The sequence below is a fragment of the Periplaneta americana genome, chromosome 1, assembly GCF_040183065.1.
Source record: "Periplaneta americana isolate PAMFEO1 chromosome 1, P.americana_PAMFEO1_priV1, whole genome shotgun sequence".
In the NCBI taxonomy this organism is placed as follows: domain Eukaryota; kingdom Metazoa; phylum Arthropoda; class Insecta; order Blattodea; family Blattidae; genus Periplaneta; species Periplaneta americana.
Genome location: NC_091117.1, coordinates 13,695,189 through 13,767,277, shown reverse-complemented (window position 1 = coordinate 13,767,277; position 72,089 = coordinate 13,695,189).

The window sequence follows — 72,089 nt, the reverse complement described above, 5'->3', positions numbered from 1 at the left end:
GAATTGAAAGAAAACATACCGCTCTTGTACCTTACATTATTTTGTGCGAAGATCGTTTATTACATACCTGAAAGAGGAATTTATAATTAGTTGCAATGAAATCACCATCTTGGTTTCTGTTCAATGACGGCAAATTTGCAAAACAAAAATATCTATCTTCAACATTGTTGCTTTAAAATGTTTTCTGTGTTTACTATACTCCAGCAGGCCGTGATGTATGTCTGTCTTTTTTTTCCCCCCCAGTCTATGATGAGTCTGGAATCTTGTTGATTTTTTCACGGCTTCCTTAATGTTACTTGAATCACGAATGCAGTAACTTTAATGGAGTTGTAGAGTTTACTTAATTTTTGCAAATATTTAAAAACAACAATTAACAGTGCAATTTAGGTGAAATTGCAGTGGTAAGTTTCCAATTTATAATTATTACTATATTAAACGTCTCTAAAAATAATATGTTAAAAGCCTAAAGCAGTAAAATGAATATGTCACTTAAGCGGTAAGAAGAGGGAAATTGTTATGTGTGTTAGGTTGGGAAATTTTGAATGTGGAATTTTAGACTTTCCGCGGATTGGTTTTGTGCGGAAACCAAGCAAATACGCACGATCTCGCACAAATGTATTTTACAATATTCTAAGTGTATCTTGCGTGACATTGCAGTCCACAATGTAACATTTTATTCATTCATAGTTTTCTGCCCAAGAGAAGGTCTTTCACTGCAAGCCCAGCATTACCCAGTCTTGCCTCTTTTCCACCTTCCTCTTTGTCTTCACGTAGATCCATATAATTATTTTAATGTTGTCTATCATGTGATATCTTCTTCTGTCTCGAACTTTTCTCTCGTTCACCATTCCTTCCAGTACATCCTTCAGTAGACAGTTTCTTCTCAACCAGTGACCTAGCCAATTTCTTTTCTTCTTCCTGATCTGGATTCATAATTGATCCCACTGTGCGTTTCGAAACGGATGAGGAACAGCCAGCAGAAGTGGATAAGGAAAAAAAGAATATCTACAATCCTACCATTCCATATTACCCCAAAAATACCAGCTAGAAGAGCTTGAAGTAATCGGACTTCTGGTTGGAGCAAGAGGTACCGCTACTCTCTTCATGAAAGATGTGTTTAAGAGGCTTGGAATACCTACATCTATTATTCCGACTGTAACTTTAGCTGCATTGAAAGGATCAATTGCTCTCCTGAAGCATCACCTATATTCGAAATGAAACCAAGTTCATTAACATTCTTTACTTTTTTTGCAACACTTGCCTCTCTAAAACTAGGTATATTTCTACCAATCACAAAATGTATTTGCAGCTATGTACTTGTAGGAGTTTCATTGTCAAAACAAAATTAATGGTTCACTGAACTTGTAAACATTTTTATGGTTAAGTACTCTTTGTCCCTTGTGGCAGTTCACGAATAGTGAGAAGATTTCTAAATTTCATCATTCTTTCTTCACCCACTCTTTCTTATTGTGTTTGTCCATTTCACACACTCCATTCTTCTCCATATCCACATCTCAAGTGCTTCTAATCGCTTCTCTTCACTTCGTCGTAATGTCCATGTTTCTGCCCCATACAATACTACACTCCACACAAAACACTTCACTAGTCTCTTCCTTAATTCTTTCTCCAGAGGTCCGCGAAAGATGCTTCTTTTTCTAATAAAAGCTTCCTTGGCCATTGCTATCCTCCTTTTGACTTCCTGGCAGCAGCTCATGTTACTGCTTATAGTACACCCCATGTATTTAAAGCTGTCCACTTGCTCTACTGCCTCATTTAGAATTCGCAAGTTTTTCTTTATTTTTCTTTCTATGGCCATGGTCTTCGTCTTGTTTGCATTTATCTTCATGCATACTGCTCACAGCTGTCATTTAGCTCCAGTAGCATATCCCTTAGTATCGTCTCCTCTTCTGCTAACAACGCAACCAATATTAGCAATTTTTATTTGCTTCTACTGTCAACTATTATTTCCACCAGCAATTAGACATACCGCAATATTCAAAACAGGAATTATTTGAGACGTTCTTTTTTTGACACTATGCACCTATAAAGTTCATAAAATACACCGTTCGAAATTGTACCCATTTATAATCAGATCACCAAGTTTTTCTGTGGACACTCTGTATTAGAGATGGGTAAAAAATAACACAACAGTTATTTTGGAACTGTTCCGGTCTCGGAACTGTTGCAAAAATGAACAGTAGGTCGGAACCTCCTGTTCCGAAATAACAGTGTTCCGACTCCGAGCTGCTCACTTGCCAACTGTTGCGGGCTCGCAGTACCGCGTGGCACAAGGTATGTTCCGACTCCCTCGGAACTGTTGCAAAAATGAACAGTAGGTCGGAACCTCCTGTTCCGAAATAACAGTGTTCCGACTCCGAGCTGCTCACTTGCCCAGCTGTTGCGGGCTCGCAGTACCGCGTTGCATAAGGTATGTTCCGACTCCGAGATAACAGTCGGAACGTCGGAGCTTGTTCCGATGAACCAACGACAGCTGCAGTTACACTGTACTTGAAACTCTCACGTGGTTGGAGGGGGGCGCATGGACATTGAAATCCTTGCGGTGGCGCGAACTTTAATATCAACATTTGTAAGACTGGCCAATCATCTGTAATGTTATAGTAAGTATTTAATAATCTGTAATATTGATTCCCGCTTTATGGTTTATTTCACTATTAGTTGACTAATTCTGTTTTATAAACATTCTACAAAGTCATAAAGTACGCATACTATTATTAATTCATTGATCAGCTGATTCTATACAAAGGTTAAAGTCGTAAATGGTAATGAGTGGTTTAGTTACAATGTCTGTATGTCGTTTGTTGAGGTTAAGTCTGACAAGCACAAGTTTTTGTGCTATCTTCTCTGTTATCAAAGAACGACAAAAATGTTGTAGCATTATTTGTTGGAAACTACCCATATAAGTACTGATTTGGAGAGCGAGGTTTAATGCGAAGTTTAAATTACACTTTGGTAAAGATGCGATTCCAACATTTTACTAACCCACTGCGGGGTTTCCAGGTTTCAGTACTGCCAATATATATCTTTTTTATTTATGAAATTGTAATATTTATTATTATTATTATTATTATTATTATTATTATTATTATTATTATTATTATAACTGTGCATTAAGAAAAGTAAAAATAAAAATTAATGATTTGTTTTTTTTTTTATTATGTAATAGAGAGAACAGAAATTACATACCATATGTTTTAAATGTTATGTTATTTTTTTTTAGTTGGCTACCATGTCTTTATAACTTTATGTACGAAAACAAAGTGTTGTATTCTGTCCTTGTAGTCAACAGCTGTGTAATTACTAACATTAAGCTTTTGAGTTCTGTCCGCATGCACAGCAATTTTCCAAAATCGATTCGAATGTGCATTGCAGTGCCATCTATAGATAAGAATGTGTACTATGTCATGCCTATGAGTGCTCCAGTGTGAGCTGCATGGTGTTATTTGTCTATGGTGAAGAGGGAGGGTACTGTACCGTTCGTTTGAACGACTCAACGACTCCGACTCATCACCACTGGTGACTGTTATTTCGGAACTGTTATTTGGAACATAGTATTTTTTCGGAACCGGAACCGTCGGAACTGTTCCGGGAAAAGAACAACTTCGCCCATCACTACTCTGTATAATAGTTTGCCAATAGCCTATATATTGATTTCAAAAACATTAACTTATACACACATGTATTTTTCTTCTTTTTTTCCATTTTGCAGACTGACAGCATATACGAGTAAGTGCAGCTGAGGTCTTTCAGAAAAATAGACGCGTAAGAGGGAAATTTTTAGGTGCGTGTTGGTAAATGCTAGCCCGCAATATATGCCTTTGTGTTCGCATGGTCAGTAACCTCTGACCCATGTTGCGTGACGTCATAACGGCGCCCTCGAAGCGTGCAGTGGCGAGTCCTAGAAACGACACTGAAGCCTTAGCGTGGGAGGGAGAGAGAGAAATGGTAAATTTAAATCGGTTAGCAAGCAGCATCAACACTGAAGCAAGCTAGAGGCCATTTTGGTACAAGAATTTTTGATGTACAAACGTGGGCTATTTGAAAAATTCGTGAATTATTGTCAATGACGCCTTTATGTAATGAATAAGTAAATTAAGAAATACTAAGTAAATAGATAAATAATAAATAAGTAGCCTATGATGAAATATGAGTGCAACGGAGAAAAATTCTCTCCGACACAGGGATTTGAACTCGGATTTTCAGCTTACGTGCTGATGCTCTATCTCGGTGCCGGAGAGAATTTTTCTTCGTTCCATTCATCTTTCAGCATATGATGACGGAAATCTCGTATGTAGATTCGGTACATCATAATAATAAAGAAATAAGAAAATTAATAGAGACTAAGTAAATAAATAAATAATAAATAAACAAAAAAGTAAATTAATAAATATTAAGTCAATAAATAAATAAGAAATAAGTAAATAAGTAAATTAATAAATACTAAGTAAATACATAAATAATAAATAAGTAAATTAGTAAATGCTAAGTAAATAAATATATAATAACTAAATAAAAAAGTAAGTTAATAAATACTAAGTCAATAAATAAATAATAAATAAGTAAATAGGTAAATTAAAAATAGTAAGTAAATACATAAATAATAAATAAGTAAATTATATACTAATTAAATACATAAATAAGTAAATTAGTAAGTACTAAGTAAATAAATAAATAATAAATAAGTAAATTAATAAAATCTAAATGAATAAATAAATAATAAATAAGAAAGTAAATTAATAAATACTAAGTAAATAAATAAGGTAATACATAAATAATAAGTAAATAAATAAATGCTAGTAAATATATAAGTAATAAGTAAGTAAATTAATAAATACTAAGTAAATAAACAAATAATAAATAAGTAAATTAATAAATACTAAGTAAATACGTACATAAATAAGTAAATTAATAAATACTAAGTAAATACGTACATAAATAAGTAAATTAATAAATACTAAGTAAATAACATAAGTAAATTAATAAATACTAAGTAAATACGTAAATAATAAATAAGTAAATTAATAAAATCTAAATAAATAAATAAATAAATAATAAGTAAAAAAGTAAATTAATAAACACTAAGTAAATAAGTAAGTAAATACATAAGTAATAAGTAAATTAATAAATACTAGTAAGTACATAAATAATAAATGCGTAAGTAAATTAATAAATACCAAGTAAATAAATAAGAAAATAAAGTAAATAAATGAATAAATAAATAAATAAATTAATTAATACTAAGTAAAGCATTAAGTAAATAAGTAAATAATGAATAAGTAAATAAGTATCTTAATAAATAAATAAATAAATAAGTAAATAAATAAATAAGTAAATAAATAAACAAATACAATAAGTAAGCAAATAAAGAAGTAGTTAAATACTAAAAAATAAATAAATAGTAAATAAATAAATAAATTAATAAATACTAAGGACATAAATAAGTAAGCAAGTAAATAAATAAATAAATAAATAAACAAATAAATAAATAAGTAAATAAATAAATAATTATGTAAATAAATAAATAAGTAAATAAATAAATAAGTAAATAAATAAACAAATACAATAAGTAAGCAAATAAAGAAGTAGTTAAATACTAAAAAATAAATAAATAATAAAGAAATAAATTAATAAATACTAAGGACATAAATAAGTAAGCAAGTAATTAAAAGAATAAATAAATGAACGAATAAATAAATAAATAAATAAATAAATAAATAAATAAACAGATACAATAAGTAAGCAAATAAAGAAGTAGTTAAATACTAAAAAATAAATAAATAGTAAATAAATAAATAAATTAATAAATACTAAGGACATAAATAAGTAAGCAAGTAAATAAATAAATAAACAAACAAATAAATAAATAAGTAAATAAATAAATAATTATGTAAATAAATAAATAAGTAAATAAATAAATAAGTAAATAAATAAACAAATACAATAAGTAAGCAAATAAAGAAGTAGTTAAATACTAAAAAATAAATAAATAATAAAGAAATAAATTAATAAATACTAAGGACATAAATAAGTAAGCAAGTAATTAAAAGAATAAATAAATGAACGAATAAATAAATAAATAAATAAATAAATAAATAAGTAAATAAATAAACAAATACAATAAGTAAGCAAATAAAGAAGTAGTTAAATACTAAAAAATAAATAAATAGTAAATAAATAAATTAATTAATAAATACTAAGGACATAAATAAGTAAGCAAGTAAATAAATAAATAAATAAATAAATAAACAAATAAATAAATAAGTAAATAAATAAATAATTATGTAAATAAATAAATAAGTAAATAAATAAATAAGTAAATAAATAAACAAATACAATAAGTAAGCAAATAAAGAAGTAGTTAAATACTAAAAAATAAATAAATAATAAAGAAATAAATTAATAAATACTAAGGACATAAATAAGTAAGCAAGTAATTAAAAGAATAAATAAATGAACGAATAAATAAATAAATAAATAAATAAGTAAATAAATAAACAAATACAATAAGTAAGCAAATAAAGAAGTAGTTAAATACTAAAAAATAAATAAATAGTAAATAAATTAATTAATTAATAAATACTAAGGACATAAATAAGTAAGCAAGTAAATAAATAAATAAATAAATAAATAAACAAATAAATAAATAAGTAAATAAATAAATAATTATGTAAATAAATAAATAAGTAAATAAATAAATAAGTAAATAAATAAACAAATACAATAAGTAAGCAAATAAAGAAGTAGTTAAATACTAAAAAATAAATAAATAATAAAGAAATAAATTAATAAATACTAAGGACATAAATAAGTAAGCAAGTAATTAAAAGAATAAATAAATGAACGAATAAATAAATAAATAAATAAATAAATAAATAAATAAATAAATAAACAGATACAATAAGTAAGCAAATAAGTAGTTAAATACTAAAAAATAAATAAATAGTAAATAAATTAATTAATTAATAAATACTAAGGAAATAAATAAGTAAGCAAGTAAATAAATAAATAAACAAACAAATAAATAAATAAGTAAATAAATAAATAAATAAATATGTAAATAAATAAATAAGTAAATAAATAAACAAATACAATAAGTAAGCAAATAAAGAAGTAGTTAAATACTAAAAAATAAATAAATAATAAAGAAATAAATTAATAAATACGAAGGACATAAATAAGTAAGTAAGTAATTAAAAGAATAAATCAATGAACAAATAAATAAATAAATAAATAAATAAATAAATAAATAAATAAATAAATAAATAAATAAATAAAATGAAAGAAAATTCAACAGATGCTAGCTTACTGTCAGTCTGGAACTGTGGCAGCATGGTGCAGATGAATGCAGATGTTGTGAACCGTGTTCATCTGGCACAGCGAGCTTCCATTCTACCTGCCGTTGCTTGAAGCCCATGGGTTCGAGACCCGGAACGAGATGACCTGCATTCGCTGGAGCCCTTATTCATCACAGCGTGACACCCGCTCGGATTTGCTCGAGTAATGGGTTTCGCCCACACTGGCAGGATGTCATTGCATTGCACGTCGTGTGGGTTCTTACAACGGGAATCAGGCCGCTTCATCACGCAGAGGAGACACACAAACAACACTGACTTCTGGCTGCAGTGTTTTCCACTTGGCTACTTCTTTATGGGAGGTACAAAGGAATAGTGAATGGCAGAAAACATTCAAGTCACAATTTCTCTCAAATTCAGTTATTCATTCATTCGTTCGTTCATTCGTTCATTAATTAATTAATTCATTCATTGTGTTCTGCACAGGGGCAGGTCTTTACTGTAAACCCAGCATTTTAAAATCTTTCCTATTTTGTTCCTTCCTCTTACAAACAAGCAAACATTCTCATGGGGGCAGATAAAAAGAAAATATCATCATAAAAAGGGATCATGCCACAAAACGTTCACGTCTGAGTATTTTTGACAAAGTAGATATTATTCAACGCCTAGAAATCAGCGCAAATGTTAAGAATATTGCTGGAGAGTTTAAAGTAATATTTATTTATTTATTATTTATTTACTTATGCATTTATTTATATACTTATTTGCTTGGCTTTCCTTATTATTTATTTGTTCATTTATTCATTCATTTATTTGCTTATGTATTTATTCATTTACTTGTTTGCTGGGCTTTTTTCCTTATTTATTTATTCGTACATTATTTATTCTTTTATTTATTCATTCATGCAATTATTTACTTATGTATTTATACATTTACTTGTTTGCTAGGCTTTTTTTCTTATTTATTTATTCGTACATTTATTTATTCATTTATTTACTTATGTATTTATTCATTTACTTGTTTGCTTGACTTTCTTTCTCCTATATTTATTCCTTCATTTATTTTTTCTTTTATTTATTCATTTTCTTATATATTTATTCATTTATTTCTTTGCTTGGCTTTTTCTTATTTATTTATTTATTTATTCGTTCATTTATTTATTCTTTTATTTATTTATTTATTTATTTATTTATTTATTTATTTACTTATGTATTTATTCATATATTTGTTTGATTGGCTTTTTATTATTTATTTATTTATTTATTTATTCGTTCATTTATTTATTCTTTTATTTATTTATTTACTTATTCATTTATTTGTTTGCTTGGCGTTTTCTTATTTATTTATTCGTTCATTTATTTATTCTTTTATTTACTTATTTATTAGTTATGTATTTATTCATTTATTTGTTTCCTGGCTTTTTCAATTTTATTTATTTATTTATTATTTATTTATTTACTTATTCATTTATTTGTTTGCTTAGCGTTTTCTTATTTATTTAGTCGTTCATTTGTTTATTCTTTTATTTATTTATTTATTCATTTATTTAGTTATGTATTTATTCATTTACTTGTTTGCTTGAGTTTCTTTCTCACATATTTATTCGTTCATTTATTTATTCTTTTATTTATTTATTTATTTATTTATTTATTTATTTATTAGTTGTGTATTTATTCATTTATTTGTTTCCTGGCTTTTTCTTATTTATTTATTCGTTCATTTATTTATTCTTTTATTTATTTATTCATTTATTTACTTACATATTTATTCATTTACTTGTTTGCTTGGCTTTCTTTCTCATTTATTTATTCATTCGTTCATTTATTTATTCATTTATTTACTTATGTATTTATTTATTAACTTTTTTGCTCGGTTTTCTTTCTTATTTATTTATTCGTTCATTTATTTGTTCTTTTATTTATTTATTCATTTTGTTATTCATTCATTTATTTAATAATTTATTTATTTATTCTTTTATTTATTCATTTAGTTATTCATCCATTTATTTAATCATTTATTTATTTATTATTGTATTTTGTAGATATATATTCTAGGAAAGAAAGTAAATTTGTATTAATGTTGTATCAGATTCGCTTTTTATAATAAATTAACAATTCTTAAATACTCATTTCCAAATTATCGATTTTTTTACTAATATTCCTCGACTTTCATGCTCTACCTAAACATGATGCTTGCCGATTGCAGGGGACTTGCTCCGCGTGTTATATCTAAGTAGATAAACATTGACTTTCTCCTATATCGACTGAGTATTGTAAATTTAAATCTTACAGGAAATTAGCCTCTTGCTTATTTATCCTAATTCCTGTATAGACGTTACACGCAATCATTTCTTCAAATCCCCTGTCAGTTTTTGCTTAAAGCTAATTCACTTCAGCTACTAGCCAGCTTCACACCGTCAAGGGTTGGCAGCCAAGACGCCTGTCGTTTGTTGTGTGTTTGTGCTGCTTGGGTGCCCCGCACGCGTTCGTTATGCCAGAGGCAGACTTTGCGAATTCTGTTCGTAATTAGCCCGTGAGAGCTGCTCCTCCATTGTATGGCTGTCGTGTGCCCGGCGGATGGCGGCGTTTACAGGCAGGTGCGCGAGGAGCGGCCAGCGGAACCGACCGACTTGAGACATACGGGCAGATAGGATCGCACTCCTCCTTGGAGCACGCCACAGCCATCTATATTCGTACATGCGTCTATCGATTCCATTCGTTTATCAGCGTATTTATTCCTCTACAACAACCATGTCAATTGATGCCCACAGCAGCAAGCGCGCGCTTTAGAGCCCAGGAGAGCCTTAGGTCTTTACAGCGAAAGGGAAAGAGACAAACGAAAGAGTACAGGAACATCATTTTATTTTTACTTCAATTTTTATTGTACCTGAGTTTTTGAATGTACTTCACTCCCGCCCCTTCTACTAATGAAGTTCAACCGTCCTCCACACAGATCCAAGCCCGCATATACAGTCATAGTAGCCTTACGGTCACAGTAAACAGTACGTTCCAAAAATATGTTCGCGTTTTCCAGTGACGAAAGAGCTTTCAATATTGAATCGTTTTCGGACAGGTACTGTCGTCCATTTGCCTACGTCGCATACCGGTTTCCCCCACCAGCTTTTATTCGCCAGCTAGTGGCTGGACTGTCTTAGCTCTTTTCTGAAAACATTAATTTCTGTTAGGAATTGGACGTCTACGTAATATTATACAACTATTTAAAATAATTTAATTGAAAGGGCCTCGTTATGTAGTTAAGTGTCACATGATTTCCCCTATTTCTACGACCCTACGACAAAACCCCTTGGACGGACAGTACATAGTAGGTATGTCTGAGTAATTTGATGTTTTCGGATCAGGCAGAAGTGAAGATTGAATTTACAGTACGCAAGGTAATCTTTTATAAATTAGGTACACAATTATTTCAACATGAGTTACTAGTACGAAAGACGAAACTGGTACTTGAAATTAAGTACAATAGTTTATAGTGCGATAATATGCACAAAAGAACTGAAGACTATATCGGAATAAACTTCCACCATTTTAAAAAATGTGTTTAAATATCCATATTATGATTATTTTTAAATTTAACTTCTTTCTCTATATTGTACGCTAATGTGCTGTAGACAGTATAATATACACTGCATAATGAATACGTTCGCATGGATAACTCAGTTCTTGAGTAAAAACACTCATTCTTAATACAGTACTGTATTTTGATTAAACAAAAACCTAATGAAAATGATCAAACTCAATAGCGCAATATTTCCTAGTTTGCGTAAATGGATGAACTACTTTTCTTCCCTCCTATACCTAGTAAAGTGATTTGTTTGTATATTACGCCAGTATCATCGAACTCCAGTCGTGGAAGGGGGTAGCAAACGGCGTTGATCCAGAAGTATAGGCAAGTTAATATTAAAAAATGTTAGTAAAAATAAAATGATGTCCCTGTACATGCCGCTTGGTCGAGCTGTATTCAGGGATGGCCAGCACTGATTCAATAGATAAAGGGAAGAGAACTTATTAAAACTGTATCCATGTTAATTTTTAGATTTGCCTGAGAAGTATAAGTGCATTATAAGAATGTAAGTTTTAATTTTTGGACAAGTTTGATTCGTTTATTCAAAAGAAATATTTTCTCAACTTTTCGTATAGAAAAGTGAAATTTTCAGGTATAGACCTATTTATTTAGTAGCCTTACAGAATGCTTTTGTAAATCTAATATACCGTATATACGTATTACTGAAGATAGTGTATTGAAATTTTTAAAAATATTCGCATGGAAATTGTTTGTAAGGAAATGAATTAACAAAGCAACTACTGTTACATCATAAGCAAAAGATACGTGCCCATGTGTTGTAAAAATGTCAGCTCTATAGCTTCAGCAGATTTCGAGAAAATAATTTAATATTCTGATGATAGGAAATTGCTCACAAATATCACCTTAAAAGCATAATGCGATAAGAGTTTTGTTATGTAATATTAGTTACACTTAAAACAGATACAGTAGTTACCTAGGTAACTTTGCTTTGTACTTTAATATTGTTTTGATTAGTTTATTGATTACTTTTGTAAGGCTAAAAATATCATCAATATAAATTCCAACTTATCATATCATACTCAATCTCTTTCTTTGGAATATCACTTTCTTTATGAATGATGTGTTTCATCCACTTAATACAGTTTAATATTATACTGCTATGGAATTTAAGTGAATATTCCTTCTTAACTCTCTATTATATTATTAAGATTTAAAACACAAGTGCAATATTAAGAGATCAGTGTTAGTACTTTTGTTTTACAGACAATATAGATAATATTAAACAGAAAGAAGCCATATAAAAATAACGACATAAAATTTCACGTTCCGTTTGAAGTTTGTCCACCACTGTTTTCTTAATCCAACAGGGTTGCTTATTCATATACACAACCGTTCCTCTTTCCATACTTAGCGCTTGCTGCCCACGCACGACGTCAAGGTCAGAAAAATGCGCTTGCTTTGACATCACTGTTGTACATGATCACCTATTTACACGTCTCCAAATGTTTAACAATTTCTTATTCGGTCGTGATTTTTGTCCATAGCGATAAAAAATCTAATAAAGAATAAATTATCCCTCTCGCGTATTTCATTAGCGTGCACGGATTTTGTGTAAATTTAATTTCAGAAAGCTCTAAATTCAAACTATTGCCATTTATAATATATAATAGGATGCGAAACTGCGGTCAGCACCATCTGGCGGCGGGGGGCTGAAATAAGATGATCAGCGCCCAACGTCGTAGGTGGTGAACATTAGAACTACGTGTTGGGTACATTACCCAGAGTTCTCTATTTGTCCGTTCGTTCGAGACGTTGCTCGAGAAGACAAGATGGCAGCCAGAAACTTGCTAATGAGTGGACATAAAGTGATACTACGTGTGTGTATAAGCAGTGTATGTTAAACAGTAATGTTTATGGACGTTGTAAAAATAGTGTTGTTGAATACCAAAAGAATACAATCCCAATTATCTAACCTTTTGCTTTATTTTCTGTCTCTGTCTGGTTATATTTTAATTGGGTAGTGTAAAATAGATCGTCTCTTTTATCTTCCTGTTGTCTCCGGTAGGAATTTTCAGTGGAAGATGCTGTGAGGAATAAAAATGTAAATGTTTTATTTTAAATTGGGTTCGTTGAGAAGAGGGAGTGAGGGAATACTTTCTTCATAGTTTAACATTTTCGTCACCAGGTGCGCTGCTAAATGCATGGAGTAATTTTATTAGTTTTTGTTTTTGCTACTTGGTGCACTGCTAGATGTAATAAGTTCTCCACCTACCAACAGATGTCAGCAAGATCAATTTCTACATTAGCGCCTCTAGCATGTGTTACGGGAAACTCAGTAAGTTTCGCATCCTATTATATATTTATCTATGCCATTGCACGATGCGAACAATTGGAAACGTCTTGGCAGAGAGTAGCTCACCTACCGAGACACACCGAGTTCGTTGACCTCTTACGTCTGTACCAAGAGTAGAGTGTGTTAGCGGAGATGTTGCCGGAGTGCTGAAATTTCAAACTTAATTTTATAATTAACCGTGCAGTTAATCACAAAACGTAATAGAGTAGAGCGTCTCGTTTAGGCACAGTGAAAACTTAAAACAAAGTGTAGGTAATGTATGGGGGAGGTCGAGCCGTACGATAAACACGAGGGATATACAAGGTTTTAGTTACAATGAATTACATTAATTAACATTAATTGACATATTTTCCAAAAACAAAATAAAAGAACACAAATTGCGTAACATTATCATATACACATTTTAACAAACAAGGAATTGTAATGAAAAATTTCGAGGGAAAAATTGTTCCGGAGCCGGGTATCGAACCCGGTACGCGTTGGTACGTTAAACCAAAGGTCCCGGGTTCGATACCCGGCTCCGGAACAATTTTTCCCTCGAAATTGTTCAAATCAACTTTACAGGGAGTTATACCTGAAATCTTGATTTACATAATACACGTCACTGTTCGTTAACAGAAAACCACAATTTAAGTCACACGGAGTTAGTAGAGCGTTGGTACGTTAAACCAAAGGTCCCGGGTTCGATACCCGGCTCCGGAACAATTTTTCCCTCGAAATTGTTCAAATCAACTTTACAGGGAGTTATACCTGAAATCTTGATTTGCATAATACACGTCACTGTTCGTTAACAGAAAACCACAATTTAAGTGTCACGGAGGTAGTGTGCACTCGAAGTTGGTTGCTTGACTGTTGTCAGCCCACTTTGAGGTCTGTGGATATAGAGGGAAAAATTGGATCGGTGTCGGTTAGAGTTCCCGGGTAGCTCAGTGGTAGAGCGTTGGTACGTTAAACCAAAGGTCCCGGGTTCGATACCCGGCTCCGGAACAATTTTTCCCTCGAAATTGTTCAAATCAACTTTACAGGGAGTTATACCTGAAATCTTGATTTGCAAGGAATTGTAATGTTGAAATAATTCAATATAACAAATCAAATTTTGCTACTTAGTCCATATGATGATGTTTCCAAGCAGCATTTTTACGGTCACGAATTTCATTCTCTGTATGACTAACATAATATCACCGTCTTCTGTACTGTACCTGAATAAATTGAACTTTGAGTAGGGATAATTATTATGTTTAGGAAATAGTGTTGTCACTTCAGACCAATATACTGTACTGTAGTTTTGTTAATTCGGCCACAGAAGACGGTGATATTACGTTAGTCATACAGAGAATGAAATTTATGGCTGTAAAAATGCTACTTGAAAACATCATCATATAAGTAGCAAAATTTGATTTTTATATTGAATTATTTCAACACTAGCCGTACCCGTGCTCTCCGCTGCACCCGTTAGAAATAAATATAAAGTAATTACATAATTAAAATAGGACATTTGATCCAGGGAACATTCGTGTTTGATATAAGGATAAATCGTTTAATATGTTACTTAATTTAAATTGTATTTAAATAATTAAAATTCGATCATTTTGGTCCAGAGACCACTCATTTGATGCAATGACGATTCCTTTAACATGTTTCTTATTTGTTATTACATGCAACCATAGTTTAATGAATGTAAAAAATAGCCTATCAAGTTTTCTGTGCATAAGAAGCTATTTTAATCTTACCTGTCCTCGATTCACTCAGAAGTTACTGTAATAACATTATAGCATTATGTCCATCTAGAGAAACTACACTTTCCAGTGGTGAAATAATAATTAATTATACAAATCGGTTAATTTAGCATCCGATATTACTTCATACAAACACAGAAACATTCTCTTTAGGCTATTTTTAATGTTGTCCGAGGCCACTTATAGAGGAAGTCATCTGTTCTTACTGTATTTCATTGCACCGCCTTAGATGGCGTTGTTATTGTAATTTTGAAACTCATTTATCTCATTAAATATCAGTCCTATCAAAATTTTGTAAAGAATAAAACTTATCGGAAACCATTTTTAAAGAAACCTTTGTTATGTAACATTTTTTACAAAAATCAATAATAAGCGAGATATTTCGAATCATTTAATTCAGGCCCCCTTATAACCCCCCTTTCAAATAAAGTATTTTGAATGCCATATAGCCTAAAATATAAGTTACAACTAACTTAATTTATATTCCAATTTTCATATATATATATATATATATATATATATATATATATATATATATAATTTGAACTGGTAATGGAAATTACGGGAAAACGGCTGAACGGATTTTAATGAGTGACCACTCATTTTCATGCCTGGCATCCAAAGTTTTTCGGAAAACTAGTAGTATTCAGTGAAATGTCAATTTTCCTACATAATTTTCCTATTTTCCAAAATCCATCTGTTGTCAGTTTTGAGAACTAATTTTATTCAATCACGGCCGAGTTGATTGAATTTCAGAACAAAACACACACTACAATAAACAAGACGCTATTACACGAAGGCCATGACCTGCAGATTGCCGACATATTTAGAGCTAAATTTAATTTGTTACTAAAAACTGATTCTGCAGTGTATAATTTTCTGAGTACAGCTGTGTATTGGATATTCAAGTCTACGAAACTTGAGGTGGTTTGATGACATTATTACCATTAGAAATTAAATATTATTATAGTTAATATCATGATGCATCTATTTTTTCATTAATTGTACATAATATTGATGCTATATTGATGACATGAAAGTGAAACGTTTTGTGGTTATGTAAGTAAATGTAGAGAATATCTTAATTAAGATCTTCATTTCTATAATTTACTGAGTGGCTGCTATATATAACTACAAAACTTAAGTAAGATAATAATATTGTTATTAAAAATCAAATATTTTTATACTTATTAACCCAGTGGGGTTGGGTCTTTTTCATATACTTAATGGCGGTGTAGTGTAGATATTGATATGTGCCATTGTCTTCAGTATTGGCTCTAGAGAGCGCAAAAATTACAATTCCTAAGGAAAGATCAAAAGGTATTACTTACTGATAAAATAAGAGGCCTAGAAAATTTTGTAGTCTCCAGATCATTTCAGCAAGATCTCTTAGTAGGATAAAATGATTTTACGCTCTACATTTCAAGTTCTACATGCAGCAGCTATACGAAAATGATATTGTTCGAAAACTTAGCAAACCTGACATTTTTTTAACTTTTGCCTACAATCCACAATGACCTGAAATAGCTACTGCTATCGTCCTGGCATTGATACTTGCGTTTTCGCGTTGAAACTCAAAAACTGAAGTTGGATAGGTTCAAGAAAAAGTATTTGGCCTAAAAAAAAATCCATTCAGAGAGAGTATGTTTCATTATTATGGAAGCAAATAACTATCAAAAAGACAAGTATTCTTCATTGAAAATAAATCTGAAAAATTTTTATTTGAACGTCTAAAGAACTTAGTTTGCAGCAATATTTGCTGCACAAGCCACTAGTTTTCATATAAATCGGTTCAACCATTATCGCGTGAAAAGGTAACAAACATCCAGACAGAGAGACATACACACAGACAGTCAGACATACAAACAAGAATTTCAAAAAAGCGATTTTCGGTTTCAGGGTGGTTAATTGTATATGTTAGGACCAATTATTTTTGGAAAATCGAAAATTACCAGAAAAATTTCGGCTACACATTTATTATTAGTATAGATTACAATTGCTTGTTTGTTAAAATGTGTGTATGATAAAGTTATGCAGTTTGTATTCTTTTGTTTTGTGTTTTTGGAAAATATAATTTCAATAAACGTTAATTAATATAATTAATTGTAACTAAAACCTTGTGCATCCCTCGTGTTTATCGCAAGGCTTGTCTCCCCCACACGTTACTTGCACTTTATTTACGTTTTCACTGTGCCTAAACGAGACGCTTTACTGTGTAGATTTTCTATCCATTTACGTGTACCCTATCGTTCCTTTCAATCTGCAAGGATATTTCATTTCCAACCTGTATCTGTACGGTATATACAATACTTACCTATTCGTTATTTATGAATCTCTCCTCTATTAATTTGTATACCTGTCCATTTATCCATCCATACATTCTTCCACTCATTCATGGTTCTATTTATTCAACCACTAATCAATCTATTACATTCATTCATGCATTTATTCATTCATTCATTCATTCATCTGTCCGTCCGTCAATCCATTCTTCCTTGTGGTCTTTGAATACTTGCCCATTCTGCCACCACTATAGGCCTATATCTATACTAATAATAAATCTGTAGCCGAAATTTTTCTGGTAATTTTCGATTTTCCAAAAATAATTGGTCCTAATATATATAATTAACCGCCCTGAAACCGAAAATCGCTTCCTTGAAATTTTTGTTTGTATGTCTGGATGTTTGTTAACTTTTCACGTGATAATGGCTGAACCGATTTATATGAAAATTGGAATATAAATTAAGTTCGTTGCACCTTAGAATTTAGGCTATATGGCATTCAAAATATTTTATTTAAAAGGGGGGTTATAAGGGGGCTTGAATTAAATAAATCGAAATATCTCCCTTAATATTAATTTTCATGACAAATATTACATAACAAAAGTTTCTTTAAAACTATTTTCCGATAAGTTTTATTCCATGCAACATTTTGATAGGACTGATATTTAATGAGACAAATGTTTCAAAATTACAATAACAACGCCATCTAAGGCGGTGTAATGAAATAAAAAACAAATGACTTCGTCTATAAGGGGCCTTGGACAACAACAATCGAAAGCTATGAAATATAGCCTACAGAGAATGTTTCTGTGTTTGTATGAAGTAATATCAGAAGCTAAATTAACCGATTTGTATAATTAATTATTAATTCACCGTTGGAAAGTGTAGTTTCTCTAGATGGACACAATGCTATAATGTTATTACAGTAACTTCTGAGTGAATCGAGGACAGGTAAGATTAAAATAGCTTCTTATGCACAGAAAACTTGATAGGCATTCGTTTCCTGTATTTCCTAAAATAATTTTTATGACCAAATGAGTGGTCTGTGGATCAAAATGATCGCATTTTAATTTTTTTAATACAATTTAAGTAACATAATAAACGATTTATCCTTCTATCAAACACGAATGTTCCCTGGATCAAATGTCCTATTTTAATTATGTAATTACTTTATATTTATTTCTAACGGGTGCAGCGGAGTGCACGGGTACGGCTAGTCTGCAATAAAACACACAAATAAAAGGGCTTACCTAGCTTGTAACCGGTACTACGTCGGTACGTAGCTTACGACAGCACAAACAATGGATAGATATTCGTTCTGTAGACCGTATTCGAATCTGCAATTGTTATTCTCTCCTCGAACAACATCAGAACTCGTGAAAATCATAAATCTCCCAAAAAAGAAAGAAAAAAACTCAAATTTTGTTCATGATATCTAGATCTGCTTATACTTTTGTAAGCACAGATATTTAAAATTGGATGCGTGGGATAGTATCAGTGCCAACGTCCGAGCTGTTCAGAGGATGATATTAAAAAGGGATGGGACACGTGAGATCGGTCAAGAACCTTCCGGTTTCATACGAGCTCATGAGGGTGTCAAGTGGAAGTTCGTTCAACTGAGGAAAACCGCGCGCACTTGAGGGGTGTCCATGTGCAGTCTGGTCGCTCGGTGTAGCGTGGTTCCTGCCGCGTCGCTTGGTCAGTGGCGCGAGATACGCGGGCGGGCCCAAGCAGTGGCGGCTCGTCGGATGTTGCTATCTTCCAGCAAAAGTACAGGGACATTATTTTATTTTTACTAATATTTCTAATATTAACCTGCTATGCCTTTGAATTAACGGTTGAGGACCGGAAACACTGTTTGTTATCCCTACCACGATCGGAGTTTGATGATACTAGCGTAAAATAAAAACAAATAATACATCTATTTACATAAACTAGGAAATATTACGATATAGGGATATAGGGATATAAGAGATAGGGTTGAAAGTAAATCCCGAAAAGACTAAGTATATGATTACATCGCGTGATCAGAATATTGTACGAAATGGAACTATAAAAGTTGGAGATTTATCCTTCGAAGAGGTGGAAAAATTCAAATATCTTGGAGCAACAGTAACAAATATAAATTACACTCGGGAGGAAATTAAACGCAGAATAAATATGGGAAATGCCTGTTATTATTCGGTTGAGAAGCTTTTATCATCCAGTCTGCTGTCAAAACATCTGAAAGTTAGAATTTATAAAACAGTTATATTACCGGTTGTTCTGTATGGCTGTGAAACTTGGACTCTCACTTTGAGAGAGGAACAGAGATTGAGGATTTTTGAGAATAAGGTGCTTAGGAAAATATTTGGGGCTAAGAGGGATGAAGTTACAGGAGAATGGAGAAAGTTACATAACACGCATTGTATTCTTCACCTGATATAATTAGGAACATTAAATTCAGACGTTTGAGATGGGCAGGGCATCTAGCACGTATGGGCGAATCCAGAAATGCATATAGAGTGTTAGTTGGGAGGCCTGAGGGGAAAAAGACCTTTGGGGAGGCCGAGACGTAGATGGGAGGATAATATTAAAATGGATTTGAGGGAGGTGGGATATGATGATAGAGACTGGATTAATCTTGCTCAGGATAGGGACCGATGGCGGGCTTATGTGAGGGCGGCAATGAACCTCCGGGTTTCCTAAAAGCCAGTAAGAAAGTAAGTAAGTAAGTAAGTTTTATTTACTCGAAATATGGTACTGTATTAACAAGTGTGTTTTTATTCAGCAGCTGAATTATCCAGGCGGTCGTATTCATTATGCAATGTATAGTAGGTCTATACTGTGTACAGCACATTAGCATACAATATCGAGAGTGCATTTTAATTGAAAAATAATCAAAATTTGGATATTTAAACAAATTGTTGAAAATGGTGACCGTTCATTTCGATACAAGCTTCAACTTTTTGTGCATATTACCGAAGACGTTTTTAAGCATATCTTCGAAAATTGAATATATTGCTTCTTGAATGTAGGCTAATTCTTTAATTCTTCTGTTTTTGTAGGATGTTCAGCAAACACAACTGTTTTACAATAACCCCAAAAGAAATAATGCAAAGCACTCAAATCAAACGACATGGGGAGCCATAACCCTGCTCATGTTGAAATAGTTCTCTACCTACTCTGTAACAGAGTAGGCCTACCGTCCGTACTGTAAATTCAATTTTCACTTCTGCCCAATTCGCACAGATTAATTACTCAGATATGCTATCTATTGCCCTTCCAAGTGGTTATTTCGCAGAGTCGTAGAAAGGGGGAAAATCACGTGATATTTGCTTAACGAGGCCCTTTTATTTAAATTATTTTGAACATTTTTGTATAATATTACGTAGCCACTAGCCTTTACAGAGAGGCCAGCAGAAATGGGTAGAGGAAACGGGATGCGACGTAACCAAACGAAGTAACAGTACCTGTGCGAAAATACCCATGATTCAATAAATGAATGCTCTTTCTTCCCTGGAAAATGTGTCCATATTTCTGGAACGTACTGTAGTCACTCAGTACTGTTTACTATGACCGTAAGACGACTTTGACTGCATATGCTGCCTTGGTTCTGTGTGGAGGACGGGTGAAAGTTTACTAGTAAGAGGGGTGGGAGTGAAATACATTCAGAAACTTAAGTGCAATAAGAATTGAAGTAAAAATGAAATGATGTCCCTGTATATATGCGTATAACTTCTGTCCTGCTTGGACGACCATCTGGTTGGGTTTCTTGAGAAGTTTTCTCCAACTGTGAAACGAAATCGTAAAAATATTTTTTTAATGTAGCAGAAGGACAGTGTTTTACACATATCAATTTTAATTATTGTTCAAGATACAGTAACGGAGGGAAAAAATATTGATTATTTCCAAAAGTTTTACTGCTGTAAGCTGTACCTAACCCCTTAAGACAGACGGTAGGCCTGCTTGTTTTGTATAAAGAAGGCTTTATACACATTTTATACTGTATTTTGTCGGAAGCTCGCAAAATATGAAACCCCACAAATTAAAATTTCACGTTCCTGATTGCAGAAAGAACTACAAGTTACTGGATTTCAATACAACAGAAACAAGGACAAAAAGAAATATTTAATGGAACGTTGCGACATTGTTGCCCGTGGCAACGAATTTTTAAGAACAATAAGAAAAATGAGGAAATTAGAAATATCTTGAATATTGTTATATGTGATTACTTTTAGTGCAGTTCTGTATTTTGCGTGTATATATTCCTTCAGTTAATTTATTTTTGTCAACTTAGTTCTGAAACATTCTATACAGTAGCCCTTTCTCGAAGTGGAGGTGGTCAGATCGTTTGAAATGTCAGCGGGAAACTTTCTTCCGTATGAAAAACAAAATATAATAGATCTACAGGGTGTCCCAAAAGTCTCCATATATAGAGAATATCAGTTCAAAATTGAAATTTCACATAATATGCTCAATATAACAGCCATCGAGAGTCAGGAACACGTGAATGAATGTGTTGCAAAAACTGCAACATACCCGTCGCTACATGACGACGACAAGGGCTTGCAGATGGTGTTGGGGGGGGGGGAAGCAAGGAATGTCCATTTTTAACGATTTTATAATGTATAGCGGGTTCTATAGATAGCAACTGGAACTATAGAATTATCAAATCACAAACAATTTAAAAGTGGAAAATGTTCGTGTAAGATAACGTTAAACATTTGGTACATTAATTAAAAACCAGGAAAGTTCAGGTATTATAATTTGTTTTTCTTGTTAATGATGTGTCCTGACATTCCCTATTTCCTCCCGATACCTTTCAGATATTGAGAATTCCAGTTTTTCTCCTGGTAGGCCTAAGACTTAAGATGACTCCAGAGGTAAAAATCAAGGAGTGTGAGATCTGGGGAGCGGTTTGGCCACATTGACACTTTTATTTTGAACTTACATTTCCCATGTATGGAGACTTTTGGGATATCCTGTATTATGAAAAAGTACTAGTAAAAATAATTCCAAGGCAAATATTTTTCGTCATCTGAAATTTTCCGTACTGTTTTTGTTCTTCTATTGCATCATTACTAGACAGTGTATGCGGGATGACTTAAGGAAAAGTGAAGTTGTTTCGTATCAGAGTATATGGCACGTGCCGCGCCGTCCGTCTTTTGTGTACCTGGCGAGTACAGCAGCGTACAACATTGCAACGCAATGTGTGCAGTTGTGTTATCCTGCTCAAGTATTTAGTACGCGTTGAATATGTTGTGCTGATCCATTCATAATGGCAAAACGTTAAATTCGCTCAGAGATACGAAATGCAATTAAGAAGTATGAGAGCGACATTTTATGTTTTAACGAAGACAATATCGTGTGTAATGTATGTAAAATTGAAATAAAAACCAGAACAACTCAGGCTATAGAGAAACATTGCAACAGTACATCGTACAGGAAATGCGTTGAAATGAAATCTGAGAAACAATCCACATCATCATCATCATCATCATCATCATCATCATCATCATCATCATCATCATCATCATCATCATCACCATCACGATCATCATCATCATCATCATCATTTAGTTGTGCGGGTCTAACGACACGTGCAACATGATGCTCAGTACAAATATTCCTCTAAAGAAATTGAGTGATCCCCATTTTAGAGGTTTTCTTCAGAAATTCTCTCGATACAAAAACTGTTTAAGCGATAGGCGAAGACGATTCAGCTTCAACAACTTACGAGAATATGTCGTCGTTTACTGCAAAGCTGGTAATTGCATCATTGATGACGAGGACTGAACCTTGCAAGGTACTGTATGTGCTACAGTACTACATTTTTCTTTTCCTTTTCACTGTATGGAGTTACAGTAGCATGTTGACGTCGTCTGTTTACGTTTAAAACCTGTTCAGCCAATGGTCTGAATGAAAAAAAATGTAACGTATAGTACTGTAAATGTGCACCTACATTCAACGATAAGTCATCCCGCATCCACTTTCTAATCATTACCGATAGACGATAAAGAACAACTTACTTACAAATGGCCTTTAAGGAACCCGGAGGTTCATTGCCGCCCTCACATAAGCACGCCATTGGTCCCTATCCTGTGCAAGATTAATCCAGTCTCTATCATCATATCCCACCTCCCTCAAATCCACTTTAATATTATCCTCCCATCTACGTCTCGGCCTCCCAAAGATCTTTTTCCCTCCGGTCTCCAAACTAACACTCTATATGCATTTCTGGATTCGCCCATACGTGCTACATGCCCTGCCCATCTCAAACGTCTGGATTTAATGTTCCTAATTATGTTAGGTGAAGAAAACAATGCGTGCAGTTCTGCGTTGTGTAACTTTCTCCATTCTCCTGTAACTTCATCCCGCTTAGCCCCAAATATTTTCCTAAACACCCTATTCTCAAACACCCTGAACCTATGTTCCTCTCTCAGAGTGAGAGTCCAAGTTTCACAACCATACAGAACAACCGGTAATATATAACTGTTTTATAAATTGTAACTTTCAGATTTTTTGACAGCAGACTAGGTGACAAAAGCTTCTCAACCGAATAATAACAGGCATTTCCCATATTTATTCTGCGTTTAATTTCCTCCTGAGTGTTATTTATATTTGTTACTGTTGCTCCAAGATATTTGAATTTTTCCACCTCTTCGAAGGATAAATCTCCAATTTTTATATTTCCATTTCGTACAATATTCTGGTCACGAGACATAATCATATACTTCGTCTTTTCGGGATTTACTTCCAAACCGATCGCTTTACTTGCTTCAAGTAAAATTTCCGTGATTTCCCTAATCGTTTGTGGATTTTCTCCTAATATATTCACGTCATCCGCATAGACAAGCAGCTGATGTAACCCGTTCAATTCCAAACCCTGCCTGTTATCCTGAACTTTCCTAATGGCATATTCTAAAGCGAAGTTAAAAAGTAAAGGTGATAGTGCATCTCCTTGCTTTAGCCCGCAGTGAATTGGAAAAGCATCAGATAGTACCAGTAAAAATAATTCCGAGGCAAATTTTTTTCGTCATGTTAAATTTTCCCTACATTTTTTTTTTTTTTTTTTGTATAGACGACTAACTCGACTCCAAATTGTTTGTGAAGTGTAAAAAGAATTTCCAAGTGCAAGAGGTAGCTGAAGAGCGGCGAGATGTTGGTGCCCACGTGCCGATACGAGATCTCGCTGACATGCGAGAAGTGAACCAGCGGACGTCCGTTGTTTATTGACCACCGCATCAACTCTACTGGAATGGGGTTCGCGGTGGCACCCTGCACAACCCCCCGTTGTTCAGATGAATGAAAAATATCGACCCGTCTCGTAATGAAGTGTGGCGATCGAGTGCTCGTCGGGTCGAGTCTCGACAGGGGCGGTGGCACATACTTCCCCTCGCGGGATTAAGAGGGCTGCATGTCACCGTGATGGAGTGCTTGGGTTATGATAGAACGCTATGTTATCCCATCCCATTCTATTCTGTATCATTGTGGTATGTTTTACTGTATGCTATTTATTTGTTTATCTCTTTACCATTGAGTTATGTTCCGCTCTATCATTCTCAGTTACAGTTTATTCTTCCCTGTTTATTATCATTAATTAATTTATTTTCATATCTATTCTGTTCTTTTTATAACATTCAATCCCTCTTTCTCTTTCCAGTTACATTCAATTGTGCTGTAGTAGATTGAACATATTTTGTTCTTCCATACATTAAATTCTGTTTCATTATATTGCAATATATTTTCTTTTTTCCATTATATACAATTCTATTTTATTTTAGATTATTAACTGTCTTTTTTTCTGTTCCATTATATCAAATTATGTTTCATTACTGTGACCATCTTTTCTTATGTTCCCTTATATTCAGTTCTGTTTTGTCATACCAACTCTCTTTTCTTCTGTTTCATTATAATCAACTATGTTTCATTACACTGACCTCTTTTCTTCTGTTTCACTATATTCAATTATGCTTTACTACGCTGACTATCTTTCCTTCTGTTCCGTTGTATTCAGTTCTGTTTTGTTATACTGACTCTCTTTTCTTCTGTCGGCCTGGGTATCGTAGTCGGTATAGCGCTGGCCTTCTTCGATCCCCGCTCAGGTCGATGATATTTAAGTGTGCTTAAATGCGACAGGCTCATGTCAATAGATTTATTGGCATGTAAAAGAACTCCTAAGGGACAAAATTCCGGCACTCCAGCGACACTTATATAACCTCTGCAGTTGTGAGCGTCGTTAAATAAACCATAATTTAAATTTTCTTTCCTTCTGTTTCATTACACCTTTTCTTCTGTTCCCTTATATTCAGTTCTGTTTTGTCATACCAGCTCTCTTTTCTTCTGTTTCACTATATTCAATTATGCTTTACTACGCTGACTATCTTTCCTTCTGTTCCGTTGTATTCAGTTCTGTTTTGTTATACCAGCTCTCTTTTCTTCTGTTTCATTATAATCAATTATGTTTCATTACACTGACCTCTTTTCTTCTGTTTCACTATATTCATTTATGCTTTAATACGCTATCTTTCCTTCTGTTCCGTTATATTCAGTTCTGTTTTGTTATACCAACTCTCTTTTCTTCTGTTTCACTATATTCAATTATGCTTTACTACGCTGACTATCTTTCCTTCTGTTCCGTTGTATTCAGTTCTGTTTTGTTATACCAACTCTCTTTTCTTCTGTTTCATTATAATCAATTGTGTTTCATTACACTGACCTCTTTTCTTCTGTTTCACTATATTCAATTATGCTTTACTACGCTGACTATCTTTCCTTCTGTTCCGTTGTATTCAGTTCTGTTTTGTTATACCAACTCTTTTCTTCTGTTTCATTATAATCAATTATGTTTCATTACACTGACCTCTTTTCTTCTGTTTCACTATATTCATTTATGCTTTAATACTCTATCTTTCCTTCTGTTCCGTTATATTCAGTTCTTTTTTGTTATACCAACTCTCTTTTCTTCTGTTTCATTATAATCAATTATGTTTCATTACACTGACCTCTTTTCTTCTGTTTCACTATATTCAATTATGCTTTACTACGCTGACTATCTTTCCTTCTGTTCCGTTGTATTCAGTTCTGTTCTGTTATACCAACTCTCTTTTCTTCTGTTTCATTATAATCAATTGTGTTTCATTACACTGATCTCTTTTCTTCTGTTTCACTATATTCAATTATGCTTTACTACGCTGACTATCTTTCCTTCTGTTCCGTTATATTCAGTTCTGTTTTGTTATACCAACTCTCTTTTCTTCTGTTTCATTATAATCAATTATGTTTCATTACACTGACCTCTTTTCTTCTGTTTCACTATATTCAATTATGCTTTACTACGCTGACTATCTTTCCTTCTGTTCCGTTGTATTCAGTTCTGTTTTGTTATACCAACTCTCTTTTCTTCTGTTTCATTATAATCAATTATGTTTCATTGCACTGACCTCTTTTCTTCTGTTTCACTATATCCAGTTATGCTTTACTACGCTGACTATCTTTCCTTCTGTTCCGTTGTATTCAGTTCTGTTTTGTTATACCAGCTCTCTTTTCTTCTGTTTCATTATAATCAATTATGTTTCATTACACTGACCTCTTTTCTTCTGTTTCACTATATTCAGTTATGCTTTACTACGCTGACTATCTTTCCTTCTGTTCCGTTGTATTCAGTTCTGTTTCGTTATACCAACTCTCTTTTCTTCTGTTTCATTATAATCAATTATGTTTCATTACACTGACCTCTTTTCTTCTGTTTCACTATATTCAATTATGCTTTACTACGCTATCTTTCCTTCTGTTCTGTTGTATTCAGTTCTGTTTTGTTATACCAATTCTCTTTTCTTCTGTTTCATTATAATCAATTATGTTTCATTAAACTGGCCTCTTTTCTTCTGCTTCACTATATTCAATTATGCTTTACTACGCTGACTATCTTTCCTTCTGTTCCGTTGTATTCATTTCTGTTTCGTTATACCAACTCTCTTTTCTTCTGTTTCATTATAATCAGTTATGTTTCATTACACTGACCTCTTTTCTTCTGTTTCACTATATTCAATTATGCTTGACTACGCTATCTTTCCTTCTGTTCCGTTGTATTCAGTTCTGTTTTGTTATACCAACTCTCTTTTCTTCTGTTTCATTATAATCAATTATGTTTCATTACACTGACCTCTTTTCTTCTGTTTCACTATATTCAATTATGCTTTACTACGCTGACTATCTTTCCTTCTGTTCCGTTGTATTCAGTTCTGTTTTGTTATACCAACTCTCTTTTCTTCTGTTTCATTATAATCAATTGTGTTTCATTACACTGACCTCTTTTCTTCTGTTTCACTATATTCAATTATGCTTTACTACGCTGACTATCTTTCCTTCTGTTCCGTTGTATTCAGTTCTGTTTTGTTATACCAACTCTCTTTTCTTCTGTTTCATTATAATCAATTATGTTTCATTACACTGACCTCTTTTCTTCTGTTTCACTATATTCAATTATGCTTTACTACGCTATCTTTCCTTCTGTTCCGTTGTATTAAGTTCTGTTTTGTTATACCAACTCTCTTTTCTTCTGTTTCATTATAATCAATTATGTTTCATTACACTGACCTCTTTTCTTTTGTTTCACTATATTCATTTATGCTTTACTACGATGACTATCTTTCCTTCTGTTCCGTTGTATTCAGTTCTGTTTTGTTATACCAACTCTCTTTCCTTCTGTTTCATTATAATTAATTGTGTTTCATTATACTGACCTCTTTTTTTCTGTTTCACTATATTCAATTATGCTTTACTACGCTGACTATCTTTCCTTCTGTTCGTTGTATTCAGTTCTGTTTTGTTATACCAACTCTCTTTTCTTCTGTTTCATTATAATCATGTTTCATTGCACTGACCTCTTTTCTTCTGTTTCACTATATTCAGTTATGCTTTACTACACTGACTATCTTTCCTTCTGTTCCGTTGTATTCAGTTCTCTTTTTTGTTATACCAGCTCTCTTTTCTTCTGTTTCATTATAATCAATTATGTTTCATTACACTGACTTCTCTTCTGCTGTTTCACTATATTCAATTTTGCTTTACTACGCTGACTATCTTTCCTTCTGTTCCGTTGTATTCAGTTCTATTTTGTTATACCAACTCTCTTTTCTTCTGTTTCATTATAATCAATTGTGTTTTATTACACTGACCCCTTTTCTTCTGTTTCACTATATTCAATTATGGCTTACTACGCTGACTATCTTTCCTTCTGTTCCGTTCTATTCAATTCTGTTTTGTTATACCAACTCTCTTTTCTTCTGTTTCATTATAATCAATTGTTTCATTACACTGACCTCTTTTCTTCTGTTTCACTATATGCAATTATGCTTTACTACGCTATCTTTCCTTCTGTTCCGTTGTATTCAGTTCTGTTTTGTTATACCAACTCTCTTTTCTTCTGTTTCATTATAATCAATTATGTTTCATTATACTGACCTCTTTTCTTCTGTTTCACTATATTCAATTATGCTTTACTACGCTGACTATCTTTCCTTCTGTTCCGTTATATTCAGTTCTGTTTTGTTATACCAACTCTCTTTTCTTCTGTTTCATTATAATCAATTATGTTTCATTATACTGACCTCTTTTCTTCTGATTCACTATATTCAATTATGCTTTACTACGCTGACTATCTTTCCTTCTGTTCCGTTATATTCAGTTCTGTTTTGTTATACCAACTCTCTTTTCTTCTGTTTCATTATAATCAATTGTGTTCATTACACTGACCTCTTTTCTTCTGTTTCACTATATTCAATTATGCTTTACTACGCTGACTATCTTTCCTTCTGTTCCGTTGTATTCAGTTCTGTTTTGTTATACCAACTCTCTTTTCTTCTGTTTCATTATAATCAATTATGTTTCATTACACTGACCTCTTTTCTTCTGTTTCACTATATTCAGTTATGCTTTACTACGATGACTATCTTTCCTTCTGTTCCGTTGTATTCAGTACTGTTTTGTTATACCAACTCTCTTTTCTTCTGTTTCATTATAATCAATTATGTTTCATTACACTGACCTCTTTTCTTCTGTTTCACTATATTAAGTTATGCTTTACTACGCTGACTATCTTTCCTTCTGTTCCGTTATATTCAGTTCTGTTTTGTTATACCAACTCCCTTTTCTTCTGTTTCATTATAATCAATTGTGTTTCATTACATTGACCTCTTTTCTTCTGTTTCACTATATTCAATTATGCTTTACTACGCTGACTATATTTCCTTCTGTTCCGTTGTATTCAGTTCTGTTTTGTTATACCAACTCTCTTTTCTTCTGTTTCATTATAATCAATTGTGTTTCATTACACTGACCTCTTTTCTTCTGTTTCACTATATTCAATTATGCTTTACTACGCTGACTATATTTCCTTCTGTTCCGTTGTATTCAGTTCTGTTTTGTTATACCAACTCTCTTTTCTTCTGTTTCATTATAATCAATTGTTTCATTACACTGACCTCTTTTCTTCTGTTTCACTATATTCAGTTATGCTTTACTACGCTGACTATCTTTCCTTCTGTTCTGTTGTATTCAGTTCTGTTTTGTTATACCAATTCTCTTTTCTTCTGTTTCATTATAATCAATTATGTTTCATTACACTGACCTCTTTTCTTCTGCTTCACTATATTCAATTATGCTTTACTACGCTGACTATCTTTCCTTCTGTTCCGTTGTATTCATTTCTGTTTTGTTATACCAACTCTCTTTTCTTCTGTTTCATTATAATCAATTATGTTTCATTACACTGACCTCTTTTCTTCTGTTTCACTATATTCAGTTATGCTTTACTACGCTGACTATCTTTCCTTCTGTTCTGTTGTATTCAGTTCTGTTTTGTTATACCAATTCTCTTTTCTTCTGTTTCATTATAATCAATTATGTTTCATTACACTGACCTCTTTTCTTCTGCTTCACTATATTCAATTATGCTTTACTACGCTGACTATCTTTCCTTCTGTTCCGTTGTATTCATTTCTGTTTTGTTATACCAACTCTCTTTTCTTCTGTTTCATTATAATCAATTATGTTTCATTACACTGACCTCTTTTCTTCTGTTTCACTATATTCAGTTATGCTTTACTACGCTGACAATCTTTCCTTCTGTTCCGTTGTATTCAGTTCTGTTTTCTTATACCAATTCTCTTTTCTTCTGTTTCATTATAAATCAATTATGTTTCATTACACTGACCTCTTTTCTTCTGCTTCACTATATTCAATTATGCTTTACTACGCTGACTATCTTTCCTTCTGTTCCGTTGTATTCATTTCTGTTTTGTTATACCAACTCTCTTTTCTTCTGTTTCATTATAATCAATTGTGTTTCATTACACTGACCTCTTCTCTTCTGTTTCACTATATTCAATTATGCTTTACTACGCTGACTATCTTTCCTTCTGTTCCGTTGTATTCAGTTCTGTTTTGTTATACCAACTCTCTTTTCTTCTGTTTCATTATAATCAATTATGTTTCATTACACTGACCTCTATTCTTCTGTTTCACTATATTCAATTATGCTTTACTACGCTATCTTTCCTTCTGTTCCGTTGTATTCAGTTCTGTTTTGTTATACCAACTCTCTTTTCTTCTGTTTCATTATAATCAATTATGTTTCATTACACTGACCTCTTTTCTTCTGTTTCACTATATTCATTTATGCTTTACTAAGATGACTATCTTTCCTTCTGTTCCGTTGTATTCAGTTCTGTTTTGTTATACCAACTATCTTTTCTTCTGTTTCATTATAATCAATTGTGTTTCATTACACTGACCTCTTTTCTTCTGTTTCACTATATTCAATTATGCTTTACTACGCTGACTATCTTTCCTTCTGTTCCGTTGTATTCAGTTCTGTTTTGTTATACCAACTCTCTTTTCTTCTGTTTCATTATAATCAATTATGTTTCATTGCACTGACCTCTTTTCTTCTGTTTCACTATATTCTGTTATGCTTTACTACACTGACTATCTTTCCTTCTGTTCCGTTGTATTCAGTTCTGTTTTGTTATACCAACTCTCTTTTCTTCTGTTTCATTATAATCAATTGTTTCATTACACTGACCTCTTTTCTTCTGTTTCACTATATTCAATTATGCTTTACTACGCTGACTATCTTTCCTTCTGTTCCGTTGTATTCAGTTCTGTTTTGTTATACCAACTCTCTTTTCTTCTGTTTCATTATAATCAATTATGTTTCATTGCACTGACCTCTTTTCTTCTGTTTCACTATATTCAGTTATGCTTTACTACGCTGACTATCTTTCCTTCTGTTCCGTTGTATTCAGTTCTGTTTCGTTATACCAACTCTCTTTTCTTCTGTTTCATTATAATCAATTGTGTTTCATTACACTAACCTCTTTTCTTCTGTTTCACTATATTCATTTATGCTTTACTACGCTATCTTTCATTCCGTTACGTTATATTCAGTTCTGTTTTGTTATACCAACTATCTTTTCTTCTGTTTATTATAATCAATTGTGTTTCATTACACTGTCCTCTTTTCTTCTGTTTCACTATATTCAATTATGCTTTACTACGCTGACTATCTTTCCTTCTCTTCCGTTTTATTCAGTTCTGTTTTGTTATACCAACTCTCTTTTCTTCTGTTTCATTATAATCAATTGTTTCATTACACTGATCTCTTTTCTTCTGTTTCACTATATTCAATTATGCTTTACTACGCTATCTTTCCTTCTGTTCTGTTGTATTCAGTTCTGTTTTGTTATACCAACTCTCTTTTCTTCTGTTTCATTATAATCAATTGTTTCATTACACTGACCTCTTTTCTTCTGTTTCACTATATTCAGTTATGCTTTACTACGCTGACTATCTTTCCTTCTGTTCCGTTGTATTCAGTTCTGTTTTGTTATACCAACTCTCTTTTCTTCTGTTTCATTATAATCAATTGTTTCATTACACTGACCTCTTTTCTTCTGTTTCACTATATTCATTTATGCTTTACTACGCTGACTATCTTTCCTTCTGTTCCGTTGTATTCAGTTCTGTTTTGTTATACTAGCTCTCTTTTCTTCTGTTTCATTATAATCAATTATGTTTCATTACACTGACCTCTTTTGTTCTGTTTCACTATATTCAGTTATGCTTTACTACGCTGACTATCTTTCCTTCTGTTCCGTTGTATTCAGTTCTGTTTCGTTATACCATCTCTCTTTTCTTCTGTTTCATTATAATCAATTGTGTTTCATTACACTGTCCTCTTTTCTTCTGTTTCACTATATTCATTTATGCTTTACTACGCTATCTTTCATTCTGTTACGTTATATTCAGTTCTGTTTTGTTATACCAACTCTCTTTTCTTCTGTTTATTATAATCAATTGTGTTTCATTACACTGACCTCTTTTCTTCTGTTTCACTATATTCAATTATGCTTTACTACGCTGACTATCTTTCCTTCTCTTCCGTTATATTCAGTTCTGTTTTGTTATACCAACTCTCTTTTCTTCTGTTTATTATAATCAATTGCGTTTCATTACACTGACCTCTTTTCTTCTGTTTCACTATATTCAATTATGCTTTACTACGCTGACTATCTTTCCTTCTGTTCCGTTGTATTCAGTTCTGTTTTGTTGTACCAACTCTCTTTTCTTCTGTTTCATTATAATCAATTATGTTTCATTACACTGACCTCTTTCCTTCTGTTTCACTATATTCAATTATGCTATACTACGCTGATTATCTTTCCTTCTGTTCCGTTATATTCAGTTCTGTTTTGTTATACTGACTCTCTTTTCTTCTGTCGGCCTGGGTATCGTAGTCGGTATAGCGCTGGCCTTTCTTCGATCCCCGCTTAGGTCGATGACATTTAAGTGTGCTTAAATGCGACAGGCTCATGTCAATAGATTTACTGGCATGTAAAAGAACTCCTAATGGACAAAATTCCGGCACTCCAGCGACGCTGATATAACCTCTGCAGTTGTGAGCGTCTTTAAATAAACCGTAATTTAAAATTTCTTTTCTTCTGTTTCATTATATTCAATTCTGTTTCATTACATTGGCCATATTTTCTTCTGTTTCATTATATTCAATTCTGTTTTTCATACTGACCCTCTTTTCTTCTGTTACACTATATCAATTCTGCTTTATTATACGGACTATCTTTCCTTCTGTTTATTATTATACCGACTATCTTTCCTTCTGTTCTGACCATCTTTTCTTCTGTTCCAATATATTCAGTTGTTTTGTTATACTGACCCTCTTTTCTTCTGTTTCATTACACTGACCACATCTTTCCTTTTGTTTCATTATATTCAATTCTGTTTATTATACTGACCTTTTCTTCTGTTACACTATATCAATTCTGCTTTATTATACCGACTATTTTTCCTTCTGTTCCATTATATTCAGTTCTGTTTTGATATACTGACCATCTTTTCTTCTGTTCCATTATATTGAGTTGTTTTGTTATACTGACCCTCTTTTCTTCTGTTTCATTACACTGACCACATCTTTTCTTTTGTTTCATTATATTCAATTCTGTTTTGGTACACTGACCATCTTTTCTTCTGTTTCATTATATTCAATTCTGTGGGGTATCTGTGGGTATCTTTTCTTCTGTTACACTATATCAATTCTGCTTTATTATACCGACTATATTTCCTTCTGTTTCATTATATTCAGTTCTGTTTTGTTATACTGACCATCTTTTATTCTGTTCCATTATATTCAATTGTTTTGTTATACTGACCCTCTTTTCTTCTGTTTCATTACACTGATCACATCTTTCCTTTTGTTTCATTATATTGAATTCTGTTTTGGTACACTGATCCTCTTTCCTTTTGTTCCATTACATTCAGTTCTATCTTATTATACTAGCCATCTTTCCTTGTGTTTCATTATATTCCATTCTTTTTTATTATACTGACTACTTTTGCTTCTGATCCATATTACATTCAATACCTTATCTTCTGTTTAATTATATTACATCCTGTTTCATTACGTAGAATATATTACATTGAATTAATCGTTTATTGTATTGAACATCTTTTCTTCTGTTTCGTTATATTGTATTCTATTTTACCATGTTGAACATATTTTCCCCTATTCCAGTATAAGCTAATCTGTTTCATTATATTCAACATCTTTCCTTTTGTTCCATTATATTAAATTCTATTTTATGATACTGGGCATCTTTTCTTCTGTTCCATTACACTTAATTTTGTTTTATTATATTGGGCATCTTTTCTCCTGTTCCATTATATTGAGCTTTGTATTATTATATTGGGCATCTTTTCTCCTGATGCATTATATTCAGCTTTGTTTTATTATATTGGGCATCTTTTCTCCTGATCCATTATATTCAGCTTTGTTTTATTATATTGGGCATCTTTTCTCCTGATCCATTATATTCAGCTTTGTTTTATTATATTGGGCATCTTTTCTGCTGATCCATTATATTCAGCTTTGTTTTATTATATTCGGCATCTTCTCCTGATGCATTATATTTAGCTTTGTTTTATTATATTGGGCATCTTCTCCTGATGCATTATATTCAGCTTTGTTTTATTATATTGGGCATCTTTTTCTTCTGTTCTATTATATTCCATTGTCAACTAACAATCTACTTGCAGCTAACAATGCAATTATAAACTGAGTATAATCTAATCACATTCAGTTAGATGACTGTGATGGCACAATAAGCATATAGAAGTCTTTTGCTATAACGCTATAATGTTTTCAGATGTCTCGTATGAAGAAAATTAAAATATATTTTCTGTAATAAAGAGGCTTTCCGACCAAACTGCAGTATGTACCTTCTTCCTCTAATTAAGTATCACAGAATCTACTTGAAGAAGAAAATGTAATATAGTACTTAGTTTCTTCCGTTAAGTGAATAAAGAGAATTTATTGTTGGTGTCCTAAATTCGTCTGCTTTCTTATAATATAATGAAGATAGCTTCTCATCTCTTATAAAATGATAGCAACAACGATTATGTTCACAATGAATACTTATAAAAACAAGATACCGTTATGGTTAGGCCTATATGGATTAATTGATTTTGGACAGACTCCGAATCTTAAAATACTCTACAAGATTTGAGATGAAGAATGTAATTGTCGAATAGTCTTTCATATCTCTTGTACTTCGATTTCCTCCCCTAATTTCATCCAATCGATGCTTCATAATCTATGATTGTCTCAATCTCTCTCAAATGCCCTCAATAATTCAAAGGGGACATAAAATGAAAACCTTATTTGCAATCGCACGTCAAATGAATAATGAACGCGAATTCTAGGTTATGGACGCGGGGTGTCAAAGCAACTTCTTTAAGGTCACTTTTGCGAGACATAGAGAGATGGAAATTACTGCGATGAAAAACTTAATCGGTTTATTTAAGACTTAGCAGAAGTGTAAGCGGCAATATTGAAAAGTTGAAGTTAATCTCCTTGTTGTCGAACGTAACTTTTCTGATGTAAGCCTATCAGAATTCAGGAAGTGGGAACATCTTATTCTTAATGGAATATCAGCATTTCAATCACTTCCACCTACTTGTTGTCATCATAATTTTTAGTCGTTATCATTGTCATTATTAATTTCTGTCATCACTATCGTAATCATCATCATCATCATCATCATCATCATCATCATCGCCTTTACCACCACTGTCACAGCCTTTCTCATCGTCATTGTAGTCTTCCTCACTACCATTTTCATCGTCTTTATCATCATTTCAGTAATTGTCTCTCCCTCATTGTCCTAAGCAGCCCATGAGATGTACAAGTACGTACTATAATAGGATACCCTACCTTTTACTATACAAGAGACTGCGTCACCTAGCATCACAAGCAGCCTTTCTTCATTTCCATTCTCTGGCTAGAAAATGATTTTAATCAGTCCAGAAAAAGTATAAAGTAGAACCGTTGTTGTTTAGTCAACTGTCCGAAGATAAGTCTGAACCTCAAAATGATGCCAACAAGGCACAACTCGTAAGGCAACTAAGCCAGGAGATAATGGGATAGGCTGGCCAAAAGCAGAATTAACTATGGAAATTATTAGTATATGCAAGAAATATACTGCTAACGCTGAAATATGCATTAACGTCCAAAATGCGCACTTACGCGATCTAAAAACCATGCGCCAATTCCCTTGATTAAATACAAAATATGTAATTACTAAGTATTATTAAGACATGCTGCTTTAATCGAAATATTTGCGTATAATTCTCATAAAAATTATAAGTCATTATTATTATTATTATTATTATTATCATTATTATTATTATTATTATTATTATTATTATTATTATTATTATTATTATTATTATTATTATTATTATTTTAATGCGTCATAGTGTCATTACAGGGAATGAGATGAGAGTAAAGTGAAAGACTATTGAAACTTATGTAGGACCTATACATAATTATGTAGGTTGTATTGTAAAATTGGGTATTTTATTTTATGTTTTATTATTATTGTGTTAAATTGTATTGTGTATTCTTATTGTATTGTGTGTAAAATTGTATATGTGTTGTAAAATTGTATTGTGTATTGTAAATTTTATTGTGTATTGGTTATCATTTTATTGTGTATTGTTAATATTGTATATACCACTGCCACCGGGTGCTTGCCCACTTGCAGTGTAAATAAATAGATACATACATACATACATTATTATTATTATACTCCCTCTGTTTCAAAATATGGTATATAAAGATGTCATTTATTCCGTTCCATAATATGGTATACATTTGTTAAAGTTCTCAGTAATATAATGTAACTTTAAAACATCTTCTAGATAGGCCTAGTTATTTGTTTGATAAATTAACATAAGGAAAACTAATAAATAAAACACATTTAATTTTGTGTGATGTCAAATTAATAAAAATAAAACATTGTTTTGAAAGAGACAAATTAACATAACTGCAATGATTTACAACCCGTTTTTATACAGTTGTTCCTTAGATGTTCTATTCAAAATTGGCTGGGTTGTTGTTACGTTTTCTGCAACAGGAACACCACAGCAGGTACCCATTTGATTTCTGTTCATAAAGAACTATTTAAATATTATAGTTTGATGCACTACACAAGATTTGGAACTGCACTGTCTGATAGTCCTTTCACTACTGAACAGAATACCACACTGCGAAACAATTCGTGCGCGCATGCTCAATTATCAAACTTGTTTTGTTTGTTACTACACCATGTTTTGGAACGGAGAGAGTATTTTACTATTATTATCTCTTCACAATGTCCACACCTGTGGAGTAACTGTTAGAGCGTCTGGCCGCGAAACCAGGTGGCCCGAGTTCGAATCCCGGTTGGGACAAGTTACCTGGTTGAGGTTTTTTCTCAACCAAATTTGTGCAAATGCTGGGTAACTTTCGGTGCTGGACCCCGGACTCATTTCACCGACATTATCACCTTCACCTCATTCAGACGCTAAATAACCTGAGATTTTGATACAGCGTCGTAATAGTATTATACGTTACAAGAGCGGTATGTTGACGTTTTCATGGTCGAGGAAAAGATTGAAAAAGGGAAACGTAGTTGAGCTTTTTTGATTTCCGAGAACATGAAAACAAACATACCGCTCGTGTATCGTACATTATTTTGTGCGAAGATCGTTTATTACATACCTGAAACACGAATTTCTAATTAGTTGCAATGAAATATCCATGTTGGTTTCTGTTTAATGACGGCAACTTCGGAAAACCAACATATCTTTCTTCAACATTGTTGCTATAAAATGTTTTCTGTGTTTACTATAATCCAGCAGGCCGTGATATACGTCTGTCTTTTTTCCCCCCAGTCTATAAATGCGAACTTAAAACAAACGGTAAGGTTATGTAATGATTTATTTTTCATTTTAATATTTTAACAATATTATTTATATAACATACTGCAGTAATAACATCGGCATCTGGAATCTTGTTGATTTTTTTTCACGGCTTCCTTAATGTTGCTTGTATCAGGAATGCAATAAGTTTCTTGGAGTAGTAGATTTTACTTAATTTTTTGCAAATATTTAGAAACAATAATTAACATTGCAATTTAGGTGAAATTGCAGTGGTAAGTTTCCAATTTATAATTAGTACTATGTTAAACATCTCTAAAAATTATATGTTAAAAGCCTAAAGCAGTAAAATGAATGTCGCGCTTAAGTGGTAAGAAGAGGGAAATTGTTATGTGTGTTACGTTGGGAATACTGAATGTGGTATTTCACACTTACCGCGTATTGGTTCTGTGCGGAAAACAAACAAATACGCACGATCTCGCACAAAATAACCTACTTGAATAAATAAAAAATCTCTTTACAATTTTAGTTATGATTAAAAGTTTTGTAGATATGTAGGGTGTAAACGATATAAACTGTCAAAAAATATTGGTGGTAGATCATAAATAACTAAAGAAAAAAGTAAAATAACACTTTTCTCTAACTTTCAAGGTTTTCCCAGATGGAAATGTGTTTTGTGAGTTTGTATTTTTTAAAGACTAAACAGTCGTTATTTACTTTGCCCGATACATACACTGAAGCAATCGTCTGTTGCTCTGTTGTGTGCTGGTGTCTGTGTTGGGGCAAGGTCTTTGGCAGTGGCATTCACGTTCAATGGAAATATAAACAAATAATAAGACTGCTATCAGTCTTAAAAACATTGTGTTTTACAAATTAAAAATAAAATTATAACAAATAATTTAATTTTACTAGACATTTGGTGCCATGTATTGTGGGTCCCTATCACCAGGGCATGGCGCGTCCTCAGGTTGCGGATCGAGGAGACGGCCTCCACATATGGAGGGTAGCTGCGAATATATTGAATAAGCAGTCGCAGACAGCCGATGAGGGGTGGTCCTCCAGCTTGGGGGTTGGGCGAAGGGCTAACAACCCATCACCGTAAAAAACATCTTATTACGAATCCTTCAAATAAGCCTCGGAATGGGACTGATTCTCTGGCCCGACCACAGCAAAGGAATAAGGTTTTGAGATTTCGTACTTGGAATGTTATAGAAATTCAAATACCTTGGAGCAACAGTAACAAATATAAACGATACTCTGGAGGAAATTAAACACAGAATAAATATAGGAAATGCCTGTTATTATTCGGTTGAGAAGCTTTTATCATCCAGTCTGCTGTCAAAAAATCTGGAAGTTAGAATTTTAAAACAGTTATATTACCGGTTGTTCTGTATGGTTGTGAAACTTGGATTCTCACTTTGAGAGAGGAACATAGGTTAAGGGTGTTTGAGAATAAGGTGCTTAGGAAAATATGTGGGGCTAAGCGGAATGAAGTTACAGGAGAATGGAGAAAGTTACACAACACAGAACTGCACGCATTGTATTCTTCACCTGACATAATTAGGAACATTAAATTCAGACGTTTGAGATGGGCAGGGCATGTAGCACGTATGGGCGAATCTATAAATGCATATAGAGTGTTAATTGGGAGGCCGGAGGGAAAAATACCTCTGGGGAGGCCGAGACGTAGATGGGAAGATAATATTAAAATGGATTTGTGGGAAGCGGGATATGATGATAGAGACTGGATTAATCTTGCTCAGGATAGAGACCGATGGCGGGCTTATGTGAAGGCGGCAATGAAACTCCGGGCTCCTTAAAAGCCAGTAAGTAAGTAAGTAAGTAAGTAAGTAAGTAAGTAAGTAAGTAAGTAAGTAAGTAAGTAAGTAGTAAGACATTTGGTCAGTAGACCGATATGTAAGTACTCTCTACAATTTTGGCTGTTTATATCGCTTACATCCTGTATAACAAGGCAATTTTTGTTTCAGATGATATATTGCGATATCCAAGACAACTATGAAACGGGAAATGACGAATGTCTTCCCCTTTTTTTCCTGTGCTGGGTGATTTTCCTGCATTGGTATGTATCTACAGCAGTTTCCGGTTTAAGAATATATTCTAAGAATGCATGTTTTAGGGTCGATTTCTAAAACGAGGTCTAGACCCCGGCCATGGTTTTAAACTCCGTTTGGATTTATAAAACGAGATCTTTTTCATTTTTCTGAGCCACGGCTCGAAACCATGGTCTGAAGCAGAGACCACGGCTGGGGTAGGTTTAAAACCACGGCTTCATGTATACAAGATGGAGATAGTAGATCAGCTGGATGAATATCAAAGGAAAATTTGTATATACGTTATTAAATCACCAGATTAGAGTGATGAGTGACAGGGATAATCCTTTGTAACCATATAACAACGATAATTTCAGACGAATATTTCGATTTTCGAAGGAATCAACACAAAATTGAGCAAGAACGCTAAATAAGAATCTGCAACGAAATGCAAGAGGCTGCGGGTTGACAATTTTTTTACACCTTCTTGTTGATTTCAGGGAAGTAAGATATAATATTTTATATTAATTATAAATTTATGCCCATAAGACTATATAACTCAATTCTTAGTTTTTACAGTAATTTTGTACATTTTATTTAATACTCGAAATTGATGTGGGCCTATAAAAATATAAAGCAAACGTGATTTTGTCTTGTTATTTTTAAGTTTTATGCTACTGGGTCTTTCCACGTAGTACTAGCCTAGTATATGTGAAAATAGAACCATACTACATTTTAGTTTCAATTGAAATATTAATCCAGTTAATATTTAGGTTATTAATTCCTTAGAACCGGGTTTTCAGGTAGTTAATGTTGGTAGTAGTTATGAACAAATGATAAACTGAATAATTTCGAGGGAAAAATTGTTCCGGAGCCGGGTATCGAACCCGGGACCTTTGGTTTAACGTACCACGGAGTTAGTGTGCACTCGAAGTTGGTTGCTTGACGGTTGTCAGCCCACTTTGAGGTCTGTGGATATAGAGGGAAAAATTGGATCGGTGTCTGATAGAGTTCCCGAGTAGCTCAGTGGTAGAGCATTGGTACGTTAAACCAAAGGTCCCGGGTTCGATACCCGGCTCCGGAACAATTTTTCCCTCGAAATTATTAAAATCAACTTTACAGGGAGTTGTACCTGAAATCTTGATTTGCATAATACACGTCACTGTTCGTTAACAGAAAACCACAATTTAAGTCACACGGAGTTAGTGTGCACTCGAAGTTGGTTGCTTGACGGTTGTCAGCCCACTTTGAGCGTTGGTACGTTAAACCAAAGGTCCCGGGTTCGATACCCGGCTCCGGAACAATTTTTCCCTCGAAATTATTCAAATCAACTTTACAGGGAGTTGTACCTGAAATCTTGATTTGCAAATGATAAACTACAATATAAACGCTCAATTTATGCTAATTATTTGGGCAATATCATTGTTGTACCCAAAAATCCGTTCCCTATTAAATACTAAGTAATACTAGTATTTTAAACGCACATATATTCTGTAAATTTTTAAATATAAAAATACATTAGCTGAGAAGAAAAGAATGTGACTTTGTGCAATTGAATATATACGTTAATCGCGATGTTCATTCCTTTCCAATAACGACTGTTTACAAGAATAAAAATCGATTCTAAGCTGCGTTGCCATATATAAACCCACGAACCTCTGTTTCTTCTTAAGCCGCGTCACGACTTCGTTTCAGAATTCGCATAAGGATTCAGACCTGGATCGCGGTTTAAAAGCCGGGGTTCGGAACCACGATTTCGTCCGTGTTTTAGAAATCGACCCTTAGACTTTTGAGTAAGGGATAGAGATCTCTAGACAGTGAGAGGTTTGTAAGTAAGCAAAAGAATATAATATTGTGCAGTAATGTAACCATAGTTACAGGTATAATGCTTTTAGATACTTTGAATGAAGTTTGAAAATGACAAGTGACTAGTAAAATACAAAATGCTTCCTAAGCACAGCTGACAAGAGGGGTGGGTTATTTCACGTACAACACAACGCACGTACGATTCTTTCGTATGCAATTTTAACAGCTAGAATAGACGTAGTAGTAAATTCTGTAACGGATGAAAAACAAGCAATTGGGGGGAATAAAAAGTACAAAACGCAGGAAAATCGATTCGCATCGTTCAACTCGTGCATTGAGTTATGACTTAAAACCAATGACACAGCGTTTTGGAGTCACGTGATAAAGATTTTACCCCATTTTGTTTGCATTTTTAATTGAGTAATATTGATTTTCTTACTGTTGCGAATATATTATGTTATATTTACAAGTGAAAGAGCCATTTTTTTTACGGAAAATAAAATTCGTTTATGTTTCTAACTTCCCAGTCTTTCAAGCTTAGACAACTCAACCTGCCCGTAGTTTTCAGTGCTTTTCTCACGGCTAGAAAATGTGTTTTTACTCGTACTCGTCCCAGTCTACTCCTTTTTAGTTTCTGGGCCTTCTGTGCTCGATCCCGGCCCAAGTCGATGGCATTTAAGTGTGCTTAAATGCGACAGGCTCATGTCAGTAGATTTACTGGCATGTAAAAGAACTCGTGCGGGACAAAATTCCGGCACACCGGCGACGCTGATATAACCTCGGCAGTTGTGTCGTTAAATAAACCATAATTAAAAAAAAAAATTCTGTTCTTGGCTCTATTTTCGGCTGTTTATTTGCACTCTTTCTTTCACGCCAATCTTTAGTTAAGTCCCTGATTTCGGCATTTTTTTAGCAAGAAGTTTCTCAACAACGTAATTTCAGTCTCTAGTTTCAACTATATAACGTCACAAAACTACACACAAGACGCACTGCCCGGTGGCAGCACCATTCCGACTAAAGCGCAGACATTAAGGTTATATGTACGTGAACGACCACAATTATTGTAAAAAAAATGCAGGCTCTAAATTTCTAAAATTTTAGAAGGAAATGAGCTCATAATTGGACAAAAATCACAAGGTACCACATCAAGACTTATTAGAACTTAAATATCTGATAAAAGTATAAAAAGGTTACTAATAATATTTTTAAGAATTCACTTTTTACTTTAAATGAAATTTTCCAAAATTTGAAAATTTTCACACATATTATTTCAGATAGAATTCTGAAATTTTCTATACTGATTTAACATGAATTGATCCAAAATGTAGACTATAATAACGTCCATTTCTTTGAAAGTAAGAAAAATTAGGCCCAAAATTATGTAAATTTTAATATATTTTATGTAGGACAAATAAAAAATTAATTGTATTAAAATAAACAACTCTACATGTCTGAGAGTAGTCTACTTTTAAAACAATAAGTGTTTATTACATGCAGGAAAAATATTAAAGTTGTCAGAGGGACCATAACAATGTTATGCTTACCAAATGATGTAACTGCAAAATTTTGTTGTTGTTTTTTTTATATTTTGATAAACAGATTTGAAAAATATTATTAGTAACTTTTTTTTAATACTTTTAACATCTGGCTATGGACTGGAAGGTCCGGGGTTCGATCCCAGATGGTAACAGGATTTTTTCTCGTTGCCAAACTTTCAGAACGGCCCCGAGGTTCACTCAGTCTCCTATAAAATTGAGTACCGGGTCTTTCCCGGGGGTAAAAGACGGTCAGAGCGTGGTGCCGACCACACCACCTCATTCTAGTGCCGAGGTCATGGAAAGCATGGGGCTCTTCCTCCATGTCCCCCAAGTGCCTTCATGGCATGTTAAGGGGATACCTTTACCTTTTTCAACATATATTTAAGTTCTAGTAAGTCTTGTTTTGGTACTTTGTAATTTTTGTCCAATTGTGAGTTAATTTTCTTATAAAATTTTAGAAATTTAGGTCCTGCATTTTCTGATAATATGTGTGGTCGTTCACGTACATATACCCTTAACAAATTTATTTCCCCAGTAACAAATTAATGTAAAGCTCCAGAAAAAATGGCCCACCTGAATTTTCTAACAAGCAAATATTCTGGTGGGGGCAGATAAAAAAAAATTAAAATTTTTTCTTCCACCATGTTAATAATGTCTTCATTAGATAAAACACCGTCAAATAACATTTAATACTGTATTCTACAGCCTAGTGTATGTACAAAATGATAGAATTGATCAGTCACGTTTCAGAGGAAGGAAACAAGCGAGTCTGTGGTCTCGTATTGTTGCAGCAGTCAGTTGTTTACAGCCTTCTAAACGAGTACAAAGCCCGGGACATGTCCGACAGGGCATTAATTAAGGTGAGACCGAATTGTTTGCAGCAGCACCCGCGTCTCACAGTTGCTAGGCTCCGAAAACACATGAAAAACGCCTAAAAATGTCTGGCGCTTTTAAGAGCCCCTCGTATATCACCAGTCTCACTTTATTCGTTCATTACACGGTAATTAATTATTAAAAAAAAGGAGGAGGAAATTTAAACCGAATGTTTCTAAATTAAACTCAGGTCCATGGTGTTTAAAGGTTCGCGGGAGAGATTATCAAATGTTTTCGAATTATTTTTCTCTTATATTTGCCTTCCAGCTCACTGAATTTATTGCGTAAGGGTCCAAATAAAGATACATGTGTTGAGATTACATATGGGAACTGAATATATCTACACAGCTTATATTGTATTAATTTTCTGTGTACACGATGTTCAAGGTGCAGCTTTAACACTGCATGGAAGGAAAGGCTTTTGCTTTGAATTCAGCTTGCAGTAAGTAGGTATACGTCCTATGAAAAAAAAAAAAAAAAACTCAAGGCAGTGTTGTTAACCTCTTTACACTAAAATCCCTAAAATATATCTTATTTTTTTTCCTAGATTCCAATAAAAATTCCTAATTTCAAAATAGAATTTCAGGTAAAAACTGAATAGTAATCTTTATTAACATAACTTATAATAACTATTATTATTATTATTATTATTATTATTATTGTTATTATCTTCGTGCCCTTGTCATTGACAGCTTTCCGGGCCCCTAATGGTCGCGCCACAACAGTTGAGTTCCACTGTTCTAGGTCGTCATACTCTTAGGCAAAAGTATCTGATCATCTTCGTGATACTAAATTGAAGCTCGGAGAGGAGCACATTATGAGATTTTTGATGGAAAAATCTCGGCCGGCGCCAGTTTACCACAAGCTCTAAAACAATGAATACGCGTTATCTAGTTCTACACTTCAGGTTATGTGTGTCTTAAACATGGCGTAATACAAAGTCATGTGAATAAGGTAATTTTTTATGGAATCACAGGGGCCGTTCTTGGAATTGCCTCGCGTGAAGCCGATGTCGTGTGGAGTGTGGGTACATAGCGCCTCCTCTTTTAACAGCCAGTGCAAATAAGTAGAAGTTGTAACAGCACGCCGCTCCGTGTCCCCACCGCAATACTGGCGTAGCCCTCCTTGAGTGGGATTGCAGTTGATGGTTTGAAGACACGCTGTTTGCTGATCCGAGGGATATTCCTAGGAAGTACATTGAATTCCAAGGGTGGCGTGTTGGATATCATAAGGAGTAGAGACTACACAGCATTCTGTAGTAGAACCAGTGGCTAAGATCTAGCTTTGGAATGACGTGAAAGACATTGTCTTTGGTTCGAATCCCGCTCGAGGTATGAAAGTTTGCCTTCTCAGTTTGAAGTCTCTAGCGCAGATCCGGCATCGTTTAGACTTCTATTATCTGAGTTTCAGTATTTTACGTCGATATTTCTGAAAGATTGGATGAAGCATTGCTGAAGACATGGATGGAAGGTCGATAAAAAAATATAGGTGATAATTGATGAAAAAATGGATGTAAGGTTGATGAGAGAATGAATTTGTCACTGATAAGAGAATGGAGGAAGGAATTAATGAAAGAATGGATGGAAATTGATGAAACAATAGATGTGAGAATTGATGAGAGATGGTGGAAGATTGATTAAAGAATGACGTGAGGATTGATGAAAGAATGGAGGTGAGGATTGATGGAAGAATGGATGTGAGGATTTACGAAAGAATGGATGTGAGAATTGGTGAAGGATTGGATGTGAGGATTGATGAAAGAATGAAGATATGAATTGATGTGAGAATTGGTGAAGGATTGGATGTGATGATATGTGAGGATTAAAGAAAGAATGAATGTGAGGATTGGTGAAGGATTGGATGTGATGATTGATGAAAGAATGAAGGTCGGGATTGATGAAAGAATTGATGTGAGAATTGGTGAAGGATTGGATGTGAGGATTGATGAAAGAATGAAGATATGGATTGATGAAAGAATTGATGTGAGAATTGGTGAAGGATTGGATGTGAGGATTGATGAAAGAATGGTGTGAGAATTGGTGAAGGATTGGATGTGAGGATTGATGGAAGAATGGATGTGAGGATTGATGAAAGAATTGATGTGAGAATTGGTGAAGGATTGGATGTGAGGATTGATGAAAGAATGAAGGCCAGGATTTATGAAAGAATTGATGTGAGAATTGGTGAAGGATTGGATGTGAGGATTGATGAAAGAACGAAGATATGGATTGATGAAAGAATTGATGTAAGAATTGGTGAAGGATTGGATGTGAGGATATGTGAGGATTGGTGAAAGAATGGATGTGATGATTGATGAAGGATTGGATGTGAGGATTAATGAAAGAATGAAGGTCAGGATTGATGAAAGAATTGATGTGAGAATTGGTGAAGGATTGGATGTGAGCATTGATGAAAGAATGAAGATATGGATTGATGAAAGAATTGATGTAAGAATTGGTGAAGGATTGGGTGTGAGGATTGGTGAAGGATTGAATGTGAGGATTGATGAAAGAATGAAGGCCAGGATTTATGAAAGAATTGATGTGAGAATTGGTGAAGGATTGGATGTGAGGATTGATGAAAGTATGAAGATATGGATTGATGAAAGAATTGATGTGAGAATTGGTGAAGGATTAGATGTGAGGATTGATGAAAGAATGGATTGAGAATTGAGGAAAGAATGGATGTGACGATTGATGAAAAAATGGGTGGAGGATGGGAATGTATCGGAAACTTCATTGGAAGATGGAGAAAAAGATGGACACTTAAGATAAATAGAAGAGTGAATGATAACTCAAAATTGGATGTACTAGATTTGAAGGATATATGAATGAAAGAAAGAAATGTATGTTGATAAAGAGATATGAGGAAGCATAAATACAATATATCCTATAATAATGCATGTGAGAAAAATCCGTATCTTGTTTTTCCATAGTATCTGCAGAGAAAAGAGCAACGATCTTCAGAATTCGCCATCTCTCTGATCTGCGACTAGGCTATTTCTCTTGTACGCATCGACCTTATGGATCGGGGCGGTGGACAGCGACACGGGTGCCATATTGAGCTGAAGAGGCCAAGAAATAAGCGTTTTATTGTATTTGAGCGACGTTCTTTGTACTCCGTGACAGCGCGATTTATGTTTGAGTCTCGCGGCGGACTGTCCCTTTCTGAATGTGAAAACAGGTCCATGATGCGACTTCAATCCGGATTCAATTGCTTATGCATTTCATACATTATACACTTCCAGAGTGCCCCCAATTCTTTAGCGTGTCTGACCCTTCAAGCAACTTCTTGGCCTAAGATCAGTGGCGTGCTGTGTGGCTGCATAAATTGGGGGGAAGTGGGAGTCAGGATCGTGCATTGCTACTGCTGCTATTTATAACACCAGCTGCAGCTATAATAGTGCTATTACTGATGCTACGATTTCCACTACTGCCGCCAGCATTATGATTACTAGCACAGCTGTCACTGCCAACAATACTACTGCCACTACCAACATTACAACTACTGCCACTACTACAGGGACATCATTTTATTTTTACCAACATTTCTAATATTAACCTGGCTATACCTTCGGATCAACGATTAAGAACCGGAAACACCGTTTGCTACCCCCTTCCACGACTGGAGTTCGATGATACTGGCGTAATATACAAACAAATCACTTTACTAGGTATAGGGAGGAAGAAAAATAGTTCATCCATTTACGTAAACTAGGAAATATCGCGATTTTGAGTTTGATAATTTTCATTAGGTTTTTGTTTAATCAAAGTACAGTACTGTATTAAGAATAAGTGTTTTTACTCACGAACTGAGTTATCCATGCGAACGTATTCATTATGCAGTGTATATTATACTGTCTACAGCAGAGAAAGAAGTTAAATTGAAAAATAATCATAATATGAATATTTAAACACAATTTTGAAAATGGTGGCCGTTCATTTCGATACATGCTTCAGTTCTTTTGTGCATATTATCGCACTATAGACTATTGCATCTAATTCCAATTGCCAGTTTCGTCCTTCGTACTAGTAACTCATGTTGAAATAATTCTGTACCTACTCTACGTACTGTAAATTCAATCTTCACTTCTGCCTAACCCGAAAATATAAAATTACTCAGACATGCTATCTACTGTCCGTCCAAGTGGTTATGCCGCAGGATTGTAGAAAGGGGGGAAATCACGTGACAGTTAATTACTTAACGAGGCCCTTTTATTTAAGTTTAATTAAACAGCTGTATAATATTACGTTAACGTCCAATTCCTAAGAGAAATTAATGTTTTCAGAAAAGAACTAAGACAGCCCAGCTTTTACAGAGGGGAGAGCAGAAGAAGGTGGTGGAAATCGGGATGCGACGTAGGCAAACGGACAGTACCTGTGCGAAAATATGATTCAATATTGAAAGCTCTTTCGTCACTGGAAAACGCGAACATATTTCTGGAACGTACTATACTCAATAACTCAGTACTGCTTATTATCTGCGGTCTTGGTTCTGTGTGGAGTTGGAACTTCATTAGTAGAAGGGGTGGGAGTGAAGTACATTCAAAAACTCAGGTGCAATAAAAATTGAAGTAAAAATAAAATGATGTCCCTGTATTATTACTGATGCTATGATTTCAACTACTGCTGCCAGCATTATGATTACTAGCACAGCTGTCACTGCCAACAATACTACTGCCACTACCAACATTATGGGTCGATTTCTAAAACGAGGTCTAGACCACGGCTATGGCCTTAAACCGCGTTTGGATTTATAAAACGAGGTCTTTTTCATTTTTCTGAGCCATGGCTCGAAACCATGGTCTGAAGCAGAGACCACGGCTGGGGCAGGTTTAAAACCACGGCTTCGTGTATACAAGATGGAGGAAGTAGATCAGCTGGTTGACTATGAAAGGAAAATTTGTGATTACAAATATTAAATCTCGGATTAGAGTGATGAGAGACAGGAATAATTCTTTGTAACTATATAACGACGATAATTTAATGCGAATATTTTCCATTTTCGAAGGAATCAACGCAAAATTTAGCAAGAATGCTAAATAATAATCTGTAACGAAATGCAAGAGGCTGCAGGTTGACAAGTTTTTTACACCTTCTTGTTGATTTGAGGGAAGTAAGATATAGGCCTAATATTTTATACTAATTACACCTTTATGTCTGTAAGACGATACAACTTAATTCGTAGTCTTTACAGTAGTTCTGGACATTTTATTTCATACTCGAATATAATGTGGGCCTACAAGAATATGTATGAAGCAAGCGTGATTTTGTGTTCTTATTATAACTTTATGCTACTGGGGCTTTCCACGTAGTAGGCCTATTATATGTGAAAATAGAACCATATAATATTTTAGTTTCAATTGCAACTTTAATCCAGTTCATATTTAGTTTATTGATTCGTTAGACCCGGGTTTTCAGGTAGTTAATGTTGGCAGTAGCTATGAACAAATGATAAACTACAACATAAACGTTCGAATTGTGCTAATTATTTGGGAAATATAATTCTGGTACCTAAAAATCAGTTCCCTATAATTAATGCTAGTATTTTAAACGCACATATATTTTGTAAATTAGCAAATATAACAATACCTTAGGTGCGAACAAAAGAATGTGACTTACTGGAATTCAATAAAAATATTAATCCCGATGTTCATTTCTTTCTAATATCGACTGTTTACAAGAATAAAAATCGATTCTTAGCTGCGTTGCCATATATAAAACCCACGAACCTCGGTTTCTTCTCAAGCCGCGTCTCGACTTCGTTTTAGAAATCGCATAAGGATTCAGACCTGGATCGCGGTTTAAAAGCCGAGGTTTGGAACCACGATTTCGTCCGTGTTTTAGAAATCTACCCTATAACTACTGGCAATATTACAGGGACATCATTTTATTTTTACTAACATTTCTAATATTAACCTGGCTATACCTTTGGATCAACGATTAAGAACCGGAAACACCGTTTGATTCCCCCTTCCACGACTGGAGTTCGATGATACTGGCGTAATATACTAACAAATCACTTTACTACATATAGGAGGGAAGAAAAGTAGTTCATCTATTTACGTAAACTATGTAATACCGCGATTTTGAGTTTGATAATTTTCATTAGGTTTTTGTTTAATCAAATTACAGTACTGTATTAACAATAAGTGTTTTTACTCACGAACTGAGCTTTCCATGTGGACGTATTCATTATGCAGTGTATATTATACTGTCTACAGCACATTAGCGTACAATATAGAGAATGAAGTTAAATTGAAAAATAATCATAACATGGATATTTAAACACATTTTTGAAAATGGTGGCCGTTCATTTCGATACAGGCTTCAGTTCTAATGTGCATATTATCGCACTATAGATTATTGTACCTAATTGCAATTACCAGGTTCGTACTTCGTATCATTAACTCATGTTGAAATAATTCTGTACCTACTCTATAAAAGAGTACCTTACGTACTGTAAATTCAATCTTCACTTCTGCCCGATCCGAAAAGATAAAATTACTCAGACATGCTATCTACTGTCCGTCCAAGTGGTTAAGTCGCAGCGTCGTAGAAAGGGAGGAAATCACGTGACAGTTAATTACTTAACGAGGCCCTTTTATTTAAGTTATTTTAAACAATTGTATGAATTACGTAGACGTCCAATTCCTAACAGAAATTAATGTTCTCAGAAAAGACCTAGGACAGCCCAGCCACTAGCATTTACAGAGAGGCGAATAGAAGCAGGTGGGGGAAACCGGGATGCGACGTAGGCAAATGGAAAATGATGAGATATTGAAAGCTCTTTCGTTACTGGAAAACGCAAACGTATTTTTGGAACGTACTGTTTACTATGACCGTAAGGCTACTATGACTCTATATGCGGTCTTGGATCTGTGTGGAGGACGGTTGAACTTCATTAGTAGAAGGGGTGGGAGTGAAGTACATTAAAAAACACAGGTACAATGAAAATTGAAGTAAAAATAAAATGATGTCCTTGTACAACTGTTCATCAACTATCAACTCAACTCTAAAAATAAATATAAAAAATCACCTAACAACAAAGAAAAAAATAAAAATAAAATAAAACTGGAACATTCACCCTCAGTGTACAATAAAATTATCTCTTTTCGAAAATCAATAATTGAAGAATTATATACATTTTATAATAATTATTTAACATCAGTAATTGTTAATACACCTTTGCTATCACCATTGTCAATACCACAAGTAGCACCACTGTTACTGTCAACACTACTACTGATACTACTACAATTTATAATAATTGCCACTCTCACCACCATCATCACTATCAATGTCAAAATAAGACTACTACTGCCACCAGTCCTACTGCTACCATCACCACTATAAATATAACCACCGTTACCACTACAGGCGCTACCACTGACAACAATAGAAGTTATAATTTAAATATATTATTTGATAGTAATTATACAGATGGGAAAGTACAGAACAAGGAGTGCGTTATATGGCAGTAAAAGATTTTAGTAGCCACCATCTGTATGTAAAAAACCAAACTCAAACTAACCCTAAGGTTCATTGCCGCCCTCACATAAGCCCGCCATCAGTCCAATTCTGTGCAAGATTAACCCAGTCTCTATCATCATATTCCATCTTCCTCAAATCCATTTTAATATTATTCTCCCATCTACGTCTCGGCCTCCCCAAAGGTCTTTCTCCTTCCGGTCTCCCAACTAACACTCTACATACATTTCTGGATTCGCCCATACGTGCTACATGCCCTGCCATCTCAAACGTCTGGATTTAATGTTCCTAATTATGTCAGGTGAAGAATACAATGCGTGCAGCTCTGCGTTGTGTAACTTTCTCCAGTCTCTTGAAACTTCATCCCTCTTAGCCCCAAAATATTTTCCTAAGCACCTTATTCTCAAACACCCTTAACCTCTGTTCCTCTCTCAAAGTGAGAGTCCAAGTTTCACAACCATACATAACAACCGGTAATATAACTGTTTTATACATTCTAAATTTCAGATTTTTTGACAGCAGACTAGATGACAAAGCTTCTCAACCGAATAATAACAGGCATTTCTCATATTTATTCTGCGTTTAATTTCCTCCCGAGTGTCATTTATATTTGTTACCGTTACTCCAACATATTCTAATTTTTCCACTTCTTCGAAGGAAGAGATAGGAACAAATAGCAGTGTCTATTATAATAAAGTAAACCCTTCCCAAATTAAAACTGAAGCATTCACAGCATGACCACAATAATTATTAGAGAAAGTTGAAGCGAATGCATTAAGAGCCTTCTGGAGAAACAGGAACGGAGGCGGAGGGAAGGAATTGTGGCATCGAGAAGAAAGAGGCGGAATGGGAGAGATTGGGGATTGCAGGCGAGACGAGGACCGGATTGCAAGCTGTACGTTTCCAGAATGCTGAAGCAAGGAACGTGGAAACTTACGTAAAGAAAAAATGACCTCGAATTTATCACGGACAGATCCTCTGAAATAAGGAAAGTGGTCGAGCATAACAATAAAGAATAATCATATTTTGTACCAGCTGATAAATTATAACAATAATTATTAATAACGTCATAATTAAACGCAGAATAAATATGGGAAATGACTTATTATTATTCGGTTGAGAAGCTTTTATCATCCAGTCTGTTGTCAAAAAGTCTGAAAGTTAGAATTTATAAAACAGTTATATTACCGGTTGTTCTGTATGGTTGTGAAACTTGGACTCTCACTTCGAGAGAGGAACAGAGATTAAGGGTGTTTGAGAATAAGGTTCTTAGAAAAATATTTGAGGCTAAGAGGGATGAAGTTACAGGAGAATGGAGAAAGTTACACAACGCAGAGCTGCACGCATTGTATACTTCACCTGACATAATTAGGAACATAAAATCCAGACGTTTGAGATGGGTAGGACATGTAGCACGTATGGGCGAATCCAGAAATGCATATAGAGTGTTAGTTGGGAGGCCGGAGGGAAAAAGACCTTTGGGGAGGCCGAGACGTAGGTGGGAAGATAATATTAAAATGGATTTGAGGGAGGTGGGATATGATGGTAGAGACTGGATTGATCTTGCTCAGGATAGGGACCAATGGCGGGCTTATGTGAGGGCGGCAATGAACCTCCGGGTTCCTTAAAAGGCAGTAAGTAAGTCATAATTCGGGAGTTAATTTTCAAAACGTCTCTTGTCCACTTGATAACGAAAATGAGCTTCCTGTGTCCATGTATTCTTCAGATATATTATCTCTACATACAACTGTCATGATTCGACTTCAGAACGCCCTCTAAACGACTAAAATCTTGCGTTAAAAGTGACTATTGGAATCAAACCGACAGTTTCCCACAGCAGAGTTTGCGACAAAATATTAGTTACAGCTCTGTAATCAAAGACTTTGATGCTTTCATTTGATTCTATGCACCCAACCTCTTTGTTTCATAATGTCTCTTGCCTAACTAGAAAGAAATTTTAGACCTAAAAACGCTTTTCGTCATTTCCCACAAAGTAAACTAATAGGAATGGATAACGGTCGTTTTGAAAATAAACTCCATATTGTATCCCATTGCCATAACTTACTTACTTGTGGCTTTTAAGGAACCCGGAGGTTCATTGCCGCCCTCGTATAATCCCGCATAGGTCCCTATCCTGTGCAAGATTAATCCATTCTCTATCATCATATCCCACCTCCCTCAAATCCATTTTAATATTATTCTTCCATCTACGTCTCGTCCTCCCTAAAGGTATTTTTCCCTCCGCCCTCCAAACTAACACTTTATATGCATTTCTGGGTTCGCCCATACGTGCTACATCCCCTGCCCATCTCAAACGTCTGGATTTAATGTTCCTAATTATTTCAGGTGAAGAATACAATGCGTGCAGTTCTGTGTTGTGTAACTTTCTCCATTCTCCTGTAACTTCGTCCCTCTTAGTCCCCAACATTTTCCTAAGCAACTTATTCTCAAACACCCTTAGCCTATGTTCCTCTCTCAAAGTGAGAGTCCAAGTTTCACAACCATAAAGAACAACCGGTAATATAACTGTTTTATAAATTCTAACTTTCAGATTTTTTGACAACAGACTGGATGATAAAAGCTTATCAACCGAATAATAACAGGCATTTCCCATATTTATTCTGTGTTTAATTTCCTCCCGAGTATCATTTATATTTGTTACTGTTGCTCCAAGATATTTGAACTTTTCCACCTCTTCAAAAGATAAATTTCCAATATTTATATTTCCATTTCGTACAATATTCTCGTCACGAGACATAATCATATACTTTGTCTTTTCGGGATTTACTTCCAAACCTATCTCTTTACTTGCTTCCAGTAAAATTCTCGTGTTTTCCCTAATCGTTTGTGGATTTTCTCCTAATATATTCACGTCATCCGGATAGACAAGAAGCTGATGTAACCAGTTCAATTCCAAACCCTCTCTGTTATCCTTGACTTTCCTAATGGCATACTCTAGAGCAGCGATTCCCAAACTTTTTCAGCCAGGGAGCCCTTTTTGAAGCAAAAGTTTCTCGTGGAGCCCCAATAAATGTTTAGCTTTTAGTTATATCTGTCTATGTTCTATGAAGCATATTACACACGATACGTAATATGAAAGTAGGAATAATAAGATATATTATATTAATAAAGGAAAGAATAGTAAAAAAGTACTGGATATAATGTTATTTAAATCTACAAAATTATATAACAAGTAGTTAAGATATTTAAGAAATGTTACAATGTTGCATGTACACTCGAAGTTAATGTGAAGAATGTACTGTACCTATTTCTTGCAGCAGAGTTTGTCACTGTACGTTGTCACAGAAGTGAGTTTGAAGACGTATATCTTCTTCTGCATCCAAACAAGCTCGATATTTTGTTTTTGTCGAAAAGACCGAATCATAGACATACGTAGTACCAAAAGCCAGTAAGATAAATTTAATTTTTTAACTTAATATCGAAAGATTCTCCCTTAACTGAGCCCAAAATTCCGGAAGTGGTTTGCTTTTAAATGACGACTGACAGTGGCTGTCAGAAATCATATATTTTATAAGGACCTCATATTCTACTGCAGTGAGAGCTGCTGGTTTTGACTTCACTGGAAATGGATCTACAATCCACTAATACTTCTTCCGAATTGATTCCTGAGTGTCCCTTGGCAAGTTTGAATTGAAATTTTGAGCGCTATCTTTTTCTTCAGCGCGGCAATTTTTTTCATTGACATCGAATATAATCTTCCGTTTACCTTGTATGGATGTGTTGAATTAGTTAATTTTGAAAAAAAAAGTCTGCCAAGTAACATAATTTGCACAAAAATTCCTTATCAATCAAATAATCTGCTAGCAAACTGTTTTGGTCATTCAAAAGTGAAGAAACTTCCGTTCGAAGTTCAAGTAAACGGGACAACGCTTTATCACGCGACAACCAACGCACTTCTATGTGTAATAACAATGACTTGTGTAGGCCTTCTCATAGAATACTGAGTAGCCTACACTGCAAAGGTCGTGCCTTAACAAAGTTGATAATTTTGACGACGTTGCCTACGTAGTACTTGCTTTAATAACGCTGGCATTTTTTTCGTTGCGAGAGCGTGTAGGTGTAGTGCACAATGACTACCTGTGCAGTTTTTTTTTAACTTTCTTGATCCTTGTAACAGCGCCAGAAACAGGACCTACCATGGCCTTTGCTCTATCTGTGCACACGTCAATGCAATTGTCCCAAGGTTTTCAATGAAATTTCAGTACCGCTTGTGGAGGATGGCAATGGCTTGCAGAACAAAATATCTTCAAGAAAGGATCTGAAAATTCATACCACACAAACGTCATTAACACAGCTAATCTGGCAATGTCCGTGGATTCGTCAAGTTGTAGCGAAAATTTCATTTCACTGATACGGGAAATTATGATATTTTTAATATCGTTTGATAGATTCTGTATTCGCTTACGCACAGTGTTATTTGCTAAGGGCACACTGGAGATGAAGTTTGCAATTTTTCGTCCACCATGCACTTCACTACCTTCACTAATAGTGGTTTCATAAGAGTTCCGGCAAGAGTGAGGTTTACCAGCAAGAGCCAGGTCATGACTAATCAAGTACGACGCTTCCAGTGGTTTCTCGTTATTTGTTTTTTACGTGAGATAAAAATATTGTCTGAACTGCATTGAGTTCGTCAGTTTTTCTTTTAAAATACCTAGTCTGCAGTTTCAATTTTGAAGTCAGGATGAGTTTTGAAATGCCATTTCTAAGCTTGGCAGGGAACACAGAACTACTGGGCAAACCTTTGTTACATATCTCACACTGTGGACGTCCATCAGCAAACTCAGTGAATCCCATGTCCAAATATGAATCACAATATTTTCGTTTTTTAATTCCTTTCAGTACTTCTACACTAGGCACCATAGACTCTGAAGCAGGATCATGTTCAGCATATTCCAAACTGAATCTCAAGGAATTCGGATTATCTTCTTTTAAAGTGAGGTTACAGCTGCTGTTATCCCCTTTGACTGAGCACTGGTTGGTAGCTGGTGATTCTCGGGTATTACGGAGCCCGTCTTAAGCCACAGTTCCATTTCAACGAAAGTTTAGCAATCAAATTAACATGTAAGTGTGTGTATATATATTTTTTTTGAGACAACGTAACAGTCAATAGATTGTAGATTCCACGTACCACGAATAACAAACGCTGCCTGCTTGGTATATAAAACATAAAACAAATTTCGAGAATCATTGAGTAGGCCTACTTGGCAAGAAAGAAAGATCGAGATAGTTCTAGTAACGAGTAGATCTATTATTGGTGCTTCCATCTAGAAAGAAAACGCAAACATTTTCTGACAAAGTATTTTCGCTTCATGGAAGTAGTTTCCGTTTTCCTCGCTAGAGACTAGGTGGAAGCAGAAATTTTTGTCATCTTCATAACTGCCGCGGACGAAGCCCCTGAGAATCACTCGCGGAGCCCCAAGGGCTCCGCGGAGCACACTTTGGGAACCGCTGCTCTAGAGCGAAGTTAAAAAGTAAAGGTGATAGTACATCTCCTTGCTTTAGCCCGCAGTGAATTGGAAACGCATCTGATAGAGACTGACCTATACGGACTCTGCTGTACGTTTCAATGAGACACATTTTAATTAATCGAACTAGTTTCTTGGGAATACGAAATTCAATAAGAATATCATATAAAACTTCTCTCTTAACCGAGTCATATGCCTTTTTGAAATCTATGAATAACTTATGCACTGTACCCTTATACTCCCATTTTTTCTCCATTATCTGTCGAATACAAAATATCTATTCAATGTTGATCTGTTACGCCTAAAACCACACTGATGATCCCCAATAATTTCATCTACATATGGAGTTAATCTTCTCAAAAGAATATTGGACAACATTTTGTACGACGTCAACAAAAGTGATATTCCTCGAAAGTTATTAAAGTTAGTCTTGTCCCCCTTCTTAAAGATAGGTACGATTATGGACTCCTTCCATTGTTCTGGTACAATTTCCTTTTCCCAAATCGCAAGTACAAGCTTATAAATTTCGTTAGATAATGCGCTTCCACCCTCTTGTATTAATTCTGCTGGAATTTGATCGATACCTGGAGACTTACTATAATTTTCATTTGTAATGTCCGCTACTACGACCACATTTCGCCTTCTTTCGATAAATTATTGTGGCTCAGGTTAAATGAGAGGAGAAAGTTACATTCACTTTCTCTCTTATACCGAATTTTGCACACCTCTACTCCCTCTTACTTATCTGTCCGATTCCACAGTCTTTCTCGGTATCATAACTTAAATACTCGGTCACAATATGATAACACGCTAGAAATACCACTGCACACATCATCTCTTTATTCTTCATCTTTCACTGTTGCTACTTCTCGTCACTGGAATTCTCTGCCGCCTGAAGTCAAGGGCTGCCGAGCTTTAATTTCCTTTAAATGTAAATTAGAAAAATGTCTTATGATGAGTTGCCAGACCTAACGTGTTGGAAATGTGTTCCACTGTATTTATTTTTATTTTATTATTATTTTTTTGTTTCTTATTTTTTATTATCTAAATCGTGTTTATTTATAACTTAACGCCAATATGTATCCCACTGTGTTGTGGTTTTTTTTTATCAATCTATTTTTGTGTACATTTTATTCAATTGCCGGTTTCTGGTTTAATTATGTAAATCCTACTTAATTGTAATCTAATACTAATATGTATACTAATGTGTTTATTTTTATTTTTACTGTGTACATTTTTCTTTTTTTATTGAATTACCGGCTTCTATTTTTATATGATTCGTATTTGATTCTAACAAATTAATATGTATTTCACTGTGTTTATTTTTATTTTATGAGGTAAATTTTATGTAACTACCTCTTTTGATCTCATTATGTATCAGTATGTAATTACTTAATTCCGATCAAGTTTTATGTTCAACTGTGTAAGCAAGTTTTAATCCTGGTTGAGTGTAAGAGAAGGCCTTACGACCACATCTCTGCCAGATTAAATAAAACTATTATTATTATTATTATTATTATTATTATTATTATTATTATTATTATTATTATTATTATATAAAACCGTTCAGAATTTAATGAGGAATTTTATTTTATAAAAATCTGAACGACTGCTGTTTTGTTCGATTTTAACAGATGGATTTTATAAAATGGGAGACTTTCTATTCCCTTTCAATGGTTGTATTGAAGTCTATTATCCAGACCCTGCAACTTGATAAGGGCTTCATTACAGTGAGTGGGTAGAACTCACTGGATACCTGTGTTCGGGGGGGGGGGATGAGAAGCTGTTCCCCTCTGGTTAGTTTACGAACGTACGGCTCTGCAGGCATGTAGTAGGGCATCACAGCTTGACACAGACGGTAATTTGCTCGCATTATAGATAACATCGTGCGTTAACAGATATTGAAAGCGGGATGATAGTGGATATCCGACGCATGGTTGACTCTATCGAGGAGTGGTTCAGGAATAGCATTATCCCCGTTTGACAGTACCAAGAGTGTATCGAGAATAGATAGGCCTACGTAATTTCTGGAATAACATCGCGTCGTGAGAGCGTTGTAGGTGGAGAAAGGCGGTAAATGAACGTGGACGTTTATTTCTGTCTTTCATGGTCGAAACTTTTGTGCTCAAGGGGCCCTTCCACATAGAAAAAAATTACAAATTAATAGGGAATATGTATGGTAAGACTTTCCTGTGTTAAATTTCAACGTACCTCGTGTACATGTTTCGACCTATTTATGGGTCATCTTCAGAACTGGTCTACACATTACACTAGACATTACACATTAGAAACCTACTAGACTACACATTAGAAATTGAAAACAACAAATCCATAAATTTTCTAGACATCACAATAACAAAAGTAGACAACAAACACACATTCAAAGTATACAGAAAACCCACAACAACAACAACACACATACACAACACATCCAACCACTCCACACAACACAAACAAGCTGCATTCCGAACAATGGTACACAGACTACTGAACATACCAATGAACCAACAGGATTACAACGAGCGTATTCCGAATCTCACAGGTGAGCAATCCGATGGCATCACGGTGTTCCAAATTCCACCGATGACGTCATTGATGCTCCACCGGTATCGCACCGGTGCCATCAGCTTGCAGAGGTGGTGGCAGTCTCCATCAGCCGCCATCAGTGAATCTGATTGGTTCTTGTATAGGGCGGGAATTAGCAGACGAATGACATCGTGCACTGTTGTGTCATGGCGGTGTGTTCTGCTGTATTGTTTGTAATGAGCACAACGTAAAAACAATATCTTAATGGCTTATGAGCGAACATGTCAACGGACCAGTTATTACTACCGGTTCAAGAAATAAGTTGTTCATGATCTCTTTTCTTTGAACGAGATGGCAGTACGAAAATTTCGCAAAATTTTGCTAGCGTAACACAGATAACCACTTACACGGTCGCCATGACAGCATCGATTCTTCCAGCAGTTTTGTTCCTTATTTTCGTTGCAACGTGACGTCATTGATGCCACCGGACCGGTGAGATTCGGAATATGCTGAACGAAGAGCTAAACACAATCAAATACATAGCACAAGAAAACGGATACAACCCTAACATAATAGACAACATAATACGTAAGACAAACCATAATCACAAAAAAAACATAAGAAAACAACACAAAACACAAGAACACAAAAAATACATCACACTAACATACGAAAACAAAAACACACACAAAATTGCAACCTCATTCAAGAAATTAAATTACAACATCGCATACAGAACAAATAACACTCTACAAAAACATCTCAACACACAAACAATACAAACAAACAAATACAACCACACAGGCGTATACAAACTCAAATGTAACATCTGCAACAACTTCTACATAGGACAAACAGGCAGATCGTTTTAAACACGTTACAAAAGAACACATCACAGCCATAACAAAATTACAAAATACCTCCACATATGCAGAACACATCACAAATGCTAACCACACCCACAGGGACATCAACACAGACATGGAAATACTACACATCCAACCAAAAAGCCAGAAACTAAACACACTAGAACAATATGAAATATACAGACACACAAAAACACACCCCAACGAAATTCTCAACACACAACTGAACTTCAAAACACACACTCTCTTTGACTCTACACTATACCACAGGAACACATCCTCACAGGAAACAGAACAAGTGGCGCCAAGACCAACAGCGATCAGTTCTGAAGATGACCCATAAATAGGTCGAAACATGTAAAGAGGTACGTTGAAATTTAACACAGGAAAGTCTTATGATACATATTCCGAAGTGATACAGTGTTAAAAGTTGTGTAATCAAGATGTATGTATAAATTAATAATACCTAACATTCTGAATGTATTCAGTGCCAGTTTTTCCAATCTCATTGTATTCAATCTAAGGATAAAAAATCCATAAGAGAATATTATACTAAATTGTCTTTGTCGTAGCTCAGTTGTGACTCATTCCTGCGCCAAAAGACGGTGTTGTATCTCAACATTCATTTCGCAGTGTGCTTTTAATCACTATCTCAGAAATTTATTTTTGGCACTTAGCACCTTTAGATTATTAGTTCTTTAATTTATAAATTATCACTGGTCAACAGTCATTTTGCGCCAGACATAAAACTAACAAATTCTTACTAATTTCGACCTCCAGAATTTAAAAATAACAAACAAAATTTTCCATCAGTTCGGGTTTTCGAGATGCACAATATAATTAATTTTCTATGCATTTTATTTAAAAAGTCATGTATTTCGTGTGCAACTATTTTGTTTTACAAATGTGACGACCCATTAAGAGAAAACAATATTAGCATAGTCTACTATATACAGTCACGAAACTCAATACTTACTAAATATGCAAACGTAGACAGTTGAAATATGCATCCATAGATAGTTGCTCACCACCAGGATCGCTACTATCGCCTCATCACAGACTCTTTCCCTAGCAGACGATAAAATGTATTCTACTTTCGATATCGTGTTCTTTTGAAAAAAATAACACCTTCCTTCCACTATTGAAATATGAAATGCATAAGGTTTATATATTATTTTCATATATGTATATATGCCTGGAGAGAAATAAAAAATAGGTTGCAGCCGCCAAATTACTCTTCAAGGAACGACCACTCATATAAATTGAGGGAAAGAAGGCAGAGGACGGACACTGGAAAGTTTTCTTTTCTCAATCGTACTATCAGGGACTGGAATGCTTTACCTGCAGACTTACTAAAGGCTTTACCAACAACCAAAAATATATTTAAAAATATGCTTAAGGGCCTTACTAATAGACGGTAATTATACACAGTATTTAAAGGGTGTAAATGATATGTTGTTATTGAAGTGTTGTATCAATGAAGAATTATGTTGTGTCAGTGAAGTGTGTTGTATCAGTGAAGAAGTACAGTATGTCGTGTCAGTGAAGTGTGCTGTGTAAGTGAAACGTGTTCCTGTCAGTGAAGCTTTATAGTTTATAGTGGCAGTGCATAGTATTTGAACAGTGAAATGCTTTTGAAGTGTTAGTGAAATCAGGATAGAATCAGTGAAATGTGTCGTAGTTCCATTGCAGTGAGTGAGTTGACAGCGAAATGAGTGTAATTTGAAAGGTACTTGTGCAGATATGAACATATCATACTCGTGGGTTTTAGTTCGATCTTAGTTTTAAGATACAAATTAGATTTATTTCAAATGTTATTTTAAGTGATCGTTTCATTTAATTTAGTATATTCCCTGTTGTTGTTGTTGTTGTTGTTGTTGTTGTTGTTGTTATTATTAATTATTGTTAGTATTAATATTAATTGTATTTTTAATTAATAAGTTTATTATTGTCATTATTGAGTGTAATTAGTTACCACTGCCACCGGGTATATACCCACTGCAGTGTGAATAAATACATGCATTATATTTTATAAACTCACCTTCCTGAATCTTCGGAAGAAGGATAGCCTAACTTTGACCTCTTTTTCTTACAGTGTTTATAGTACCACAAACGTCTCCTTGTCCCATATTATTATTCAAATTATTGTATTTTAGCCATTTACAGTTATTACAACCGATAACGAACATTTCACAGTTTACACAACCTTTCACAACAATGCGAAATACGGCACAGTCAATGCCTTTTCGATCTAGACCAGGCCGTAATATATGTTCGGGTTTTCTATTTCAGTGTATGGAGCTCAGTGAAATATTATATTATAACTTTATTGCGTATCATTGCTAAGCTTTATTTAGTGTAATGTGTCCATAAGTTCCGTTTACTTCTTGTTGCATAATATGTTGCAGAAATAATTACAAAACTGTGTTATTTTAATGTGAAGAGAATTTTACGTGTTAACATAATCTGTTCGCATCAACATTTTAAGTTCAGAATGGAAACTATTTTGAGGTTCAATAAAAACGAATTTATATTGTGATTTTAATTTAGCACATTTACCTTCCTTAATTGTAGACAGAAAATTTACCATACTACTCCTATGAAATTAATATACGTACGATTGTGTTACTTCGTCTCTTAGGTAGTAGATAAATACAATAATTCAGTACTCAATTGTAGTATTAAAATACAGACAAATAGAATGTGACGGGTGTCATACATGACATTATGTTTAATAATTATAATATATAATTGCGAATATAAGAATATAAGTTAAATATAGTAAACATAACCTGTAATATCCATATGACATAACATACATATGTAGTGGCAGGGCATTGGAGACCACTAAAATTAGACAGAAAGGGGCAACTGGTACAGTAAACATAACCTATAATTTCAACATATCTAAATATTCGTGCGGTGCAACTGAAAATTATTGAATCGTGCATAAATGAATGTACAAGAAATTCGCAATATTTAATCGAAATAAAGGCAGGTATTACACATACGAACAACGTAATTTTCACACCAAAAATAATATTACACCTTAACTCGCAAGGAATTATGTCTGAAGTGTCCACTAATCATTGTTTTAAATTTTATTAATGCAATTACACTACATTTTAGAGAAATATATGTTACTCTTTATGCATTCCAATTAATTTATATGGTTGAAACGCCTCCCTTCGTGATCGGTTTAAGGGAGTCACATGGTCTGCCTTACGGCCTGTATTAGATCACGATGGCAGTGACGCAGTCTATTGTTCCTAGTGCTCACAGCGCTCCAAGCGGCTAGCAACTATCGTGAGAAATGCAACTCGTTGGCAAAAAATCATCCCAAGCTTCGTGCCTGTATATAGTAGACTGTGATATTAGTATATACATGTTAGAAGCACCTGTAGAAAGGGTTTTACGAGTCTATTTGGAGAGGGTGAAACAGGTTTGCGGTATGAATTCGCTTGAGTTTACCTGATTTTACTTGAGATGTGTATTTCTTCCACTTTGAGCTTTAATATCATCACTGTAGTTTATATTTTGCAATAGACCACCTTTTGTAAAAAACCACTATTGTTTTATTGTCCTTTCCAGTTCCATTTGGAGGGGTAGAAACAGGTTCGCCGTTCGAAATCGCTTCAGTTTAGAAGCCTTGGGCCGCGGGAACCACTGCATTAAACAATGTCGCCAACTTCAGTTCATGAAAAATCTCTAGGGAGCAGAGTTGAAGTTACCATATTTTTAACATCAACAATAGATGTAGATGCGTTCATAATAACCAGGCTTCGAGACTTTGGACCGATACAATAAGTCTACTGTGCATGTACTATAAGTTGTTGACTCGCTGCAGGTAGTGAAAGGTAGAGATGTGTTGAGGTAACAACGTTGCTATTTAGAGTAGAGTACGGTAGTATGGGAAAACACACACATATGTACATTCTGAAAGTAAATATACATTACACAATGACAATGTCAAAAGAATGTGAAAAGCATTTATTCTCCTGTCTTTTATAGGCCTAAGCATTTGTACGATGAAAGAGTAATGGAACGGAGAAAAATTCTCTCCGGCGCCGGGATTTGAACCCGGGTTTTCAGCTCTACGTGCTGATGCTTTATCCACTAAGCCACACCGGATACAACCGTTCCATTACTCTTTCATCGTATGATGACGCAGAATATCTGCATGGAAATATCATATGTACTTCGGTACAATGAAATAATATATGATATGCGTAAATCACGAAGTGATTTAAGACGGCGCTTATTCCGTCGGATCCCGGCCAACTAGTCACTCATAACGAGTGCACCTCAGCACATGTGTGGACTTCGGTCTTATGTTCATAGACATCTATGACGTAGTGCAGAGGGCGGCCACTAGAGGGAACCCAAGAGTTGGAACTCAATCAGAGACAGGTCTGTTCGGCGCAGGGGTTGTATCCGGTGTGGCTTAGTGGATAAAACATCAGCACGTAGAGGTGAAAACCCGGGTTCAAATCCCGGCGCCGGAGAGAATTTTCCTCCGTTCCATTACTCTTTCATCGTATGATGACGCAGAATATCTGCATGGAAATATCATATGTACTTCGGTACATTGAAATAATATATCTAAGCATTTGTGTTTAATTATACACAGAGTTAATGGTGGAAATAAACATGTAGCATTTTAATTTCTTCATTTATCCTATTGGTCGTCTTTAGGAAGTGCAGTTACAGTACCGAATTGCAATGTAGGCCTACTACAAGATACATTTTCAGTGACTCAAACGTAAATCTTTTTCGCTTATTTTCCAAACACAGTTTGTATTGTGAAAAGCTGCGTTCTACGTCACATGACGTGATAGGAGCAAAACGAAAAAACCTAAAATCATTGCAGTCTCTAAGAGACAGTCCTTTATTCTCGGGTGACTCTATGTCCACTAATTTGCTGTTTATGTTACACAATGTTCCATATCCGCTATTTTTACATAAAATTGATTTCCACTTCTGTTTTACACGTTCAGTACCCGGTGTACTTGATGTCTCATTAATTCTCTGTGTCATTTTCTCAACTAATTTGAGAGCTTTCGCCATCTCTTGCTCTGACATTTCTAACAGTGTAATAGTTTCAGACACAGTTTGGAAATAGGTTTGTTTGAAAATCAAATTATTCATCAGAACCTTCAAATCCAGAGCGTTTTCCTTTGCGTATTTGTTGGCATTCATTCTACAGTACCCCCACGCACTGTACGGTTTACCACTATACTCAGTACGCCGTTATGCGGATTTCCCACTGAAATGCTCTATCGGGTCCGAAGTCTCGAAGCCTGGTAATAACAGATGAAATGAATAAAATGTATCAGAATACGTATGTAGCTCTCTTCTTACATTAACTTACATTTTCGCGTCTTATTCTCATGAGAAGTTACTTCGAACGAAGATGTTTATATCAGGACAATCTGCTATCTTAAAATGTGTTGTATCTACCTCAAACGTTGACATGCCCCGAAGCAGTTAGTCCATGAATGCATCTCCTTGAGGGACATCCATGCAAACATACGGATATACACAAACTCCTCGTGGACTACAGAAAGCTGAAGTCACTTCAAGGGGACATAAGATGCCGGGGGTGAGTTTTCATATATTCTTTTATTTACAGCCCCAGAAAAAGAAAGAGAGAAAGAGAGTCTGTGTGTGCAACAACGTCGCTTCTTTTGGTGCCATTATTTCTTGTTTATTCGCATCCGTTCCTCTCTCCCTCTCCCTCTCACTCCATCTGGTGGCTGTCACCCGCGGGCAGCGGCGTGCTGGAGACACTTGAGCCCAGGCTCTTGTTTACATTCGGGCCGAGTCTGTTACTGCTGAGATAGGTAAAACGTAATTACAATACCTAAATGCTGTAGCAAATACCTACTGTATGAAGATACTAACACATCCAGCTCTTCTTCGATTCTCGGAACGGGAATATTTATGTCTTACGTCACATTTAAAGCACGATAATTAACAATAGGTCCCTAATATAAACAACAACAACCAAATTTCTAGACTTAAAAATCTATAATACAGGGTGATCCGTTTGGGTATGGATAAAATAAAAACACCGTAAAACATTTACTACTGAACTTTACTTGTTGAAACTTTGTGCATACAACACTGAAAAATGGGAGATTCCTCAGAGCTAACATGACCCCCATTGCGCACCCTGCACAACTCATAACGGTGATGCAATTCAGCCCATGTCCGTTGTAACATAAGAGGGGTGATTTGTTGAAAAGCTTGAATAATTTTTACTCTCACATCATCAATGTTCCTGGGACTATGTGAACAAAAGCCTACACGAAGAAGTCAGGAGGGGTTAGATCTGGGGAGTTTGGGGGCCAAGCCAAGAGATAGCTGCTTCTCGTGCAGGGTTTCGTCAGCGACTTCCTGCATGTTTTTTTAAACACAGAAACTGTTTCTACAATTGTTCGATACCGCAACGTTATGGAATCGTATTTAGGTACATTACGCACACCATACTCACGTCGAAATTCCCTTTGAACTCTTTTAATACTCTCAAATTTAGCATACCAAAGAACACATTGTGCCCGCTGTTGATTTGAAGTGGGCATTTAAATCATTTGCTATTTTCATTTGTCCTTTCAGATTATGCATTGTTGTTTGTCATGGAAACTCCCATATTTTAATCTTAAAATAACCAGCAACAAAGTTTTCCTACTATCATAATAGCTTTATAATAATAAATTAATATTATGCATACCAAAAACGGATCAGACTGTAGCCTATATTAAAGGGAAAAATTCATATTAAGGAAATTACCCCCAAACTAAATTCAACACGTTTTGCTATTAGATCTATGCAAAAGATAGTAAATATCAATACCTTAAAACAATATACTTTGCATACTTCCACTCGGTAATGAGTTTCGGAAAAATATTCTGGGAAATTCTACAGATAGTAACAGTATATTTCTATTACAAAAAAGAGTAATTAGAATAATAGTAGGTGCCAAATCTAGGGAATCGTGTAGGACTATTTAAAAAAAAACACAAATAATGTTCATGGCTTGTCAGTATATTTTTTTCAATGGTAATCTCACTAGAGATTTTGATTTATCTAGAGAAAATCAAAACTCGAGTGGGATTTAATTGACTATTACACGATTAGAAGAAAGTATATAAAGATTAGAAGAAATAAAGTACTCTAATACAATAAAATATTAATTGGCTTACTAAATTCTATTTCATTAATGTTAGCTTCACCAAAACGTTTGAAAGGAGCCGCCATTTTCAGTTGACTGTCTATACTGTAAACAAATGACGATCGCAAAGCATGTTTTATAGTACTGTAGATAATTTTGCAGATTGTAATGTTGGCAAACAAAGAAACAAATGGTAGTAGGGAAGTGATAAAAGCAGAAGAAAGTATATAAAGATTAGAATAAATAAAGTACTCTAATACAATAACATAGATATGAATTGACTTACTAAAATTCTATTTCACTAATGTTACCTTCACCAAAATGTTTGAGCGGAGCCGCCATTTTCAGTGACGATCTATGCGGGAAACAAATGACGATCGCAAAGCATGTTTTATAGTACCGTAAAGAATTTGCAGTTTCAAATGTTGGCAAACAAAGAAACGAAAGTTAGGGTAGTGATAAAAACAAATACTAGGGAAGCGATAAAATTAAACAAATGCTAGGGAAGCAATAAAATTGTGCGATAAGCAGCCATGATTGGTTGAAAGACGTCCTGTCGTACCGTTTTATTGGTCAAAAGTAATATGACGTAGTAAAAGTGTAATAGTCATTAATAAACTTCCATGTATGTAATCGTGAACACTTTGTAACTAATACAACAGTTCATAGCAAAAAAATGACTTTCATACTCCATCGGAAAGTCTATCGTGCTGTCAAAAAGGAGTGCTTTATATGGCAGTAAAAATGTTTAATGGCTATGAAAAATCAAACTCAAAACATAAGATTATTTAAGGGGAGAGGATGGTACTTTTTAAAACTTTTTTCCTATTTGGTGTAAAATATTAATTTTTTGTATGTAGAGAGCTCATAGCTGTAGCAATTCAACCGAATATAAATATTTAGAAAAAAATTATTTGGGGGCCCAAATTTGAAAAAAATATACCCAATGCAGAATTGTACTAAAACCGATATATCTAAACCGTCTTTAAAGATAGATTCAAACAGTTTCTTGTAATGTATTTGCAAAAGCATATTCTACAAACTGTCTGTAACAGAATTTTGATATTAGCCCCTACGTTTGTAAAATAAACAATTAAAATTTAATAACACATTTATGATTTCTTTTCTTGCAAACAAACGGACGTATTTTTAAATGAAATCAATTAATAAAATTCTGTTCCAGAGATAAGTTTCCTAATAGTCTAAAGAATGTGTGTTCTAAATTTCATGCATGTATCTTTAATAGTTCAGAAATTATATCCATTTTTATCTGGCAATGTAGCAAAAAAAAATGAATTTACTGGAAACCGATAAAAGTGGGCGTGTGATTTAAAAATCCATAACGAAGGAAGTTTAAAAATGACGTTTCAACATCCGATAAGGACACAAATATCCACAAAATGTAATACAATGCATTTCACACATATCAAAGAATATTTTAAAGAGCAAAAAAAAATTTTTTTGAATATTTAATTTACCAGAAACAACAATAAAACTGGGCGAGTGATTTAAAAATCCATAACGCAGGAAGTTTAAAAATGGCGACTCAACATGCGATAAGGTCACAAATACCCAAAAAATGTTATGCTATGCATTCCACACATATCATAGAGTATTCTAAAGATTTTTTTTTTCGAAAATTTACTAATTTTTCACCAAAAAATACCATGCACACGCCTTAAGGCAAAATTAAATAGGTACATAACATCTCAAGCCATCTGTTGTATAGGAGAATTTATGCCATTCAACAACTCTGCATGAATATTTTTGTCTTTTTTTATTAAGTATTTTATTAAACGACAGCTTCATTTCTTATATCACTGTTGAGAAGAAATAAGTGCTCAGAATCTATTGTGTTGGTTCAAGCGCCTGCCACAGCATGGATTTAGATGAGCGGTGTAGGGATGAGGGGGGCGTGACGAAGAGGCTATAGAGGAAGGAAGGAAAACTGCTTGAAGCATGTGGGAAGAATCTCAGGTGTAGATAGACTGGCGGCTGGCTTTCTGCAGGCATGATTATCTGGATATGTGCTGCTGAACGGAGTAACCAGGGTAGTTTATATTCAGGCGGAAACTATAGGCTACCTCCGAGACGTGACTGCGTTCCACGAGCTGTCCCCACCCGTTCACCATCATGTAATATAACATGACGTACAATGTAGAATGGGTGTTGTATATATTAGGCCTACAATATGATATAGTACGAGAGATGCAATTGGTCTACTGCGAATAATTGGCGAAAAATTCCTAGAGAATAATAATAATAATAATAATAATAATAATAATAATAATAATAATAATAATAATAATAGTTTTATTTTCCCTGGCAGAGTTGAGGCCATCTGGCCTTCTCTTCCACTCAACCGGGATCAAAGCACACACAGAAAAATACATACCGATATACAAGTATTAACTTAATAATAATAATAATAATAATAATAATAATAATAATAATATTAATAATAATAGTTTTATTTTCCCTGGCAGAGTTGAGGCCATCTGGCCTTCTCTTCCACTCAACCAGGATCAAAGCACATACAGAAAAATACATACCGATATACAAGTATTAACTTAATAATAATAATAATAATAATAATAATAATAATAATAATAATAATAATAATAATAATAATAATATTAATAATAATAGTTTTATTTTCCCTGGCAGAGTTGAGGCCATCTGGCCTTCTCTTCCACTCAACCGGGATCAAAGCACATACAGAAAAATACATACCGATATACAAGTATTAACTTAATAATAATAATAATAATAATAATAATAATATTAATAATAATAGTTTTATTTTCCCTGGCAGAGTTGAGGCCATCTGGCCTTCTCTTCCACTCAACCAGGATAGAGCACACACAGAAAAATACATACCGATATACAAGTATTAACTTAATAATAATAATAATAATAATAATAATAATAATAATAATAATATTAATAATAATAGTTTTATTTTCCCTGGCAGAGTTGAGGCCATCTGGCCTTCTCTTCCACTCAACCGGGATCAAAGCACATACAGAAAAATACATACCGATATACAAGTATTAACTTAATAATAATAATAATAATAATAATAATAATAATAATAATAATATTAATAATAATAGTTTTATTTTCCCTGGCAGAGTTGAGGCCATCTGGCCTTCTCTTCCACTCAACCAGGATCAAAGCACACACAGAAAAATACATACCGATATACAAGTATTAACTTAATAATAATAATAATAATAATAATAATAATAATATTAATAATAATAGTTTTATTTTCCCTGGCAGAGTTGAGGTCATCTGGCCTTCTCTTCCACTCAACCGGGATCAAAGCACATACAGAAAAATACATACCGATATACAAGTATTAACTTAATATTAATAATAATAATAATAATAATATTAATAATAATAGTTTTATTTTCCCTGGCAGAGTTGAGGCCATCTGGCCTTCTCTTCCACTCAACCAGGATCAAAGCACACACAGAAAAATACATACCGATATACAAGTATTAACTTAATAATAATAATAATAATAATAATAATAATAATAATAATAATAATAATAATAATATTAATAATAATAGTTTTATTTTCCCTGGCAGAGTTGAGGCCATCTGGCCTTCTCTTCCACTCAACCGGGATCAAAGCACATACAGAAAAATACATACCGATATACAAGTATTAACTTAATAATAATAATAATAATAATAATAATAATAATAATAATAATAATAATAATAATAATATTAATAATAATAGTTTTATTTTCCCTGGCAGAGTTGAGGCCATCTGGCCTTGTCTTCCACTCAACCGGGATCAAAGCACATACAGAAAAATACATACCGATATACAAGTATTAACTTAATAATAATAATAATAATAATAATAATAATAATAATAATAATAATATTAATAATAATAGTTTTATTTTCCCTGGCAGAGTTGAGGCCATCTGGCCTTCTCTTCCACTCAACCAGGATCAAAGCACACACAGAAAAATACATACCGATATACAAGTATTAACTTAATAATAATAATAATAATAATAATAATAATAATATTAATATTAATAATAATAGTTTTATTTTCCCTGGCAGAGTTGAGGCCATCTGGCCTTCTCTTCCACTCAACCGGGATCAAAGCACATACAGAAAAATATATACCGATATACAAGTATTAACTTAATAATAATAATAATAATAATAATAATAATAATAATAATAATATTATTAATAATAATAGTTTTATTTTCCCTGGCAGAGTTGAGGCCATCTGGCCTTCTCTTCCACTCAACCAG